General features: G+C 42.6%; 3 protein-coding genes across 10 annotated transcripts; all 3 read right to left on the bottom strand.

The window, feature by feature from the left end:
• Positions 1–332: 332 nt before the first annotated feature.
• Positions 333–30,603, bottom strand: zgc:113162 (uncharacterized protein LOC553743 homolog). 5 transcript variants are annotated; one of them, XM_055874172.1, is made up of 11 exons: positions 30,223–30,601; positions 28,022–28,064; positions 27,647–27,770; positions 12,996–13,192; positions 11,719–11,840; positions 11,553–11,601; positions 11,052–11,201; positions 3,949–4,125; positions 3,546–3,629; positions 2,494–2,580; positions 333–2,184 (listed from the first exon to the last, which is right to left on the bottom strand). In XM_055874172.1, exons 1-11 carry the CDS (start codon positions 30,363–30,365, stop codon positions 2,083–2,085), a joined length of 1,278 nt encoding a protein of 425 aa, XP_055730147.1. In that variant the 5' UTR covers positions 30,366–30,601; the 3' UTR covers positions 333–2,082. The 5 variants fall into 5 exon arrangements, with proteins under 5 accessions (XP_055730147.1, XP_055730149.1, XP_055730151.1 ...); XM_055874174.1 differs by lacking the exon at positions 3,546–3,629 and having other exon boundaries at positions 30,223–30,603; XM_055874176.1 differs by lacking the exons at positions 27,647–27,770; positions 28,022–28,064 and adding an exon at positions 15,999–16,047 and having other exon boundaries at positions 30,223–30,237.
• A 2,154-nt stretch (positions 30,604–32,757) lies between these two features.
• LOC129818362 (calcium/calmodulin-dependent protein kinase kinase 2-like) lies at positions 32,758–49,008 on the bottom strand. Of its 4 annotated transcripts, none has more exons than XM_055874178.1 (17): positions 48,774–49,002; positions 46,441–47,042; positions 45,837–45,884; positions 42,804–42,857; positions 42,159–42,210; positions 40,299–40,432; positions 40,069–40,105; positions 39,870–39,891; positions 39,413–39,504; positions 38,512–38,711; positions 38,334–38,387; positions 38,074–38,147; positions 37,893–37,980; positions 37,488–37,619; positions 36,788–36,900; positions 36,112–36,201; positions 32,758–35,314 (listed from the first exon to the last, which is right to left on the bottom strand). In XM_055874178.1, exons 2-17 carry the CDS (start codon positions 46,972–46,974, stop codon positions 35,242–35,244), a joined length of 1,797 nt encoding a protein of 598 aa, XP_055730153.1. In that variant the 5' UTR covers positions 46,975–47,042; positions 48,774–49,002; the 3' UTR covers positions 32,758–35,241. The 4 variants fall into 4 exon arrangements, with proteins under 4 accessions (XP_055730153.1, XP_055730154.1, XP_055730155.1 ...); XM_055874179.1 differs by having other exon boundaries at positions 36,112–36,165; positions 48,774–48,993; XM_055874180.1 differs by lacking the exon at positions 42,804–42,857 and having other exon boundaries at positions 48,774–49,008.
• Positions 49,009–49,681: 673 nt separating this feature from the next.
• snrpd3l (small nuclear ribonucleoprotein D3 polypeptide, like) lies at positions 49,682–53,767 on the bottom strand. Its single transcript, XM_055874182.1, has 4 exons — positions 53,632–53,767; positions 50,400–50,538; positions 50,083–50,275; positions 49,682–49,942 (listed from the first exon to the last, which is right to left on the bottom strand). The coding sequence occupies exons 2-4, from the start codon at positions 50,523–50,525 to the stop codon at positions 49,875–49,877; spliced, it is 387 nt and encodes a 128-aa protein (XP_055730157.1). The 5' UTR covers positions 50,526–50,538; positions 53,632–53,767; the 3' UTR covers positions 49,682–49,874.
• Positions 53,768–72,089: the final 18,322 nt, after the last annotated feature.

A 72,089-nucleotide genomic window follows, 5' to 3' on the forward strand; every position in this document is an offset into this window, starting at 1 on the left:
GAACCACCACAATGGCTGCCCAATTCACCAGACAGGCAGCCCAATTCTGATATTTTTCCACTAATTGGTCTTTTGACCAATCCCATCAGATATTTTCACATCAGATCTTTTTCAGAGCTAATCTGATTGGTCAAAAGACCGATTAATGAAAAAAAGATCAGAACTGGGCTCCCTGTGTGAACGCAGCAATATTGGTGTTAATTATTCAACATATTGGTTTTAGCCAGACATCAATTAAAGATCTTCAGCTAATGAGGCTAATGTAATGAGCACAATAGTGTTAATCTTTTTTATCCCATTAAAAGTCCAGTTTAAGTACATACACACACATCAATGCTCTATGCCTTTTATTAAACATTGCTTTAAATCTTCCATATACATCTAAAGATCTGTAAAGTAAGCATAATTCTACCCAATCAACAGATTCACAAAATATAAACATAAAGTACTGTATGAATCTGATATGGTAAACAAAATGAATCCCCACAAAAGGGTGAGGCAAAAAAGGTACAGTACAACCATTACAAGAAACAAAAGCATTTAGTATAAAACGATACACAACAGTTAAGTTCCTTCCTAAGGTTAGTGTTTAATTGAGTTTAGTATTATTTTATTCACATCCTGCTCCTTCCTCTGTCTACTTGGCCCTAGTACTGAACCACACCAACCCTTACCTAACACTGGCCCCCTCTGTTAATCTCCAACAGTGTTGACGTTAGAAAACCAGAAAGAAAGGAAATGAGAGAAAGAGAGTGTTGTTTGGTCCTTACCCACACAGTAGCACAATTCCTTCATTCTATAGATTCCAGCCATGTACTGTAACAGTCACTTCTAGTGCAATGTAATCCTGACTCCTGTAATCCTGCTCCACTGCTGCAGTCCACCATTACCTCACTGTTAAATGACATCATTCAGATGACTACTTTAACAGGGGGGGTGGGGGTATTTTTGATTGTGTCACCACTTGGACTGGCTGATGAAAGAAAGGGGGAGAAGTCGTACATAAATGTTATTTAAATCAGGGGTTCCCAACCTTTTAGCCCCAGGGCCCCCTTTTTCACATTTGAAAAATGTCACACCCTTCTCCCCGTTTTCTATGTATTATTGTTTATTGAGATAGTCTATATTAAATACACCACCAGATTGATTTTGTTTAATTTGAGGGACCTAGGAAAATGTTGTTTTGAAGCTAATTTCCTGCAATTCAGCGTAGTTTTAGAAGACTCGTGACATCTTTTAGATGGGCTATTTAATAATAATAGATAAGGAAAATAAAGTCTAGACCCGATTTCCTCAAATGTTATTCCGCTACCAAATATGTTTTATTATGATCACTTTATGATGCTTTCATTTAATTCTAGATATTCTCTTTTACAGAAAGTGAATAGATCAATTGATAGCGACAGAGCCACACATTGTATAAGATTACTTCCCAAGCAGTCCAATTTCTTTGACTCCTCGACTTTAGAAGGTCGTAGCTAAGCTTCTGAATGTCAGCGACAAACCAAAGACATTCCCATGTGCATCAGAGTTGAGTCTTCCTCAGGCAATTAACGGCATGTTTCTAGCCTAAAGCATTGCAGATCTGGGTTGGGAACCCCTGTTTTAAATGATGATATTATGATAGAAGAGAATAGACGGATCAGGACTACTCGGTCAGTCCTCCTTATGCACTACTTACAAATAAGGATTTCTACATCCTTAACTTAAAGTGGAATAATAACATCATATAATACAACTTAAGAGCCAGGAGGAAATGCTCCTTAGGGAATTTCTGAGTCTGTTTCGACCCCCACCCCTTTCAAATGGACCCACACTAGCTGAGTTTGTAGTGTAGAAAGACAGTGGGGGGTGGTGAGTGTTGAACTTCCAGTGATCTGGTTGTGTTTCAGAGGAACACACAGAGTCACAGAGTCAGCAGGAGGAGCTGCATTATGAGCCCTACACCTGGTTCCTGTAGAGCGGACCTGAACTATAAAGTGCCTCTGCTGTATTAGACTGGGGTGGCTGCCTGCTGCCGTCCACACTGTCCTCCGTTCCAGGGGAGGAGGGCTGAGAGGGGTACCAGGTGACCCCACCCCCTCACCCAGTGGTCAGGTTTGAGTCAGGGGGTTCCAGGCTCTCAGCGATGTCCTCCAACTCATCCAGCAGCTCTGAGAAGGAGGGTCTCCGAAACGCATCCATCTGAACCACAGAACAAGAGGACAACATGAGTGATATTCTACAGTAGATGGCAAATGCATGTCTTTCTTACACTCTCGTAATTGAGACAATGAGAGATCGCATTCTTGATAAACGCTGCAGATGTTGGCTCCAACCTAAATTACCTTTAAATAGCACACCTAAAAAAAGAGCTGTGTTTGTCGGTCAAAGCCCTTCATAATGAATCCCGGCTTAAGTCTCTAATTTTCTGAGACATGCTCTCACATTCACTCTCTAACATTGTCTCTCAGCCTCTCTCTCCGTTTCTCCCTCCCTCCAGTCCACACTCACCAGACAGCAGTTGGCTGACAGCTCCAGGATGCGTCGTGGACAACCCTGGACCATCTCACTGAAGGCCTCGACGTCTAGACCATAGTCCTGCAGAGAGAACAAACACTGTGTCAACTGCATTGTACAACATGTACAGGCCCATAGAGTATCACTAAGTAGTTACAGGTTAGAGAGCTAGATCAGATAACCAATGTCATGGCAAACAAGGAAAGTTTTGAGATCCCCACTATTGTATACAGGCTACTGTATACCTCAGTTTTGATCATCAGGGACTACTGATGAATTCGCAGAACACATACTGTATAGATAGGATAGCAGTGTGACTAACTGACCCTGCGGTCCTCCCACTTCTAATGAGAAATGTCACAAATAAATCAAATGTATGTGAAACCTCAACGAGCACATTAAAGTCTCTCTCTGCTCCCTGTCTCTGACCTTGTCTTGATCACCCCAGGGACACTAGATGACTCATTTCACCATCATCTACATGCAAATGGTACTGTCACTAATGGCCTAATAACTAACAGTGCTATCAAGTAACAAGACTGCTAATCGCCAAATTATGTTGCAGGATCACATTCAATATAATGTTTGAGTTGTGGGGAAATACATTTAATTAACTCATAGCTCAGTTGTGGTATAATTTCCACATGTGTAGTGTCAGTCTAAATCTAGCAGTCTATGGTTCTTTGGTTTTGATAAGTGTGTGTGGGTTTTTTGTTTAACTCTCCTCGTGGGGACCAGAAGTCCTCATAAGGATAGTAAAACAAGAAACATTTGAACAAGTTGGGACATTTTTCCGGTCCCCACAAGGAAAAATTATATTTTAGACTTAGGGGTTTGGGTTACAATTGGGGTCAGGGTTAAAATTAAGGTTAGGGGTTACGGTTAGGTTTAGGAGTTAGGATTGGGTATAGTTTTGGGATTAAGGTTGGACTTAGGGTTATGGGTTAGGTTAGATTTAGGGAAAATAGGATTTTGGATAGGAATCAATTATTTGGTCCCCACAAGGATAGCAATACAAAACTGTGTGTGTGTATGTTTTAATTTACCCGTGTTCTGGGAAGGATCTCGGGATCTGCTGAGATCCGGCCCAAAATCTCACATAGCATGATGCCAAAAGAGAAGACATCCACCTGGAGGAAGAAGTTATGTTATTGACTTTATCGTCCTAATTCCATTCCATTAATTAATTAAATGAAATGAATGTTATGAATAGATTATAATAGGAAGGATCAGATGTAAGTATTTTCTATTATTTAGTGGAAACCATGAAATAAAATAACAGTTATTTCTATATCAGGGTGTAAGACTGTCAGCGTCCCAAATGGCATCCTCTTCCCTTTTTAGTGCACTGCTTTCAACCAGGGCCCATAGATATCTGGTCGAAAGCAGTGAACTCAATAGGGAATAGGGTGCCATTTGGGATGCATATAGTGTGTGTAGGCTACCTACCTTGCGGTCGTAGGGTTCCCCTCGGAGCATCTCGGGGGCCATCCAGAAGGCAGATCCCACCAGAGACATCTTCCTCTCTGGGTCGTTAGCTGCCAGCTCCACCATTACCTCTCTGGCCAGACCAAAATCTGTCACCACCGCCTCCCTGCCCCGAGACGTCTCCCGTATCAGACAGTTCTGCACACACACACACAACGTTCAGGCAACGTTAGACAACTCTGCACACACACACACAACGTTCAGGCAACGTTAGACAACTCTGCACACACACACACACAACGTTCAGGCAGCGTTAGACAACTCTGCACACACACACACAACGTTCAGGCAGCGTTAGACAACTCTGCACACGCACACAACGTTCAGGCAACGTTAGACAACTCTGCACACGCACACACAAAGTTCAGGCAACGTTAGACAACTCTGCACACACACACAACGTTCAGAATATTACTCACATTAATTAAAAGCACTGGTCACTGCTATCAAATCTATTCAAATGTACGATACAGTAGACATAAAAATCTATTCATAAATGTACAGTAGATATTCATAGAGCTGGGATTCACTAGAAAGGCATTAACTGAAGTCATACTGTCACACTGCAGTGCAACCTGTTGACCACAAGAGGCCAGTGTGACACTTCTACATCCACACAACACAGTCATTTTAACCTTCTCCATTCTATCTGCGTTTGAGCCTGAGGTAGCAACCTAATTCCATAGACTATACATTCATATGTTTCTACATCATATGAAACACCTCTTTATTCACTGTTTGAATACTGACAGTTATGAATTATCACTGTGCTGGAGGTCAAATGCAGTGGGGTAAAGTACTTCAGTAAAAATACTTAAATCGTTTTTGGGGGCATCTGTTCTTTACTTGATTATTTCTATTTTTTAACAACTTGTACTTCACTACATTCCTAAAGGAAATATTTTACTTCTTACTCCCTGACACCCAAAAGTACTCGTTACATTTTGAATGCTTAGCAGGACAGGAAAATGGTCCAATTCACACACTTATCAAGAGAACATCACTGGTCATCCCTACTGCCTCTGGTCTGGCAGACTCACTAAACACAAATGCTTAATTTGTAAATGATGTCTGAGTGTTGGAGATAGCCCCTGGCTATATGTCAATTTTAAAAACACGAAAATTGTGACATCTGGCTTGAAAAATAAAAGGAATTTTAAATGATTTATACTTTTACTTTTGACATTTAAGTATATTTAAAACCAAATACTTTTACTCAAGTAATATTTTGGTGGGTTACTTACTGGAGTCATTTTCTATTTAGGAATCTTTACTCAAGTATGACAACTTTTCCCACCACTGCTCAAACCACACAATTCTCACATGGACAAAGAGGCACAGCGACGGCGAAAAATCTAAAACAATCATAACATTGGATGTGACTGTGAAAACACACTCCAGATTCGTTCCTCTGTCATTTACTGAGCTGACTATTGCTCCTGCATTAGGACAAACAGTACCCATCTGAAACCAGCTGGTTTAGCAGGCTGCCTCATAATCCAGTCTGAAACGTTCCTTCAACAACCATCCTCTCTGAACAGTGAATTATTGAGATGTAACATGGGGGCTGCTGTGGCCATTTTGTTGGCCCAATACTATTGATGGCAGAGTAGTCTCTCTAGACAGATGGGTTGCCTCCCACAATGTACCAATGCTCCAGCTTACACGTCAATAGAAGTTCTGGCGTTAGTTGGGACAGAGAGGACAAGTTGGAAATGGGACGCGAGTCACCGATGATGTCACTACTGTATCCGCTTGTTACCCTAGCTAAATATGAGTACAATTCCCACCCACATTTTAAGCCTCACCTACCCAAACCCAAGTAAAAAATACTTTCTACTAAATATATGGTGTGTGTATTGTATCAGCAGTGAAATATTAATTGTATCAGCAGTTAAATATTTTTTATTAAAAGTTTGTTGAACAATTGTTTTTCCCCTTTCAAAATGTCCTAGAGAATCCGACATCCTAGGTCTGGGTTTCCGAGACTAATGACAGATCGAAACAGTAAGTTTTGACCAGTGACAGTGATTAAGACAGTATCTGTATCTAGACCTATGGGCCAGTGGTTTAGACAGTATGGGTATCTAGACCTATGGGATAGTGATTTAGACAGTATGGGTATCTAGACCTATGGGATAGTGATTTAGACAGTATGGGTATCTAGACCTATGGGCCAGTGGTTTAGACAGTATGGGTATCTAGACCTATGGGCCAGTGGTTTAGACAGTATGGGTATCTATACCTATGGGATAGTGATTTAGACAGTATGGGTATCTAGACCTATGGGCCAGTGATTTAGACAGTATGGGTATCTATACTTATGGGATAGTGATTTAGACAGTATGGGTATCTAGACCTATGGGATAGTGATTTAGACAGTATGGGTATCTAGAGCTATGGGCCAGTGGTTTAGACAGTATGGGTATCTATACCTATGGGATAGTGATTTAGACAGTATGGGTATCTATACCTATGGGATAGTGATTTAGACAGTATGGGTATCTATACCTATGGGATAGTGATTTAGACAGTATGGGTATCTAGACCTATGGGCCAGTGATTTAGACAGTATGGGTATCTATACTTATGGGATAGTGATTTAGACAGTATGGGTATCTAGACCTATGGGATAGTGATTTAGACAGTATGGGTATCTAGACCTATGGGATAGTGATTTAGACAGTATGGGTATCTAGACCTATGGGATAGTGATTTAGACAGTATGGGTATCTAGAGCTATGGGATAATGATTTAGACAGTATGGGTATCTAGAGCTATGGGCCAGTGGTTTAGACAGTATGGGTATCTAGACCTATGGGCCAGTGATTTAGACAGTATGGGTATCTAGACCTATGGGCCAGTGATTTAGACAGTATGGGTATCTAGACCTATGGGATAGTGATTTAGACAGTATGGGTATCTATACCTATGGGATAGTGATTTAGACAGTATGGGTATCTATACCTATGGGCCAGTGATTTAGACAGTATGGGTATCTATACCTATGGGCCAGTGATTTAGACAGTATGGGTATCTATACCTATGGGATAGTGATTTAGACAGTATGGGTATCTATACCTATGGGCCAGTGATTTAGACAGTATGGGTATCTAGACCTATGGGATAGTGATTTAGACAGTATGGGTATCTAGACCTATGGGATAGTGATTTAGACAGTATGGGTATCTAGACCTATGGGATAGTGATTTAGACAGTATGGGTATCTAGACCTATGGGATAGTGATTTAGACAGTATGGGTATCTAGACCAATGGGCCAGTGATTTAGACAGTATGGGTATCTAGACCTATGGGATAGTGATTTAGACAGTATGGGTATCTAGACCTATGGGATAGTGATTTAGACAGTATGGGTATCTAGACCTATGGGATAGTGATTTAGACAGTATGGGTATCTAGACCTATGGGATAGTGATTTAGACAGTATGGGTATCTAGACCAATGGGCCAGTGATTTAGACAGTATGGGTATCTAGACCTATGGGATAGCGATTTAGACAGTATGGGTATCTAGACCTATGGGATAGCGATTTAGACAGTATGGGTATCTAGACCTATGGGATAGCGATTTAGACAGTATGGGTATCTAGACCTATGGGATAGCGATTTAGACAGTATGGGTATCTAGACCTATGGGATAGCGATTTAGACAGTATGGGTATCTAGACCTATGGGATAGCGATTTAGACAGTATGGGTATCTAGACCTATGGGATAGCGATTTAGACAGTATGGGTATCTAGACCTATGGGATAGCGATTTAGACAGTATGGGTATCTATACCTATGGGATAGCGATTTAGACAGTATGGGTATCTATACCTATGGGATAGCGATTTAGACAGTATGGGTATCTATACCTATGGGATAGCGATTTAGACAGTATGGGTATCTATACCTTTGGGATAGCGATTTAGACAGTATGGTTATCTAGACCTTTGGGATAGCGATTTAGACAGTATGGTTATCTAGACCTTTGGGATAGCGATTTAGACAGTATGGGTATCTAGACCTATGGGATAGCGATTTAGACAGTATGGGTATCTAGACCTATGGGATAGCGATTTAGACAGTATGGGTATCTAGACCTATGGGATAGCGATTTAGACAGTATGGGTATCTAGACCTATGGGCCAGTGATTTAGACAGTATGGGTATCTAGACCTATGGGATAGTGATTTAGACAGTATGGGTATCTAGACCTATGGGATAGTGATTTAGACAGTATGGGTATCTAGACCTATGGGATAGTGATTTAGACAGTATGGGTATCTAGACCTATGGGATAGTGATTTAGACAGTATGGGTATCTAGACCTATGGGATAGTGATTTAGACAGTATGGGTATCTAGACCTATGGGATAGTGATTTAGACAGTATGGGTATCTAGACCTATGGGCCAGTGATTTAGACAGTATGGGTATCTAGACCTATGGGATAATGATTTAGACAGTATGGGTATCTAGAGCTATGGGCCAGTGATTTAGACAGTATGGGTATCTAGACCTATGGGATAGTGATTTAGACATTATGGGTATCTAGACCTATGGGATAGTGATTTAGACAGTATGGGTATCTAGACCTATGGGATAGTGATTTAGACAGTATGGGTATCTAGACCTATGGGCCAGTGATTTAGACAGTATGGGTATCTAGACCTATGGGATAGTGATTTAGACAGTATGGGTATCTAGACCTATGGGCCAGTGGTTTAGACAGTATGGGTATCTATACCTATGGGATAGTGATTTAGACAGTATGGGTATCTATACCTATGGGATAGTGATTTAGACAGTATGGGTATCTATACCTATGGGATAGTGATTTAGACAGTATGGGTATCTATACCTATGGGATAGTGATTTAGACAGTATGGGTATCTATACCTATGGGCCAGTGATTTAGACAGTATGGGTATCTAGACCTATGGGCCAGTGGTTTAGACAGTATGGGTATCTATACCTATGGGATAGTGATTTAGACAGTATGGGCATCTAGAGCTATGGGCCAGTGATTTAGACAGTATGGGTATCTAGACCTATGGGATAGTGATTTAGACAGTATGGGTATCTAGACCTATGGGATAGTGATTTAGACAGTATGGGTATCTATACCTATGGGATAGTGATTTAGACAATATGGGTATCTAGACCTATGGGCCAGTGATTTAGACAGTATGGGTATCTATACCTATGGGATAGTGATTTAGACAGTATGGGTATCTATACCTATGGGATAGTGATTTAGACAGTATGGGTATCTAGACCTATGGGATAGTGATTTAGACAGTATGGGTATCTATAACTATGGGATAGTGATTTAGACAGTATGGGTATCTAGACTTATGGGTCAGCGGTTAGACAGAGAGTATCTGTTATTTAAAACAGAATTCAGCCTATATCTCTATAACCTCTCTATCCCTGGTGCTGCTGGGGAGACATGACTGGTTCTAGTAAGAGCATGCAGGGCGTTTCCTGCCACACCATGGGCCTGTAATGACAGAGCAATGGGGCAATGGGAGAATCACACCCACCACAACCCATAATCTCATCACTGATGTGGTTTACTACCAAAGAGAAGAGTTTGGACTGGGATGGATAGATCATGAGAAAGGGAGATGTGAGTGTTTGCATGCTAGTATATAAACAAACCCCTTGCATAGTGTTCACAGAGGATTATCCAGGAGGTGGAAACGCTCAACCTCAGTCCCCTCTTACTTGTTTTCTAGACTAGGGTCATGTCCAGGGGGTGTACTTGTACATTATACTGCCTCACACTATAGAAACATGAGATAGGCTTCTGTCCTGTTCTGGTTTGGACAAGGCTTATTTACTGTACATTGACATTCCTGTCAATGTGGGGTTTTGTTTCAGTTATGAGCCTTCCCAGAATCTGTCCCTGCTATTAAGACCTTCTCAAAGGCTGCATTCCAAATGGCACTCTATTACCTAAACAATTCACTACTTTTTAGGGAATATAGGTGCTATTTGGGATGCAGCTTTTGAGAAGGTCTTAATAGCAGGGCCAGCATCTGGAAAGGCCCATAACTGAAACAAAACCCCACATTGACAGGAATGCCTCCCCTACAGTGAAATTGAGTCAGTAGTTAGTGATATCTGAGGCAGGATCCCTGTAAATCTGCCTATGCTGGAAAAAAAACAGCTTTGGCATAACTAAACCGGCATGAATAAGAGGTAACACTGTTTCAAAGAGGACTTAAAGTTGTTCAGTGGGACTAATACAGGCTATGAAGAATGCCAACCCTGCAGCTTAGCATTTGTGTTGTATACAGTGACAGGTTCAGTTTGGCTAAAGCTAGTATAGGTACAGTAGGCACTAGGTTAGGTCCTTATTATGCGTGTTAGGATATAGTGCAGGTAGAGTGGATATCTATCTACGTCAGGGTTTTTCAACTGGCAGCCCAAGGTAATTTTATCCCCCCCCCCCCCCCCCCCCCCCCAAGTTTTCTGCGCAAAAAAAAGTATAAAATGGTTTATTAGACATAAAAGACTGTAAAGAACAAAACAGAAAATCAGCTCCAATTCATTTTTGTTTTATGGAAATCTGTTCCAGAGTATTCCTGTGCATAAGAGGGAGATATGTGATCGTATACAAATGTAAGCAAGGTTTGAAATGATTATGTTTTAGTCAAATATTATATCTGTTTGGGCTTCTTGCAGTCAATTTGCAATCTACAAATTATTGGTAATTATGTTCTAGCCCCCCGACCATCCGCTCCAGAAAAAAGTGAGCCGAGGCTGAATCAAGTTGATGATCTCTGATCTACGTGCTTGAGAAAATAGTCGGCTGACCCTAGTTATCTGATTTACAGATCAAGATATAACCAGAAACATATACTGTACTTGTCCTTGATACCTTCAATCAACCTCCCACTCTCGTCTGGATACATGGAAAAAGATTGTCAAATGAAAGTCATGTGCGTTTTTTAAATTAAAAGCCCAGATTGCATTAGTAGTGTACTTTGCACTGGCACCACTGTAGTCATCTGTCCAGACGAGACCCTGGCAGTGGTGTGTGTGTATACCTTGGAGTTGAGGTCTCTGTGGTAGATGTTCTTGTAGTGCAGGTAGGTCATGCCTCTGCTGATGTCACAGGCCAGGTCCACCTTCTCCCTCCAACACAGAGACACGTCTTCCTGGGCCAGGAGGTCCTCCAGACAGCCCCCGCTCACATACTGACACAACACAGAGAGGGGGTGCATTAGTACCATAGAGATCCTATATTCATGTCTATGGAGATGGGATCCTTTATTCAGTACCATATAAAGTACATAGATATCCTATTTCCATGGTTAAACACATACTTAGCAATCTATTCCCTTCAACAACCGTGGCTACTGCCAGATGCACAAATACAGAGGGAAAGTACCATAGAGAATCTACATGTGTCTATGGAGATGGGTTATACCATAGAGATAATCATTTCTATGGGTTTTACACAGGGATACCAATCTCTTGATTCTACGGTGAGATGCACAGATACTGGGAGGAAAATGTTGGTGTCCTAAGTGATTAAGGACACTTACCTCTAGTATTGGGTACAGCTTTTCTTCTCGCACACAGATTCCAAGATACCTGTGAGGATAATAATAGTTTGCATTACTATCACAGTGTTACGTGTTTTTTTTTGCAACTCCTACACATCTTCCTCTAAAAACAAGCATTTGTCATATATGTTGGAAAGGGACTGACCTGACAATGTTAGGGTGTGAGAGCTTCTGCAGTAGACTGATCTCTCGTACGATGCTGTCCTGGTCCACGTCGTTCTTATAGATCTTGACCACCATCACTTTCCTCGTTGTGCTGTGCGACACCTAGACAACAAAGGGAGTTATATATTTACAGAGCAGTTGTTGCTCAGCTTTGATTGACAACAGTTGGACGATCTCACTATTATGTATTGGACAAGTTGTAAACAAGGCTGGATCTCTATGAACTAGAGCCAGGGTAACAAAACAAACAATGCAGTTTCTTGCATACCAACACAAGATGAAAATGTGCTGACACTAGAGCAACAGAATCTTAGCAGTCTTGATCTCTTCCTGAGGTGAGTTAACTACATCCTATTGTCTCTGAGGCCAGACTGGTTCCGTGGTACACTACGTTCCCTCCACAGTAGCATTCTCTGGCTGTGTCACAAATGGCAACATATTCCCTATGTAGTACACTACTTTTGACCAGGGCCCATATGTCAAAAGAAGTGCCCTACATTAGGGAGCCATTTGGGAGACAACCTGGCACAGGTTCCTGAACCATCAGACTGGCTGACTGACTGCGCACCTGTAATCACCCTCCTTTCAGGACTTTATATCGCCATCTCTGATCCGTATCTGAGCGTCTGGGAGTTTCATCTCAACACAAACACGCACGGTGGCCCTGCGTGAGGGCCCTGCTACAGAGCTATTGTGACCTGACATTACCTCCAAGAACTACTAGGACTGTTGAAGATGCTGCCAGTGTTCAGTCATTAGCATTTTAATGTTGTTCATTTGACTTCACACACAGTACCTCACATCTAGACAGTATTAAGAGAACTTAAGCTGTGTTCCTATGCCTCGTGGGCATGTGAATGCAGAGAAGGACATGTCTGCAGTGTAATTACTTGGGCATGTTGTGGCTCCTGCTCTGAGGAGTGCTTCAGGGATCAGCCAAGGCATCATGTTTTCAGTTAACACCCGAGTTGGTAGTACACAAAATGTAGGTTGCTCTTTGGTTGTGACTATAATTGATGTATTGGCTTCTGTGAAATACGTCATTATACACTTATCAGGATGTATGCCATATACAGCATGATGGCATTTTTGAACACTTTCGTAACTGAAACAAACATGAAATATGGGAAGTAATTCATAGGCAAGGGGTGTAGAAAGTCAGTTATTTTTTGTTCTCTCTTTCACACACACACGTCGATGTATTCACAAGCACACACATATTTATTTTCAGCCATGTACAAATTGGACCGTTCATACCTTGTACACCTTGGAGAAGAAGCCACTCCCAATCAGCTCGGCACTGAAGTCTTCCCAGAATTCCAGTTTGCGGACAGCGGTGCGAAGCTTCTGCCAGCGGTCCACCTGGCAGTAGGTGTCTGCTACCTCTCCGAGCAGCGTGGGGCTGCTGGGTTCAGGGGTCACCTCCAACTCACACCTCATCCTGGACAGCTCGTCTAGAGAAGCACAGGGTCAGACACTCAGTCTCACCCACTCACTATCCCTATCCCAGTGTTAAAGCCATCAGAGGAACTAGAATTATCACAATGCTCTCCTTCAATCCAGAAATATTGGCGGCAAACACTCAAAACTATACTGTGCACCCATGATTGGGCCTTGGAGGCAACAGGCAGACCCACCTGGCAGCCAGGCCCACCCACTGGGGAGCTAGGCCCAGCCAATCAGAATGATTGGGCTTTAGATGATCAGATGTTCTTGAAGGTGAAGAAGCCAGATGTGGAGGTGTGGTTGGTTGTGAGGCCGGTTGGACCTACTGCCAAATTCTCTAAAACAATGTTGTAGGCAGTTTATGGTAGATAAATTAACATTAAATTATCTGGAAACAGCTCTGGTCTACATTTTATTTAACTAGGCAAGTCAGTTAAGAACAAATTTATTATTTTACAATGACGGCCTACCCCGGCCAAACCCTCCCTTAATCCGGACGACGCTGGGCCAATTGTGCTCCACCCTATGGGCATTCCTGCAGTCAGCATGCCAATTGCACACTCCCTCAAAACTTGAGATACAGTATATGTGGCATTGTGTTGTGTGACAAAACTGCACATTTGAAAGTGGCCATTTATTTTCCCCTAAACAAGGTGCACCTGTGTAATGATCATGCTGTTTAATCAGCTTCTTGATATGCCACACCTGTCAGGCGGATTGATTATCATGGCAAAGGAGAAATGCTCACCAACATGGATGTAAACCTATATGTGCTTTTTCTTTGAGAAATAAAATTTGTGCGCGTATGGAACATTTCTGGGATTTTTTATTTCAGCTCATGAAACCTGGAGACCAACACTTTACATGTTGTGTTTATATTTTTGTCCAGTGTAGTAAAAATTAGAAAAAAAGTTTCTGAAAAAGGAAATGTTTTTGATCTTGAAATAAAATGGGGGCGATTTGAAAGGGAAATATACTCATTTAAAATGCAAATGAAACAGATTCTGAGGAAAGGGAAAACATTTTGATGAGATGCAAGACATTGTAAGATGAAAACATAATTTGCACTCAAAGCTCTTTTTAATGCATACAATTAATTGCAAATAACTTAGCAATTTAATGGGGAATTATTTTATAAATTCCTCGGCTGTATTTTATTTACTGTAACCAAGTACTGATGTTCGTACCTTTGACCTGTTTAACTGCCAGTATCAAATGTCTACCAGTGTTGAATGTGATGGTTAAAGTTTGACGCCACACTGAGCCGAGGGAATACTGATAATGTATCTATGACACTGTGATTCTGTAGCCGCTGATGTTGTGTCTTCCTCCCAGCATCTCTGCCTGGTGTTTACAGTACATTTGGTACCCTCAGATTAGAATATAAAGGGGCATGTCTCTGCTAGACATCTTCTCTGCTTCTGTGCGGGAGGTATAACGCTGTTGCAACTTGTATTAAACTGAAATGATTATGATTGACTATATCCATGACTGCTCTTCTCTTTTGTTCACCTAAAAATCCCCTTTACAAAGTGATTCTTTACTTGACCAGCATAACTATGACAGGTTTAAAATCCATTTGGAGATGCACAATCGCGGTTTAGACTCATTATTCTTTGCTTATGCGGTGTGTAGCCTAAAACTACAAATACATACTGTACATAGGCAGAGGTCTATGACACCATCACAACAGCATGTCATTGTTCCTTTCAGCTCCAATGCAGAAAACAATTATACCGGGCTGAGGCCTTGGCTACTGTATCCAACACCTGCTCAAGGCCAAACAACCTCCTGTTTGTTGTCTGTTCACACAGATTCCGTCAGACAAGCTTCTCATAGCTTCTGCAAATGGTGCATGGTTGAAAGGAGTTCTGCTAAATATTTTCATCATGATGATCAGATAAGGTACGCATGAGAATACTTTAGTGGGAGAGCATACATGCTGACAGAGATAGAATCCAGTCAGTTTTATGTGTAGAACATTGCCATAATAAATAATGTCACTATCTTGTCTTCTTCTGTTGCAGAAGCATGAAAAGTCCATGAACTAGGAAGAAGTCACGAGAAACTAGATTCTTCAGTGTTCACAAATCCACTAAGGTCAGCTTAGCGCACATGTACACAAAAGTATTACTGGAATTTTTGTTCTGAAAGTTTTCTATTCGCAAGAACAGTCATCCAGGCAGGATACTTTGTTTCTTTGGGAGCGATGATGGGTGATTTAAAACAGGCAGGAACAGTGCATAGTTCAAGTGATTGATTGAAGATGTCCGTGAATACAGGGGACGGCTGGTCAGCACAGTGCTTTAGTGTGGCTGAGGAGACCCGGTCTGGACCTGCAGTTTTCCTACTGTTCTGTTTCTTAAAGATGTATGTAGTTCTGTCATTGAGCTCTTCTTGTTTATTAATGTTTTGTGTCAAACCCAGGAAGATAAAAATATATATATTTTTATAGAGACTGTCTCCCTGCTCTGGGATAAGAAGGGGTGGGGCGATGGGAATAGAAGTGGGTATGAGGGGGAAGGGTGGGTAGGAGGCAGATGGATTGAGGGGCAGGATGGCGTGAGGGGGGAATTACATGCTGACTACACTGGCCACGCGCATGCGTCTACGTGCGCCATCGCCCGCATGTTAATTTCGTCCATACACACCAGACACGATGATAACATGCAGGTTAAAATACCAAAATCAACTGTGAACCAACTATATAAATTTGGGGGCATGAAACACACATGAAACATTCATGGATATTTAGCTATCTAGCTGTTGCTAGCTAGGTTGCCTTGGGAGATAAACATTGGGTTGTTATTTTACCTGACATGCATATGTCCTCTTTTTAGCTTTTCCTTTGTAGAATTTTGACCTGAAATCATACAAAATCTTTAATTAATCTCACCTGGTTTGTCTTTCAATCATCCATGTGGGTTTGTATCTTCCTGATATCCAATAAGGAGGGGACTAACAGCATGTGGAGAACCAAGTTCTATTTTAGAGCTTGGCTACGCAGATCTGCGTTCACGCGAGCTGTGTTGGTGAAATGACTGAATAACGTGTGTGTAAATACATTTTGCAACATGCACTAAACATGGTCGGTGAGGTTTACATGTTAGAGTGGAGATTAGACAGAGACAGCAAACCCAGGGGACCTCTGACCAGGCGCCAGGCCAAACACAGGTCATATAAAAGTCATATACAGGCCCCTGTATCACACCTCTCTGACATGTACACACACAGGCCACTGGCTCCAGGACAAGGCTTCTAAGACAGGGGCTTCCTCCGAGTCTTTTGAGCACAGTAAGGTCATAAACAATGCAATACTCCAAGGAATGTCATAAATCCACAAAAATACAGTAAGTCATGGTAATGTTATGACTTTGCCAAGAGGACTGTTTTATCTGAAACACACTGCCATACAGTGTATCTGGGCAGACAAGCCAATGTTGATTAGCTGTAAACTCAATTGTGTCTTTGTTTTCAAAGTACAGTTTTTTTCTCTCTCTCTCTCTCTCGACAAAGAGCAAAAGTCAGTTTTAACATGAGTGATCTATTTGGGTGGTTGATTGGGTTACACTCACATGCAAACACAGCCTTTACCCTGGAGTGTGTAACGTAGAGTGGTGAGATCATGAGGGCCACATGAGCTCACCATCCAGCCCTGGGCCAATGTGAAGTTGTAAGTGTGTTGGTGTGGGGATAGATATGGTTTACTAGTGGCTCCTAGTAAACTATAAATAACTTGTTGACTGTCCTATAGGTTATAATTATGTTTCAATTGTCAAAATATTTGTGTACTTCTCTTATGACTTTAAAAATGTACAGCACCAGTCAAATGTTTGTACACACCTACTATTTCAAGGGTTTTTCTATATTTTTACTGTTTTCTACATTGTAGAATAATAGTGAAGACATCAAAACATATGGAATCATATAGTAACAAAAAAAGTGTTAAATCAAAATATATTTTATATTCCTCAAAGTAGCCACCCTTTGCCTTGATGACAGCTTTGCACACTCTTGGCATTCTCTCTACCAGTGTAACAGTATATCTTTAGTACGTCCCCTCGCCCCGACACGGGCGCGAACCAGGGACCCTCTGCACACATCAACAACTGACACCCACGAAGTGTCGTTACCCATCGCTCCACAAAAGCCACGACCCTTGCAGAGCAAGGGGCAACACTACTTCTAGGTTTCAGAGCAAGTGACGTAACTGATTGAAACGCTACTAGCGCGTACCCGCTAACTAGATAGCCATTTCACATCCGTTACACCAGCTTCACCTGGAATGCTTTTCCAACAGTCTTGAAGGAGTTCCCACATATGCTGAGCACTTGTTGGGTGCTTTTCCTTTATGTCCTGAATACAAAGGGTTATGTGTGGGGCAAATCCAACACATCACCATGAGGCCAAAGGAAAACCTAGTTCTACTTTCTACCAGACACTGGGAGATGAATTCCCCTTTAACCTTTTAGCTGGAAAATAACCTAAAACACAAGGCCAAATCTACACAGGAGTTGCTTACCAGTTACAGTTTTGACTTGAATCTGCTTGAAAATCTATAGCAAGACCTGAAAATGGTTGTTTAGCAATGATCAACAACCAATGTGACAGAGCATGAAGAATTTTCAAAAGAATACATTTTGCACAATCCAGGTGTGGAAAGCTCTTAGAGACTTAAACAGAAAGACTCACAGCTGTATTCGCTGCCAAATGTGACTCAGGGGTGTGAATACTTATGTAAATTATATATTTCTGCATTTCATTGTCTGAAATAAGTCTGAAAAACATGTTTTCACTTTGTCATTGTGGGGTAGTGTGTGTAGATGGTTGAGATAAATATATATATATTGAATCCATTTTGAATTCCGGCTGTAACACAACACAATGTGGAATAAGTCAAAGTGCATGAATACTTTCTGAAAGCACTGTATTTATTTTACCAGGCAGGTCAATTGAAACAATTATTTTAAACGTATTTACAAAAGCCTGGAAATTGAATCACGAATCAAATTGATGAGGGAAAAAATCATGAAAGAGAGAGAGATAGAGAACAAAGAGTAAGTGTGTGTGTGTGTGTGTTACGTACCACATGACCAATTTGTACAAGACCGATATTATTTCATCAACAACAGCTTAACATGTCAGTGTGGATGACAGACTGTTACATCACCCCAACATTAAAAAGCCATCGCTGTTCAATCTTCAGCCATCTATGACGTGGGGGACTGCCAGTAAAGGCCTTCTTTCTCTTTAACCATCCAACCATATTTATAGCAAATAAATAAACCAACCATTTACAGCGCTAGCTCCATCCAATCTTTCCTAGGTGGTCCTAGTAGCCACCCTCCACTCTGCAGTCTGCACAGCCATCAGTCCAATGAGTCCATCACTCTAACCCTTGGCTCTCCCTGCAAGCCCGGGCCTCCAGACACATCCTCTCACACAATCTACACTATGTATTCAAAAGTTCGTCAAATTTCTGCCCTGCTAGAGTTGCCCCAGTCAACTGTAAGTAATGTTATTGTGCAGTGGAAACGTCTAGAAGAAACAATCTCAGCCGCAAAGTGGCAGGCCACACAAGCACACCGAACGGGACCGGCAAGTGCTGAAGGCCGTAGTGCCAGAAAAATTGTCTGTCCTCGGTTGCAATACTGACTACCGAGTTACAAACTGCCTCTGGAAACAACGTCAGCATAAGAACTGTTAGCCAGGACCTTCAAGAAATAGGTTTCCATGGCCGAGCAGCCACGCACAAGCCTAAGATCACCATGCGCGATGCCAAGCATCGGCTGGAGTGGTGTAAAGCTTGCTACCGTTGGACTCCGTTGGAGCAGTGGAACATGTTCTCTGGAGAAATTAATCACGATTCACCATCCGGCAGTATGTGGACTAATTTAGGTTTGGCGGATGCCAGGAGAACGCTACCTGCCCCAATGCATAGTGCCAACTGTAAAGTTTGGTGGAGGAGGCATAATGGTCTGGGGCTGTTTTTCATGGTTCGGGCTAGGCACCTTAGTTCCAGTGAAGGGAAATCTTAACACTACGGAATACAATGACATTCCAGATGATTCTGTGCTTCCAACTTTGTGGCAACAGTTTGGGGAAGGCCCTTTCCTATTTCAGCATAAAAACACCCCGTCCACAAAGCGAGGTCCATACAGAAATGGTTTGGCAAGATCGGTGTGGAGTAACTTGACTGGCCTGCACAGAGCCCTGACCTCAACCTCATCGAACACCTTTGGGATGAAATGGAACACCGACTGCGAGCCAGGCATAATAGCCAAACATCAGTGGCCGACCTAACTAATGCCCGTGGCTGAATGGAAGCAAGTCCCCACAGCAATGTTCCAACATCTAGTGGAAAGCCTTCCCAGAAGAATGGAGCCTGTTATAGCAGCAAAGGGGGGGGGGGCAACTCCATTTTAATGCCCATGATTTTGGAATGAGATATTCGACAAGCAGGAGTCCACATACTTTTTGTCATGCAGTGTACTGGTACAAAGCTCACCACAATGGACAAATGATTGACAATGTTATAACAGACAAACAACCGGGGGGAGGGGGATGCCCAAATAATCAGTGTTTGGTAACCTCCCCTATTGCGGTTACCGGGCGCTGATTACAAAATCCAGCTGACGTAAACAAGGCATAATGTTGTATACAGAGGACATGTTAGACAACTTACAGTAGAGCTAAAGCCTTACTACAGGCCCATATGGGATTCATCATCAGCCCATTTAGGTCCCAGAAGGGATTATTAAGGGATTTACATAGAGAGATGGATCTGAAATCCCTTGACCTCATACTTCCTGTCTCATCTCACTGAAGATCAAATCCTTTCTCTCTCAGATTTGTGAAAAGATTGCTTCTACTCATCTCTGCCCTTTGAACTCTTTCATTCCAACATGAGACTTTCAGCACTATGGAATATACAGTTGGGTCCAAAACTATTGATACCATTCATAAAGATGAGCAAAAATTACTGTACAAAATAAATAATTCAAATACTAAGCTATATTGTATTATAACATTTTTGGGAAATTATATTATTTTTCTCTAATACAATTGCTCAGAGATAGATTATGTAATTATTTTTGGTCCAAAAAAAAGGTATGGGTCACAATTATTGACAACCGTTTTCAATACCTCACCTTGCAAGGATAACAGCAATGAGCCTTTTTATAAAATGTTTTATGAGTTGGAGAACACGTTGGGAGGGATTTTAGACCATTCCTCCATACAGAATCCTTCCAGATCCTTGATATCCTTTGTCTGCGCTTACGGACTGCGCTCTTCAATTCAAACCACAGGTTTTCAAATGGGTTTCAAGTCTAGAGACTGAGATGACCATTGCAAACTGTTGATTCTATGGCCAAATAACAATTTCTTTGTGGATTTTGATGTGTGCTTGGGGTTATTGTCTTGCTGGAAGAATCACTTGCAGCCAAGTTTCAGCCTCCTGACAGAGAACCAGGTTTTTGGCAAAAATGTGCTGGTACTGGGTTGGTTCATGATGTCATTAACCTTAACAAGCGCTCCAGGACCAGTGGAAGCAAAATAGCCCCATAACATTAAAGATTCACCACCATATTTTACAGTAGGCATGGCGTTCCTTTCTGCTGATGTATGTGGACAAAGAAATCTGTTTTCATTCCACTGTATATGCAACCATGGTGTACAGTACAGTACAGATATCAACAGAGAGATATTCAAATCAACACAAACAGGTAAAATAGGTAAAATATTACGTTTCTGCTTCACAAACTAGAACATGGCTCTTCACACTGCATGAGCTACCATCTATTGTGCATGACGCGCACACACACACACACGTCATATTGTTTCCTTTTACCATGAAGTCATTGTTTTCAACACTCCTGAAACCTGCTTGGCTGGTCCCCCGCATTTTTATTTTATTTTAGGACTGAGAAGATTTTGAACTTGATGTTTCACATTGTGACCGTTCAAAATGAGAAAGCATTTTGCCAGAGTTCTGCTTCCCCCTCACATTCTCTCCCACTAAAACTCTCAGAGCTTTCAGGAGAGTGGGCAGAAAGGCCTTCCTCATACCAAGGCTGTGTGTGTGTGTGTGTGTGTGTGTGTGTGTGTGTGTGTGTGTGTGTGTGTGTGTGTGTGTGTGTGTGTGTGTGTGTGTGTGTGTGTGCAGATTCATGAGAACTAGCTGAGTTTGTGTGGGCTAACCTGCCTTCCTGAACACTATGCCTTGCATGTATGAGGGTATATTCTGAGTGGTCCTCTGGAGCATTACGCAAACTCTGTGTCATTCTTTGACTGACTGTGTAGTTTTACAAGGGGAAATTAATGTTTGAGACTAAAATGTCTGAGTATACGAGCTACTGAAAAGAGAATGTGGTTGTGCTAGTGGGAGTACGTTATGTACTTTGTATCCATATGGATAGACAGTGAGAGACAGAGAGAGACAGAGAGGCAATCATGTCAGGACATGTGGAGGGCTGCCCACCAATACACAATCATAGCGTCTCTCAGCCCTCACACACAAATGGACAACAGTTGATTTCATAACACTTGTTCTGAGAGGGCCAGAGAGGAGGCGGGGGAGTCAAAAAGAACAAGGCCTGCCTTGTGTGGGTGATGTGATGAGCACAAAAATATAAAAATAAACCTGATCAACACAATCTTACACTGGCCAGCATCACAGACCGGCTCAGACTCAATGCATTATTTCACACACAATATACAAGTGTACATCACTCTCATATGCAATACAGTTAGTGTAAGATCCTTATGGGCAATGCAGCAAACAAAAGATCAGGTTGAATAGTGACGAAATTTAGCTTTTACAAATGGGCCGGCCACCCGTGGATAATGATTAATTTATGGTCCCTGTGACATGATGCTGCACGGATAGCTGGCAGGGTTGGGACTTGTGTTGATGGTAAGTGGATCGGCTTCTGGCCTGCCTGGGCTTTGCCTTGATGTGCTGGATCAATAATTCAGTGTAGTGGAACACAAGAGCTGTGGTTGACTAACTGCTCCCTCCCTCTCTCTCTGTCCTCAGCCTCTATGACACGGCTCTCTCAGGTTACTTCCTGTTACCTAAGATGGTTTGTCTCCCGAGGTCACGACCTGTTGCTTCCATAAAGTGTATGTCGACCTGTGTGTGCATTTTGGGAGAGTGTGTATGTGTGTGCGTGCGCGTGTTGTATAAACTGCTGGAATTATTCTATTTAAGGAAACCACCCAGGCTAAGTTGAAGTTTCAACATGTAAAACATTGACATCAGGGTGTGGGACTGTACTCTAGATATTTTCCATGTGAATGGCAGTTCTCTGAATGCTTTCAACTTTGTAAACAGTTGACTGAGCTGGCTGTAAAATCACCAGTCACATGCACACAGTCTCAATAACAAATACCCAATGATCTCTCATTATCTGTCTATCAGTGCTCACAGTTTTCCACAGGGAAGCCTAAAGCCATGAAGATCCACTGCTAGTCACGGTCTGTCCTGTGCAGGTAGAGGGATTAGACAAAAGTCTTCTTAATGCTATATCATTTAGGCACTCCTTCAGCTCTATAGGGGCTTGCTCTGGGCAAGTTATTAAATCAAGGCATTAAACAACTTTTTTTGTGGTAAATCCATTTGAATTCAATTACCTTTTGAAAGCAACCCTTTTGATTGGAACAAAACCTTCCATACATATTTGCCCATTGTAGAAGTGCTACGAAAGTGACTTTTTGGACCTGAATGCCAAACATTCAAGAGATAAAAGCGCTCAAAGTTTACACCTTTTGCATACTCCACCATAGCATGAGACAACCATGTCTTCATCACTGGAAAAGAGAAACCTTTGAGATTTATATTATTTTTAAAGCTTACAAAACAGGTTAGTCAAACTTTTTATAATTTCTTGAAAAAAAGATTGATGCTAAATTATCTAAAAACAGGTCAACTCTGATTCTGTGGTAGCTAAGACCCTATTTTACATAATCTGAGCTTTTTGTGTTGTGCCCACCATCGGTTGAGACACAACATGAACTCAGGGTGGGTGTCATGTTGTTTAAAACAAAAGAGATTCTGTCAAAACGGGATTGAATTCAAATGGATTTACCCTGTTTTAAACAAAGAGATATTATTACCGTGTTGCTTAAAACTAAGTTCAAAGTTTAAACTTACTCTTATGACTAAGAGTATTGGGCAAGGTGTTCTCAGCTCCTAATGACGTGGTCATTATATTTGACATGAGAGACATAGTGTATTTTATTCCTTTAAATCACCCATTGTACTTCCCCCGGTCACATTGTCAAGTGTATTATTAAAGTCAGACTCAGAGTATCAATCAGAGGTCAGTGACTAAGGTCTGGTAGCTTAATAACTGGATCAGCGTTCTGATAAACACACAACCAACCAGAGACAGATGAAATCAAATAAAATGGTATTGGTCACATACACTTACTTAGCAGATGTCATTGTGGGTGTAGAAAAACACATTACTATCCCGCTCCTGCATTGGCTGGAGTGAAAAGATGGTGAATGGTTCAGATTGGCCTAGAGATCTGTATGGCTCTGGTTCAGAATGGGTATCTGGGGCCCACCAGTCTCCAGTAGTGCCAAAGCAGCCAGTACCAGGCTACCAGGCCAGGTGCCTGAGTACAGAACAATATGATGTTCAAAGGTTCAACTAATCCTCACAGCCCTGTCACATTCCACAGCCCTGCCCAGGACCACTACCTAACTACAGCTGGAGCACAGTCTGCTACTGGTGGTGTATTCTCTATTGTACCACTGGTACCCTGTACCACTGTGCCTCCTAGCTGGCACACCATCAGAGACCCACAGAAACTCCAATCCAATAGATAGGATATTTCTGGGTTCTACACCAACTAAACAAACTATGGGTATAAAAACTGTTTACTGGATATTAACTTTTTCCCTGGCCAGAACGATGCACAATGTGGCAGCTTCGTGTGGGGTTCAGTTTGTTTTCAGTTCAATTGTGTAGCCGGGCTTTTAAAGTAGATACTTTTCAAGTAAACATGCAGACAGTCGTGCTAATGACTTTTTATGAAGTGTTAACCTGGACCAGGAAGAGAAGAGAAACTGGGGACATAGGAAGGATTTAACTAAGGACAGAGGAAGGATCTACCTCGCCTGTGTGTCATCACAAACAATCCAGGATGTGACAAGGTGTGTCTAAAGGAAATCCAGACATTTCCAGAGCACTTGACCGTACTACCATAGCAAAACCTCAGAGGAAATGATTGCACTCCGAGGCCTTGACCCTTAGCTTAATGTAACCTTGTTCCTCATGATCACTCTATGCTCCCCAATTATGACGTGACAAGTATTTAAGTCCTACTGGATGACCGGCGAACTAAGTGACGCGTGTCACAGTTCCACATTGAGTAGCCAAAGCTGAAAATGACCTATGGCCAACCTCTAGAATCACACCAGATCCATCTGCATACAAACACACACGCATAAGTCCTTCATGCATCTGAATATGGCCAACGTTACCCTCTGTGTTTACATCATGTAGAGATGGTCACCTCATGGCTGGGTTCAGCCAAGGCTTCCGTGCCATCGTTGTGCCACACAGATAAGGGCTAACTCGCGCTGTTAAGCCCCTTATGAATCGACCACGTTGTTCTCCTTTGTTTTGGTCAGTAAACCAACCCAAACTGACCTACGCACATTCATTCAGCTACTTTGCTCCCACTGAACAATCGATGGCTGCCACAAACTATTTTCCATTAGTGAAACACCACAGAATATAGCATTAGTATTAACATAACCAAGGACAGTACATGGCAAACAGAAAGCACAGACAAAACGTGCATCACTCCTAGAGGGAGAGAACATTCTTAAGAGCATTTCTCATTCCTTCTCTAAATGAGTGACAATGATGCATAGATTTGAGGAAGGCTTTGTACCCACAGATGACACAGGGTCAAAGATCTGACCTTCTCTAGGTCTCTAGGCTAAGCGTTTCTCTTACAAAGGCTAATGCAAATAATTTCATCCATACAAATATTTCTACAAAATGTGCTGATATTTAATGGATACTTCAGTTACACTAGATACACATGTAGTGTAAATATACACTACTTGACCAAACGTATGTGGACACCTGCTCGTCAAACATCTCATTCCAAAATCATGGGCATTAATGTGGAGTTCTGTCCCCCCTTTGCTGCAATAACAGCCTCCACTCTTCTGGGAAGGCTTTCCACCAGATGTTGGAACATTGGATGCAAGTCCCCGCAGCATTCAGCCACAAGAGCATTAGTGAGGTCAGACACTGATGTTGGGCGATTAGGTCTGGCTTGCAGTCGGTGTTCCAATTCATCCCAAACGTTTTCGATGGGATTGAGGTCAGGGCTTTCAGTCATGTTCTTCCACACCGATCTCGACAAACCATTTCTGTATGGACCTCACTTTGTGCATGGGGGCATTGTCATGCGGAAACAAGAAAGGTCCTTCCCCAAACTGTTGCCACAAAGTTGGAAGCACAGAATTGTCTAGAATGCCATTGTATGCTGTAGCGCTAAGATTTCCCTTCACTGGAACTAATGGGCCTAGACCGAACTATGAAAAACAGCCCCAGACTATTTTTCCTCCTCCAACAAACTTTAGTTGGCACTATGCATTGGGGCAGGTAGCGTTCTCCTGGCATCCGCCAAACCCAGATTCATCCGTCAGACTGCCAGATGGTGAAGCTTGATTCATCACTCCAGAGAACGCGTTTCCACTGCTCCAGAGTCCAATGGCGGTGAGCTCTACACCACTCCAGCCGACGCTTGGCATTGCGCTTGGTGATCTTAGCCTTGCGTGCGGCTGCTCGGCCATTTCATGAAGCTCCCGAGGAACAGTTATTGTGCTGACCTTGTTCCAGAGGCAGTATGAAACTCGGTAGTGAGTACTGCAACCGAGGACAGACAATTTTTATGCACTACGGCCTTCAGCACTCGGTGGTCCCGTTCTGTGAGCTTGTGTGGCCTACCACCTCGCGGCTGAGCCGTTGTTGCGCCTAGACGTTTCCACCTCACAATAACAGCACTTACAGTTGACCGGGGCAGCTCTAGCAGGGCAGAAATTTGACGAATTTACTTATTTCGGTGCCACGTTGAAAGTCACTGAGCTCTTCAGTGAGGCCATTCTACAGCCAATGTTTGTCTATGGAGTTTGCATGACTGTGCTTGATTTTATACACTTGTGAGCAACGGCTGTGGCTGAAATAGCCAAATCTACGAATTTGAATGAGTGTCCACATACTTTTGTACATATAAATATATAAATACAGTATGTGAATTATAATAATGTAAACTTAATCTGTCTTACCTGTTTATCAAGTACTGTATCAACTGCACCCCTACTGAACATCAACTCTACTGTATTCACAAGCTCCCTATTAGAGAGCCTCCTGTACTGAAGACTCACAATGCCTGTTCTGTTGTCTGATATTAATAACTGATTTATGATCTGTCCTCCTCGTTTGGGTGGCAGTAGCACAGTTCCTGATATTCCCTGCTCCTGGGTAGAGTAACTGAGTGCCAACAAATTCACGGCAATGCATCAAGCCCCCGCCTACCGTTAGGACCCCTATGTCCCCCGCCTACCCTTAGGTCCCCTATGTGCCCTGCCTACCCTTAGGTCCCCAATGTTCACCGCCTACCCTTATATCTCATATGTCTTCTCTTATGTCCCCCACAAGCAAAATAAATGTACATGTGTGGAACACAGCAGAGTGTAGGAGTTGATCACCACACTCAAAACTCAAAACAGTCAATCAAGTGAAATAATTGGCCAGTCATGTTATTATCCTGTAATTCCCATAACATGTCTATAATGACATGTACATTACATTTTTTACTGTACAATCTATTTCCTTCAACTTCGGGTGTAACTAGGTAGAAAAGGAACTCATGATTTCAACACAAGTTTAGACCTACTTTATCACTGTGACTGGCTTGGCACAACCTAAGTTTAGGTTAGATCATTAGACAAGCCATATTTCACGTAAACATATTCTATGTAAACTAAGCCCCTAAAAAATGTGAAGAACCTGCCACGCTGATGGATAATATAGCAATGTAAAATTATGGGGTGCACAGATATAGGATTAAAGCAATGCAATCACATTCAACAAGAGCTTTTCTCCAATTATTTTCTTTCAAGGGAGGGAAACGTGTTAAAGTTACTAGAAGTAACAACTCAAAAACAATCCATCTCACTGGTCTCAAATTAACTGGTCCGTTATTGAATTGACAACAAGAGAATTGCTGGAGCCAGTCAATTTGACAACAAGAGATGGTCTGTCTTTTGTTGACCAATAAGAAGGCTCCCCCATTAGAATTATATTTTGAGTGGGCCCAATAATATTTTGGGGGAAAAATGTGAGGAATTGAGTGCAAAAGAAGAAGGAAAGTAGTAAGTATGCTGTTAGGAGCTTATGGTTGGACTAGAAGAGTGTATTACTTACTACATCGATTCAGTAAGCTATTCATATGCATCTTGTCGGGGTGAACGGGACAGGGTGCACAGTCAGTCCCACAGTGTGCGTAACCCAAGCAAAACCAGCAGAAGTTAGTGCCTTTGTCCAGCAGCTGAGAGAGACCAGACCACACACACACACAATGAACACAAAGCCCACACAGACAGGGACAAATGTGATTAGACATGCAAACAAGTGTCACTGCCACACCACATAACGCACATGAAACATTCCACACTCATGGTGATAAAACTATTACTGCAAGGGACAGGTTTGAATTTTCACTTTCAGTAGGCTACTTGTGTAGTTTGGATGATATAGGGACATAACAAGAGAGCACCTGTTCCATGTTGCAGTGCTTACCAGTGGAGGCTCCTCAGAGGAGGAAGGGGAGGACCATCCTCCTCTGTGAATTTCAGAAGAAAAAATGAATAGTGAAACATTAAAAAAGTTATAATTTTTAGATAAAACTATACTAAATATATTCACATGTAACGAAATAATTGATTGGAACACACTGTTCGGCAATGAAGGTCTACAGTACAGTAGCCTCAGCAGCACTCAGTAAGGTAGCACCATTGTGTAGCCGGAGGACAGCTAGCTTCCGTCCTCCTCTGGGTACATTGACTTCAATACAAAACCTAGGAAGCTCATGGTTCTCACCCCCTTCCATAGACTTACACAGTAATTATGACAACTTCTGAAGGATGTACTCCAACCTATCAGAGCTCTTGTAGCATGAACTAACGTTGTTCACCCAATCAAAGGATCAGAAAATTAATCTAGTACTGAAAGCATAAGCTACAGCTAGCTAGCAATGCAGTGCATAAAATGTGGTGAGTAGATGCCTCAAAGAGAAAGACAATAGTTGAATAGTTTTGAAAAAATTAATTTCTTCCAAAATTAAGGAGAAGCAGGAGAGAGCTACCTATTTTAGCTTACTCAAACACAAGGCTCAAACAGAGAGGGATGATATGTTAGCTAGCTGGCTATGTCTATCCAACATTGGAACTCTTCCAAGTCAAGGTAAGCTTTTGATTTTATAAATGTATTGCCACCTGGGCCCATCGGTGTAACTGCACGCTGCTGACAGTACACTGTACTGCATGATTGTAGCGGGATTACTAACTTGTTAGTTCTAGTAGCTATGTTGACTATGACATGGCAACAATGTTGGCTGTGTGTAGCGGGTCATGATATAAAGGTTTGGCTTGGAAAGATTTTTCGCCTGGTCACAGACATCTGATGTGTTGAGTCGACAAGCGAAGGGAAAAGGTGAGGAAGAGAGCACGTAGATAGATGCGAGAAGGAATTATATATACAACGAGCTGTTTGTATGTGGCTGCTATGAAAGTAAACTGTGTTTGCTTGTGATCAGTGGTGTATTCATTGTGCCGATTCTGTTGAAAAAAAAGTTTCTTCAACCGAAACCAACTGAACAGAACGGGGATAAACATACCTGAATTTGTCCAATAGAGACTCTTGTTTGAAACTGTTAGAGTAATGATTACAACCTAGATCAGCTAGAGATGAAGGAAATGGTGTGCAAAGCGGTATTGAATGTGTCACTGTCTGTCACCTTGATTACTCAAATCTCTTGACCTGTTGTTGTAAAAAAAAGTTACGTTATAAACTTTCATTCATAGGCTAGATTGTAGCAACCTCAGTGGGTACAGGGAAAATTCTAGTATCATGTAGTAGCCTAAACCTGTCGATGTTACATTGAGCTGGGTCCCTTACAAACAAAGTTAGCAGTTTTGAAACTGCAGTAACTTCAGTCAACTGTGGTATTTTGGACACAGTGATTGCAGAATGACTGCAGAATAACTGCAGTGTAATGCAGTTGAACTGCAGTTATACTGCACTGTAACTGCAGTTACAATGCAAAATTACTGCAATAAAAAAAGTTTTAATTTTGGACACAGTATTTGCAGCATACTGCAGTTAAACTGCACTCTAACTGTAGTTATATTGCAATCAGACTGCAATCTTTTTTGTAAGGGATATAAATGACAGTCATCCAATATGCTGTAATAGAAATAAGACCATGTTCATAAAAAAAATGTGTCATCCTCCTTTACCTTAAACTGCAGGAACCACCACTGGCACTTACTCATGTATGATCAAGTTACAGGTATTTTAAGGTTCAGACTAGTTATTAAGCCCTACTTGCCATTAAAAAAGTAATATATTTTAGGATGTGTAAGTGTATGCCAAGGATATAATAAACTGTTGCATGATACTGCATAAGATTTCTACTTTTATTGGGATATGATATCATTCTAAAGTTGACCTATCATTCTGAGGTGTACCCTAGTTTGTGTCTTGTATGTTCCACCACATGTAAATTCTTCACATGATTCCCATTTGGACGTCGGCTACTGTGAAAGCAGAGCAGCGGGGGGAAATATATTGGAACTGAGCTAAAATATAAAAAGTTGCAAGTGTGTGTGCGTTCAAAGCGTAAAACAAATAATGTTAACAGGTGATATTTGTAAACTATAGGCTTTAATTGATGGCTACAAAATAGCCACTGTCAAGTTTTACATGTATATGCTACTTACTGCGGCGAACTGTTGTGTAGACAAGCGTTTTCTTCAATGAACTTCCTCGGCTGCGTAGTAGATTCAAATATATATTTCCCATAGAAAATGTAATGACTAGATTGGCGCGAGCGCCGCAACACTTTAAATGTTACTGCGTTCATGCGGGTCTCGACCAAACAGAGCAATCAATGCGTCAGTCTCAATCTGTCACCGTCAGTCTCAGTTGTTTTGCAGAAACTGAACCCAAACAGGTTGACGAAATGCATGCCGTATCTGTTGCCTTGGGAACACCCTGCAATTACAGGGCTCACTGCGCTTCAACCTGTCACTCCGTAAAAAGTGAGACCGATGAAACTGTTGCCTAGTGGCTCTCTTTCCCTCCCACACACCACACCAACCACAACACAGACAGCTGCCACTGTCGCAATGAGAAACGTTTATATTCTGAAGAACCGTTTGTTCTCTTAACATTTTCACGTATGTATAGCAAGTCTAGATGTCCTCCCAAAATGTTGATCTGAATATCATATTATAATAAATTAACGACTCTTAATTTATTACAGAACACGAAAATCCCTATTCCCTACATGAAATACATTTACCATAGACGTTCAACAAGTTTGCTTGAAGCTGGTTTGTACAAATCTGATAATACATTCACCTATTAGGCTTATCTTGATTAATAACAAGTATTATTCAGCTATAGGCATTTTTTTTTAACCAAGGCAGTGAATGTGCAGAGTGCATCCTGTATCATGAAATGGGGTAGGATGCACTCTGGTGGTCATTTTTGTGTAAAGTAAAAGTTGATGTAGCTACATAAAATTTGGCCATTACCAATGTATACACATCTTTGGGCATTACACCTATAAAGGGCCGAAAAAACAAGTGCACAATACGCTTCTGCAAAAAAATACTCAACAATAATGTGACAGAGACAGGACACACATTGCAGAAAGGCAACTGTAATTTATTCAAATAAAGAACTGGATGCAAGATGAATAGAATAATTCATTATGAGCTCCCGTTTTGTGAGAAGCTCTGTCATGCTATGACAATTCAATGGTATGTTTACAGTATGTTGGCATGCATTTGGGTAGAGGCCACAACGTCTCACTACAATTAATGACATTATACCATAGTACATTGTGTGATATGGACAGTAAAGGTAATCCTAGCCATTTCTATAAGATAGGGCACAGATTGTGATGAAACAAAAAGCGAAGATTAAATATATGTATAAATACAAACATCATACAGCATTCTGGGGGTAGAATTTTATTTAACCCTGTAGTCAAAACCAACCTCTTCTTCGATATGTTGTTCTAGGAGAAGGGAGCACTTTCATGTGGAGGGATGATAAAATATGGTTTGTCTTCAACATTTTCAACAGTTTAACTTAAACCCATGATGGTGGGTTATATCAGAACATATTTTTTACTATACATTTTGACAGAAAGAGAAAAGAGAACACTTCAACTGATGTAGCGTTTTAATCGTGAGCAGGGGCGCAACCTTCACTGGGACAAGTCCCCCCCACATTCTGAATTTGCATTTTTGTCCCCCCCAGTTTTATCATTGGAATGTGATACAAAACGAGGCAACGGTGCAGTCTGCTGTGCTTTAGGACCATGCGGATGCCTCCGAGCAGTTGGGTAGACCATTTGGAGTGTTTATCCCTGGATTTTAAAAAAATAAAAAAGTTATGTAATCCCCACTTCTAAAACCAAAGTTACACCCCTGATTGTGAATCATGACTGTGTTAATCCAAATTTTCTTTTTATTTGGACTGATCTTATAATTTTCATCAGTATCTTATCCATAATTTAAATGTTAGATTATTTTCAAAAGGGCCCCCCCTGAACATTTGACAAGATGGTTAGATCGCTATCTCACAAACAGGTACTTTTATACTACAGTTCCTTCAGAAAGTATTCACACCACTTTACTTTTTACACATTTTGTTGTGTTACAGCCTGAATTTAAAATTGATTAAATTGCAGTTTTTGGTCACTGTCCTACACCCAATTATCCATAATGTCAATGTGGAATTATGTTATTCAAAATTTTTACAAATACATTTAAAATGAAAAGCTGAAATGTTTTGAGTCAATAAGTATTCAACCCCTTTGTTATGGTAAGCCTAAAGTTCACGAGTAACAATTAGCTTAACAAGTCAGTCAAAATAAGTTGCATGGACTCATACTGTGTGCAATAATAGTGTTTAACATGATTTTTAATAACTACCTAATCTCTATACCCCACACATACAATTATCTGTAAGGTCACTCAGTCGAGCAGTGAATTTCAAACAAAAATTCAACCACAAAGACCAGGGAGATTTTCCAATGCCTTGTAAAGAGCACCTATTGGTAGATTGGTAAAAAAATAAAAAGCTAACATTGAATATCCCTTTAGGCATGGTGAAGTTATTAATTACACTTTAGATGGTGTATCCATACACCCAGTCACCACAAAGATACAGGTGTCCTTCTTAACTCAGTTGCAGGATAGGAAGGAAATCGCTCAGGGATTTCACCATGAGACCAATGGTGACTTTAAAACAGAGTTTAATGGCTGTGATAGGAGAAAACGGAGGATGGATCAACAACATAGTAGTTACTCCACAATACTAACCTAATTGACAGAGTGATAAGAAGGAAGCATATACCGAATAAAAAACATTCCAAAACATGCATCCTGTTTGCAACAAGGCACTAAAGTTATCCTGCAAAAAAATGGCAAAGCAATTACATTTTTGCCTTGACTACAAAGTGTTATGTTTTGGGAAAATACAATACAAAACATTACAGAGTAACACTCTCCATATTTTCAAACATAGTGGTGGCTGCATTATGTCATGGGTATGTTTGTAATCGTTAAGGACGGGAGTTTTTCAGCATAAAAAAGAAATCTAGCTAAGCACAGGCAAAATCCTAGAGGAAAACCTGGTTCAGTCTGCCTTCCACCAGACACTGGGAGATAAATTCACCTTTCAGCAGGACAATAACCTAAAACACAAGGCCAAATCAACCCTGGAGCTGCTTATCAAGAAGACAGTGAATTTTTACAGTTGTGACTTAGACCTGCTTGAAAATCTATGGTAAAACATGAAAATGGTTGTCTAGCAATGATCAACAACCTATATGACAGAGCTTGAACATTTTTGTAAAGAATAATGGGCCAATACTACAATCCAGGTGTGCAAAGCTCTTAAATGCTTACCCAGAAGTTGAAATCACTGCAAAAGGTGATTCTAACATGCATTGACTGAAGGGTGTGAATACTTATGTAAATGAGCTATTTCTGTACTTCATTTTCAATACATTTGCTTACATTTTATGTGTAAATGGGTGAGAAAAAAACAATTTAATTCATTTTTAATTCCAGCTGTATCACAACAAAATGTGGAACAAGTCAAGAGGTATGAATACTTTCTGAAGACACTGTAAGTGGTCAGCTATACAGAGACCTCCTCACTCAGATACCATCTAACAACATAGCATACATGACAGGCTGACTGAGGGTCCAACATTGCAACAGAGTGCATAGTAAGTCTTAAAAAACACAACATACAATTCAGTGTTTTCACAAACAGCAGTGACATGCAAGAAAATTACACTTTGGTGCTGAAATAATCACTATGTGGAAGCATTCATTGTTGAATTAATGTTGTTTCAATCATATCTTATGGAATCATAAACATGTTCAGTGACTGAAGTGATCTGTACACCAACATTGTCTAACTATATGCAAAAAGGGCAAGAGGTTAAAAACACATGCCACTAGAGAACTGGTTTATTCGACCACTTTGGGCTCATCTAAAAATTGAGAAAAAGCGGAGAATTTAAAAAGATTGCACTCTACTGGCAATGTCGAAGTTCTACCATCTCGTTTGTATCTTACCATATCTGATGACAACTTTATCCATGTCAAACTAATTCCAACATTTCCATAAGAGATATGTCATGCATAGATTGTACAAGAGGTCTGCAGCTGCACTAGGCTATATGCTTGGTATTAAAATGTATTTGTAAGAGCCAGTAATTGATACAATTTCACAATGACATTGCCATTCACTTGTTTAAAAGGTGTTTGTTTCTCTATGAATGCTATTACTTAACAAAATATGATAACCATTTTCTTTTTGGTGTTCTGAAAATGAGATCTGTAAATCTATTACCATAAAAAAGAAACAAACGTGATTTTGAGTTCAGCTTCAACACTGTATCACCCCCTTTGCTAAACACATATATTAAAAACATTTACTTTCATTACGTTTTTAAAAGCTCTTTACCAGTTGTAGTAACTGGGAGACATTTTACAATGAATCATTAGTGAAGACTTAATAAATAAAACAAATAGATTGTGCAGCAACAACTAATTCTATTAAATGTGCAACTTATGTCGCTTCTACAATGTTTGCATTGAGAAATCAACAGACACACATGCATACTATGAATGTAGTAAACATTATTCATCTCAATAAACCTCTCCTATACAGGTTTCCACTGAAAACATGAATCTTCCTAAACTGTCCACATTGATGAGTGGTACAGACAACCATAAATAGTCAAGTACTCTGCTCTGCTGAAATGTGGGGGCCAGGAGTCACCCTTTGAAATGTACAACCATCCACAAACACCCCCTCCCTCCCTCCTGCCCCCATACCACTGCAGTAAACGTGAGAGCCTTTTCAAATGGTGGAGAGTGTGGAGAAACACAGGTACCTAGGCTAACAGACCTGTACATCAGAGGCCTGAGACAGAGCATGCTATGCCTAGAAACATGAGCATGCATTACAGACAAGGGGTTAGTGAGTGACAATGAGGGAGCTTCCCCCAGAAGGGTGTCCAGGCTCCAGTCACGTCTCTATACAAGTCCTGGAGCTCTTCCAACAGTCCCGTCCACCTAAAAAAAAAAAAAACATTGGTGGCTGCCACAGCATAAAGCAGTGAGTGAAGCGTGGGCTTGAGGGCGGACTGCAAGTCGAGTCGCTAGCATGCCCCAACCCTCGCGCTTAAAAACCACACAGCATCAGGAAAGAGCCTCATCCTCTCCCACGAAGGGCAGGTCCATACTTCTCATGCCCTCCATGCTCTCTTGTTTCCTAGGAAACAGATCGGAGGAGCAGAATTCAATACAGCCATCAGTGCTAAGTACCTGTGTCAATTCTATCACTGCAGAGATGGTTAGTTAACCTCAGTTTAACTGGGAAACTCAGTGGAACCATTTACTTGGATTTCTAATCCTATTGAGTAATTGACTAATCCTACATAACTGGAGAGAGCAAGCAGAGGGAACTTAGCAAGCTGTTAGTCAAACATTCAGGTAAAATACACACACACAAAAAAACATGAAAGTAGTTCAATGGTATGTCTTTGGGCGAGGGAGGAGGCTATTGTTGTGCTGCATGCAGAGGAATCAGAAACCCATGTATTTTTATTTTTACCAGATACTTTAGACAAATTTAATTCAGGGTTTTCACAGGCAAAGTGTTTAGGCTACAATTCTGTAGTGCTTGGCCAAGGATTGAGTCAGGCTGGTTGACCTTGATCATGTTATGAAGTTCATTACAATCAGAGTTTAGATAATGAGATTCTAAGTTGACGGTTTGTGCTCATTGCTGTACAGTACACACTTGGCCAAAAACACCTACATTTGCGCTCGGTAGTAGGCAACCCCACTTCATAACAGATACTAGCAGCAAGAGGTTCCCAGACATGGCTTCAAGTACCCCTGTGTATTGACTAGAATTATTTAATAGACTCCATGTTAAACTGTTACACAGGAGCACTTGACAAACTAACACCATTCATGCCTATGCACTTAAGTGTGTTTCATATTACTTAAATAGTACTGAGATAGATAGGCAGGCAAGGCCGTGGCAGGCCCATAGTCCTTTACCTTCTTTGGTTACTATGAATGTAGCAGTATCTCACATTGGCCGTTCTCCCTTTGCTGGTGGGCAGGAGAGGGTGGAGACAGATTAAGAGGCTGCCACAGCAAGTGCCGGCAAGCATATCATTGGTCGCGCAGGGAGAGAAGAAATCTTAACACCCTTTATGTAACATCCTACTTTTATTGAATGAGAATCAAAAGGAGCATCATTTTGCAAGATCAGATTAGTTAGGAATGTTGCCCATGTACAAAAAAGCCCGTAGCAGAGCTTCTCCAGAGTTATATGAAGCTACATGACATTTATTAAAAACCTTCAACTGCTTTTCAGAGTTAGGGGGAATTCCATTTCAATTCCAGTCTATTCAAGAAGTACATTGAAATTCCAATTCTCTTCAATGCTTTTCAATGAGGAACATTTGGAATTGGAATTTGGTTTACTTCCTGAATAGACAGGATTGAAATGGAATTGACCCCAACCCTGCTGCTTTTAGAGTTGCAGAATTCTGGTAACTTTCCCCAAATTCCAAGGTTTTGCAGAAAATCCAGAATCTTCCAACTAGGATTTCTGGAAAAACAGGGAATTTGGGGAAAGTTAACAGAATTTTGCAACCCTAACTGCTTTTAAAATACTTTTCATCCACTGCCAAGAGAGCAGTGTGAAAGGCCTAAGAGGGGGACTTACGTCAGCATGTGTCCCGGTTCAGACAGACTGGTGCCTCTGTCCTCGGTCCTCTGACGGCTCCAGTCAAAGGGGTTCCCAAAGGAGCGCTTCCTCAGCATGGTCCTCACCAGGATCTACAGACACAGACATCAGTGATCTGACCACACAACTCTGAGGGATATTGTATTGTGTCAGTGGCTTTGTAGGGGGACAACATCAGATTTCAGACTGTATTATGTCGTGGGCTTTTTGAAAGGGCTATACCATAGAGTTAAGAATGAATCACATCACAGGGTGGCTATGAGCAGATCATTTATGTCCATAGTCCTACTTTCACTTTTCTTGGTTATAGTTCAAACAAAGTATTTTATTAGTTAGATATTTAGCAACGCTTCATATCAAGTTGCACTCATGCCATAATAACTCTATAACTTCTTTGGTAACAACAGTTTAATTACCGAACTGTACAACAGTAAGGTAGATGAAATAATCAAAGAGCTAAAAGGAAACTGAACATACTAAACCAATAATTGAACATTCGTAACAAGGTATCTTTTGTGAACTGCAAAGTATGACCTCATGTCCCAGGACAGCAAGAAACTGCCTGCTGTAAAATGAGCCTGAGTGTGAGTTCTGAGCCATTAATCCAGTGCTATCATGTTTAATCTAGTGTTAAAGGCAGGGCAGTGTGGCCTGTGTGTGTCCTCCTCCCACCACTCACCACAGTGGCCAGACTGGGGATGTGTTTGACAGAGTTCTCCACCTCCTCCTCGGTCACCTCAATCAGCATGCAGCAGTTATCATCCTCCAGAGGGAGGGGTTCAGCTCCGTGCCTCGTCACCCACGGGTGCACCTGGGAGGAGCAGAGACAATCTCAACATCATGTAAGCACACACATACACACAAATGTATTAATCCAGAATAAATTAATGGATTTCTGAAACATTGCTTGAGATTACTTACTTCGACACACACACACACACACACACACACACACACACACACACACACACACACACACACACACACACACACACACACACACACACACACACACACACACACACACACACACACACACACACACACACAATAAACATATTTAGAAAATCACAAAGAAGCAAACCTTAATCTGTGGTATTGATATCCTGCTCTCTGGATTCTTGTCCAGCATCTTCAGTAGCAGATCTTTCAGATCGTCAGATATGTCTGCACTGTAGGGCCACAACAAGAGGAGGACTTATGCTTATGGTTATCTATTTGGAATGGATCATATTACTCCCAGTAGAGTTGAATGGAGTACTCACTGCTCTGGCAGCTCCACTGGCTGGGTCTTGATCTTCTGATGAAGACTAAGGATGCGTTCATCCATAAAGGGACACTGTTGATGTGAGTAAAATTACAGTCAACTCAGTTGTCAAAAGTGAACATGTGAGGTGAACAATGATGTATCAAAATGTAAACGTTAAACTGTTCAGTATCAGTGTTAAACCTGACCTTGCATTATGCGATGTGGATTGTGAGGTTATATGTACATCACAGTTAAGGAAAGAGGTTAGAGGTTTACCACTCCAAACACGAAACAATAGAGCGTCACTCCCATGGCCCAAATATCCAATGCCTACAAGAAGAAACAGAAATTGACTTAAACCCATATCATTAAATTGTCCCATACGAGTTGCCCTATGGGAATTCCAGAGGAAAATATTTAATTTCCAAAGAGCCTTCCAGGGGGTGACATTCACCTTGCCAGAGAAGTTCTTCCTGGTCTCGGAGAGGGTCTCTGGGGCAAGGAAGGCGGGCGTGCCCACCGTGCTGGTCAGAAGGGCGTCTGCCCCCTCAAACTGGTTACTGACCCCAAAGTCAGCGATCTTAATATGACCGTCCTCCCCAACTAGGAGGTTCGAGGGCTTGATGTCCCGGTGGATGATCCTCTGGTAATGCACTGTAAAACCACAACAACACATGTAACCGGTGTCACTGTGCTGCTAACAGTATCGCTTCCTTCACTGTCCCTGTCCATGGCTCGAACTAGTTACTCTCTGCTCGCAAACACCTGTAAACGCCTGATTGACAGCATACTAACCATTTGTGCCACTGAAAAGGATCCGATTTAATGCCGCAATTAGCAACATTTCAAGCTATGGGTGAGTTTATTTTGTACGATCTCAATCTGTTACACACACGCCTTAGTATAATACATCCTGATCATACAGGAACATAACGATTCTTACCTTGTCTGTTAGTGAAGGGAGGTTGACTAAGTAGTATAAGGGAGAGGGAGAGAGGTTTTGAGTGCTGCTTCTAGTGCCCATACAGCGCATCTCCCTCCCTCCACATCTCTGTCTGTACTGCTCTGGTAGAATACAGAGCTAGTGGTAAGTCTTGGGGTGCGTCCCAAACGGACCAATTTTCCCTATATAGCGCACTACTTTGACCAGAGCACCATAGGCTCTGGTCAAAAGAAAATGTAATGTAAAGTCTCTGGTCAAAAGTAGTGCACTTATAGGGAATATGATCCTCTTTGAGTGCAATAATGCCTCTAAAAGCCACTGAGATGATGTGCGTCGGGGAAAGGAGGCAGTGGGCGTCTAAAGAGAGGTAGAGAACAGACAGTTCTGAGATTAGAGAAGAGAACCCACTCACAGAACTCAATCCCCCTGAGCAGGTCTTGGAAGTAGAACCGTGCCTGGTCTTCATTCAGCGGCTTGTCCGTGGGCATCTCCTCCATCACAGCCCTACGCAGGTAAACATACCCACAGACAGACACACACAAACACAGAGAGAGCGTTACAGTAGGGCACTGTAAAATCTGCGATGCAGAGAACGCGGACGGAATCACGCTATCCAGACATTAAAACGGAATTCAACAATGTTAAAAACATTTATTGAGTATACTAGAGAAACAACTAAATGTATTGAACATGAAATCAACTAAATGTATTGAACATGAAAACTGGGAAAAACTGAAACCTAGAAAGAGAACTGAATTTTGGGAATCAGTCAACAAAAAAAATACAGATTTTATAGGGCCCTATGTCAGTGCTTCAGAGATTGGGCTCATTCCAGCTTGTAATGATTACAGTAAAAAAATGTAACTTACCCCTGTTTGACAAGCTCAAACACTGTGAACAGAACAAAGATGCCATCATTACTACAACATCATCATCAACAACGCTATTTATAATAGCTTCGGGAAATAATTTAACTTGTGTGTAGGTCTGATTAGGACGTGAGTGGGACGTGTGTGTGTGTGCGCACATGCGGATTGCCAGGCAGAGAGAGAATCAGGCCAATCTTACCCATGTACAGATGGTCCTCACCAGGGTCATCCAGAACCTGGCAGGAGAAGAAAGCAGGTGAGAGGAACACTACTAGCAGTCTGTGGTAAACACAAGTAAACTTGCAATCACTGACAGGGTCGAGGACACAGTGCAGACTACGCAGTCTCAATGGTATTGTATTATGTATTGGCAGTACACAAAGAGCTTGAGTTAAGAGGACCAACGCCATCCAAATTGCAGAGCCTCACCTCTACCAGTTTCACTACATTGGGATGGTCCAGCTTTTTCAGGATGGCAATCTCCTGGTAGACCCGTTCCAGGGGTCCTTTGGGCTGAGGGAGGCCTTCAGGGGCTGCTTTGGCGCCGCGGGGTGGCGGTCTCCCTGCAGGTGGACAGGAGCAAAGAGAGTGTAGTGGCCTTGTTAGTCTACAGCAGCAGAATCCCAAAGTAGTGTACTACCTAGTAGAGCTGGACGATATGGACAAAAAGTCATATTGTGATAAATGTAACTACACTGAACCAAAATATAAAACGCAACATGAAACAATTTCAAAGATTTTACATTTACAGTTCATATAACAAAATCAGTAAATTTAAATAAATTCATTAGGCCCTAATTTATGGATTTCCCAGATATGCATCAGTTGGTCAGACACCTTAAAAAAAAGAAGGGGCGTAGATCAGAAAACCAGTCAGTATCTGGTGTGACCACCATTTGCTTTATGCAGCGTGACACATCTTCGCATGGAGTTGATCAGGCTGTTGATTGTGGTCTGTGTAATGTTGTACCACTCTTCAATGGCTGTGTGAAGTTGCTGCATATTGTCGGGAACTGAAACACACTGTCATACACGTCGATCCAGGGCATCCCAAATGGGCTCAATGGGTGACATGTCTGGTGAGTATGCAGGCCTTGGAAGAACTGGGACATTTTCAGCTTCCAGGAATTGTGTACAAATCCTTGCGACATGGGCAGTGCATTATAACGCTGAAACATGAGGGGGTGGCAGCGGATGAATGGCACGACAATGGGCCTCAGGATCTCGTCACAGTATCTATGTGCATTCAAATAGCCATAGATATAATGCAATTGTGTTTGTTGTCCGTATCTTATGCCTGCCCATACCATAACCCCACCCCCATCATGGGGTACTTTGTTCATATCAGCAAACCGCTTGCTCACACGATGCCATACATGTTGTCTGCCATCTGCCCGGTACAGCTGAAACCGGGATTCATCTGTGAAGAGCACACTTCTCCAGCGTGCCAGTAGCCATCAAAGGTGAGCATTTGCCCAGTAAAGTCAGTTTACGATGCTGATCTGCAGTCAGGTCAAGAACCTGGTGAGGACAATATACACACAGATGAGTTTCCCTGAGAAGGTTTCTGACAGTTTGTGCCTGGGTCGTTGGTCTCAGACGATCCCACAGGGGAAGAATCCAGATGTGGAGGTCCTGGGCTGGCATGGTTACACATGGTCTGCGATTGTGAGGCCGGTTGGATGTACTGCCAAATTCTCTAAAAGTACGTTGGAGACGGCTTATGGTACCTCTTTGTGCATACTGCACTATAGGCTATATTATTCACCATTTGAGGACGTGGGAACTCAAAACCCTTAGCAAGAATGCTAACTCTAAATATGATATTTTTGCTATATAGCCATGTAGGCTAATTCATGAATCTATCAGTAAATGTAGGCTAATGACCAACAAAAACTTTCCAGCGCTAGGCCTAGACTACTTGATGAACAACAAGATCTCATGGTTTTACCAATTTGACTTCGGATTCTGATGTTTATCCACATTTCTCCAAACGTAAAATTTCTAAGTTGCTTAAACGTCAAATTTCAAAGTGTTTTTGACACCCTAGGTTGATTCTGCAGCTCTGTATCTTTCCAGGCAGATACTTTAAAAGCAGGAATCAACATAATGCATAGGTTTTAGAACAATCTACATGAACGTTGTGTAGCAAAATCACAGAAAACTACTCACGTACGGAAAATGCTTCGGTAAGAGGAAGGCTATGTTGGTAATTTTGTGTTTATTGTCCAAGAACTAGGCTATGTACTCCCTGATGGATTGCCTATCTGCCCTAGGCTCTGTACTTACGTGGGAAACCTGCCTGCCTCATCAGCCTCTTCTTGGACAGCACTTTCATTGCCTGGAGGAGGGGAGGAGAGAGAAAGAGAGGGAGGGAGGAGGAGAGAAGTCTGACATCAAAGTATGGAGAGAGGTACAGTAAAAAGAAGTGTAGTTACATACTTCTCTGGATAGAGGAAGGAGTAGATGTGAAACATTACCCTACTTTTACACAATACAAGAAACACATTACAGAACTACAGAACAACCAATTGCCTCTGTTATGCTTCACATACTGTCACATCTCATAGCGATAGAGTTGTCATGATAACAGTATCGCGATACTACAATACTGGATTTTACATGGCAAAAAGGTAGACACAAAGCAAACTAAACTTTTTGGTCCTTTAAAAAACCTACTGTATGTAACATATTGTGTAAAATAGCATGGAAAATAATCATGTGATCTGCGTGAAAACATAAGGCTGCTTGTTTCTAACAGTAGGGCTGTTTTCCTCAAGAAGATTTGGGCCGCTTCATGTTTTGTTTCTTTGCCACGATACCTCTGAGTATGGTGATAATGGTATTGTGACAACACTACAGAGCGATCAGTCCAAATGATGACAGTGCGCGCGTGCGTGCGTGCGTGCGTGTACAGTGACCAGCAGGACTCACATAGTAGGTGTTGTCATCTTCATTGTAGGCCAGCTTGACAACACCATATGAGCCCTTGTCAGAGAACAGGAGAACAGTTAGACAGAGTGTGACATTCAGCAGCTGTCAATCATCCACACAAATAAAAACTACAAACACGGATGCACGCACACACAGAATAGCTATCCCAAGTTGACCCATCGGAAATGTATGGACTGAGTACTCTCAATGAGGAGCAGCTTCAAAAATCAACAGTCCAATTCAAATCTACCCACCCACATCTTAGATTTGTGCCTAATTAGTGCAACACAATCTAGTTTGTCTATCAAGCTTCTCTACCCACCCACATATACAGAGCTTAGCCAAATTAGTTGGAAAGTCTATTCCTTCACACACACACACGTGCAGGTCCCAGCTGGGAGAACAGATTGGAGCTACAGCAGGAAGCCCATCCCAGACTAGAGATGAGGTGATAGCAGGACACAACTCTCTCCAACTCCATCCTGACAGGCTCCCATTGTCTACTACTCCACACAGAACAGAACAGACCCACTCAGCGCCATGCGAGAGGACAGAAGACTAGGGCTATTTATACCAGCCTCTCATGCTCCTCTAACTCTCCCTGGGCCGGGGATTTTCAGGGAATTTGAAATGAGGACAAGGCTGGCAAGGAGAACTGAGAATGATGGCAACTGCCCCTTAATGATCCTCCATCTTTTAACATGCACAGTGGGAAATAGATAGAGGAATGGGGACTTCAAAATAAAATCAAAACGGATAGAAATGAGGACTCTTGTATTCCAACAGCCACTAAGAACAGTTTGCAGTTCTCCCAGGGTCCGTTCGGTGAGTTGAAACAGGAGAACGGCAAGATGACAGTAATCTGAAAGTGATTGAGAGAGGACATCGGTTCTGTGTGTGAATCCATGATAAAAAATGACAGATAATCTGATTTATATCTCGAGGGACAATCAAGGCAGAACAACATGGTTATGGACGGAATTGCAGAATCTCCACATGAGACCTGGAGGGCGTCGGAGGACAAAGTGAGGGAAATGATCTCTGAGAAATTGAAGATGGACAACAGGAAGATTAAGGTGGAGCGCGCCCACAGGAATGTTAAACCCACCACCGGCCAAGGTGATAGGCCCAGGCTGATAGTGGTAAAGTTCCTGAGGTTCAAGGACAAGGTAGCTGTTCTGGAAAGAGCCAAGAACTTGAAAGGAATGTATATCTTCCTCATTGAGGACTATCCTGAAGCTGTGCACCAGAAGAGGAAAGAACTGATCCCAGCCATGAAAGCTGCCAGAGCCCGTGGGGACATTGCTTACATCCGCTACGACAGGCTCATTGTCCAACCTCCCTCCCAGAAGCCTGGAAGGGATGAGAGAGCCAAGCCTATGGGTTCATAGCTTCAACCCCGCAGCACGTGCACGTGCACGTACCCACCCACCCACAGATTAATGGACTGCTGAATGTACATTTTTTCTCTTGCTTTGTCTGCTCTTTTCAGTATTATGTCTATATCCGATAAGCTACACAGGAAAGGGCTGAAAATAGCCCATATTAATATATGTAGCCTTAGCAATATTGTTCATTAAATCAATAACTAGCTAACATCAGATAACCTTCATATGTTAGCCATTTCTGAGAATCACTTGGATAATTCATTTGATGATACAGCAGTAGCAATACAAGGATATAACATTTATAGAAGAGACAGAAATGCTTATGGGGGAGGTGTTGCTGTATATTTTCAGAGCCATATCCCTGTAATGCTTAGAGAAGATCTTATGTCAAGTGTTATTGAAGTGTTGTGGTTGCAGGTTCACTTGGCACATCTAAAGCCTTTTCTTTTGGGGTGTTGCTATAGGCCACCAAGTGCTAACAGTCAGTATCTAAATAATATGTGGGAAATGCTTGATACTGTACAGTATGTGATGCAAACAGAGAGGTCTACTTTCTTGGGAATGATGGAAAAAAACTTGAGTACTTTAAATGAAATTATGGGCAGAAAGACACATTCAACTCCATCTTTCATCAAATCAGATGGCTTATTCATCACAAAACCATTTGATGTTGCCAATTATTTTAATGATTACCTTATTGGCAAAGTGGGCAAACTTAGGCAGGAAATGCCAACAACGAACAGTGAGCCACCACATTCATGCATAAAAAAACAAATAATGAAAGAAAACCATTGCAAGTTTGAATTTTGTAAAGTTAGTGTGGGAAAGGTGGGAAAATGATGGTTATCGATCAATAATGACAAACCTCCTGGCATTGACAACTTAGATGGAAAGCTACTGAGGATGGTAGCTGACTCTATAGCCACTCCTATTGGACATAACTTTAATCTGAGCCTAGAGGAAAGTCTTTGTCCTCAGGCCTGGACAGAAGCCAAAGTAATTCCACTACTTTAATGGTTTAATGGACTTTAATGGTCTTTTCACAATTCCCAAACCAGAACAAATTCAAGAAAGCGTACAGTATTATATAGAGCCCTTATTGCATGGAATTTCATTCCATCTCATATTGCTCAAATAAACAGCAAACCTGGTTTCACAAAACAGATAAAGCAACACCTCATGGCACAACGCCTCTCCCCTATTTGACCTAGATAGTTTGTGTGTATGCATTGATATGTAGGCTACGTGTGCCATTTTAAAAAATGTATGTAGTTCTGTTCTTGAGCTGTTCTTGTCTATTGATGATCTGTATTATGTCATTCTGTATTATGTTTCATGTTTTGTGTGGAACCCAGGAAGAGTAGCTACTGCTTTTACAACAGCTAATGGGGATCCTAATAAAATACTAAATACCAAAAAATACCAATACCAACAGATAGTCTGGTTCCTTGAGTATACAGCATATTGCACTTCCACTTTAAATGTGTACCTTCAGTATGGCAATTTCAATGAATTCTATTGTGTAGTTTCTGTGTTTTAATGTTTTATGTACCGTCTTTTTAAGCACATGACCAAATGAATTTCCCCCTGGTGGTATAATAAAGTTGATCTGAATCTGAAGTGCTTTGAAGAGCGACGACAGTACCTTTCCGATTTCATCTTTGAGCTTGTACTGGTTGAGCTGCACGCAGTCCTTTGAGAGAGAGAAAAAAAAGAAATTGGCTGACTAATGCATTTTTCTTGGTCTGCAACAATCATCACATTAAGTATAGCATTAGCAGAACCAACAATCCATGTAAAAGCAATGTGCTGACCAACACAACCTTCATTATGGACAACCTTGGAAAACAAACTACCAAAAGTCAGCATGACTAAACATACAAAATTGAAGTCTGTACAAACCATCAGTAATGGGATCTGCTGGTTTATATCGAGTCAAGTATATAAGTGTTCAAGAAGCAGGGTAACAACCTAGCTAGAGACCATAGGGTGCAATTTGGGATACAGATCATCTCTACATGGAGTCTACTAGACTATGCTTCTGAGATCTAATGGGGAGTGAGCTGGCATCTAATGAGACCAAGGACCTTACCTTCATATAGAATCAACCTTTATACCAGTATGCTGCTTCATTTACCACTGGGGACAAATGCACATGTTCAGCTGATGTGTGTTCATAGAATTTGGCTAATACAAAAATGGTGTTTTATTAAAAACACCAAGTGGGAGGGTAAAAGGCCGTAGCCTACCTGCAGGTCAGTGATGGAGACGCGGTGAGACTCTACGGTGGGTCTACGGGGCAGCCGGGGGGAGGAGTGGGGCGAGGTGATGGGCGAGTAGGGAAGCGAGGGGTAGATGAAGCGGCCGTTGAGCCCTGGGGAGCCGCAGGGAGACGAGGCCGTCTGGGAGCGCTCCTGCAGGGACAGCTTCCTGTCCGACAAGTTTAGTCTTCCCCGGTGCTCCTGGGGCCTGGGGAACAGGGCCACGGGGCGGCCCACAGCGTGGGACAGCTGGTCACAGGAGGGGGTTCTGAAGAGGGGTGCGCCAGGCTCAGGGGTCTCGGAGCTGTCCATGTCCTCCCCCTCCTCACCCCCCTTGGGCTCGTACTCGGTCACCACAATGAGGGACTCCATGTAGTCTGGGACAGGGTGGGAGTGAGGGTTCATCGTTGGGGCAAGGCCGCTGCACAGCAGGGGCTGTGTGTGAGTGTGTGTGGGCAGGGGGGCATGGCCACAGGGCGACGGCGCCTCAGCAGAGGGCCAGGAGGAAACACACGGAAACATTACGTAGACTGTCCCCAGAGCCTATTGGCCACTGCTCCATCAGTGGTCTACCTCAGGAGAGCAGACAGCTAAGAGAAAACACACAATAAAATGATATTTCACCTTTCAACACAGAGAACTTTAGGGATGAAAAAAATATATATAATAATGTCTGAAATTTAGTCTATCAGTTACAACACAGGTCTGTCGACAGACATAGAGCCTAGGTCCTGACTTTGTTCATGGGCAAAATAGCAAGATGAGCCAGACCCCCCTGGAATTCCAACCTGCAACAACTTTTTAGCTCTTTCAACTCAAAACATGTTGAGGTGCCAACAAACAAATCCTAGGAAAATGATGCTAACACAGAGCAAGTTCATAACTTGAGAACCAATCAACCAACACCTGTATGGACTTATGCTAGGCTACGACATTACTAGCATACAGTTTCTCCATGTGCTAACAACTCCAAATATGTCTGGAATCAGAAACAACATCTCTGAACAGTTGGACTCATTCAAGCCTCCATAAGGGGTTTGGTTATCTATTCTAGCCAACCAAGGTTGTTAACCTCTATCTCAAGTACCCCCCCTACTTTGATCTCAGATGGTTGACGAGGCAGAGCTCAACACCTATTTCCACTCGCATGAGATGCTAATGGACACAGTCCGTGGTTGAGATATTCACAGACACTCCAGAGTTACATAATAACACATTTTCTTGTCAAGTCGGCTGAAATGGAGTCCAAAGACAACTTACTTCCTTGTTCCTAGAGATCTGAGGCTGAAACCATTACACTACACTGATTCCTCATTACACTGGATCGCTGAAGAAGCAGCTTCCAGGCCTAGAAACAAACAGATGCTACTCTGCTCCAGGTGCCACTTGCTCTTATCATAACAAAAGTCACATGATCTGACCTGGGGGGGTTCAATCTGAGGACACCACTCACACAGGGCCATCTATAGCAGAGGAGTATTCTCAACATCATTATTAACAGATCAACCCTGTCACTGATCTATAGCCCGAGACCAGATAAGCCCCTGTGAATGGCAAGAGGAATCTCCTCTCTCAAGCAGACTATAGCTGATGTGACTACTGTAATATTTATGCAGTGGGCTCAATGGGATTGACGACTAAACATCTGGGAACCCATTAGCCCTATTTCAAATATACTTGACCAAAGAGTTGTTGCAAACACTTGGCAAGTTTGGTATCATGATGTTAACTTGGTGCCTATGACGTATCGATATGGTCTGTTGACAATTGAATGGGAAGTAATTTGCATTAAATGTCAACGTAATTCTGCAAGCCCACAATTCGGTACCCAGGTGGCTCATTCCGAGGAAGATGCTTATAACCTGTACATGCACACACCAACACACAAAACAGAGAACCATGCAAGGTTCACATTCACAACAGCTTACAGAAAACGAGCAAACGTTACTGCTGTACAGGATATGTTACATTGCTAACGTTCTAGTTAATAGCTAGTTTGCTAACCCTAAAGAAGATTGCAATTTAAAATAGTTTGGCTATAGTTTAGGGTATGTATTGCTAAATAAGGTCATGGTTTAGCTAATTGCATATTTATGTAAGCGATATTAAAACGTTACATTTTCAATACACCTTGACAGATTTCCAACGTATCGTCGTATTTGGTTGTAGAGCTAACGTTAGCTAGCCAACTTAGTTAGCTTCACGAGACAGAAATATGTTGGGGGAAAAGCGACGCTCGCGCTTCACAAAAACAATCCTTCGACCCCTAACGTGATGGGTGGTAGAAATACTTACTAGCTAATCGTTGCACAAAAACTTACCTTGTCATACAGTGCAACTGTCACCGTTAATGGTGTGCCGCGCACTAGCCACTTGAGGTATGAAGTATCGCTGATGTTGCTGGTTAGCTACATAGAGAAACAGAACGGGGGTATTGTGATAGTTAGCAAAATTCCTGTTGGACCAATGCAGACACCGTGTGGCCGGTGGGTGAAATGCTGTGGGGTGATGGACCCTCTCAAACAAACGGTTGTATTATTTCCTCCTGAAGTCACAAAAGAAAATAGCTTTTCGGAGCATAACCGAAACAAACTTGCCATGGAATTGCCCTTTCTTGGCATAGGCGAATATAGCCTTGATTTCTGGCTCCAGTGTGGTACAAAAACGACATGACCAAAAGTATGTCGACAACTGGTCGAGCATCTCATGGAAACCCATTTCATGAAGCTCCCGATGAACAGTTATTGTACCGACGTTACTTCGAGGCAGGTTGTTACTCGGTAGTCAGTGTTGCAACCGAGGACAATTGATTTTTACACTGCTTCAGCACTCGCGTTCTGAGCAGTTGCTGCTCCTAGACGTTTCCACCTCACAATAACAGCACTTACAGTTGACCTGAGCAGCAAGTCACCGAGCTCTTCAGTAAGGCCAATTCTACTGCCAATGTTTGTCTAAGGAGATTGCATGGCTGTGTTCAATTCTATAAACCTGTCATTAACAGGTGTGGCTGAAATAGCCAAATCCACTAATTTGAAGGGGTGTCCACATACTTTTTGTGTATGTGTGTAATATATATAACATACACACGTAAGAGTAATTTTACAACCCAGATAGCTAGGTAAAGGGTGGTCAAATATGAAAGTTCTTCAAAAAGTAATTGCATGCCACAGCCATAGACATTAAGGGTCATATCACAATCACCCAATAAGAGACCAAAAGGCACTTCAAATAGAAGTTAGCAGACAGGGGAACTGACAATTTATTACAAATATACATTTATATATATAAAAAAAAAATACAATGTCAAAAACATGTGTCCGTCTTGCAAAATGTAAAAGTCTGGCTAAAGAAAAAGTGTTCTCTTAAGAAAAAAATATTAAAAACACTACCATGCAATCTTTTTTAATTAACCATTGTAGATACTATCGCCTCTTCTGGAAAATGGTTCCTCTCCCAATTCCTCCGCCACGACCCCGTCCTCTTGCAGCCACTGCAGAAAATACAGTTAAATAAGAACAGAAGTTACCAGAGATAAAAATATTAAGTTACTACTCATAGTCGAGTGAAAATTAGTGTTATTGACCCTCAACAATTTCCCATACTGGTATATGTAGAAGCAGTGGCACTCACCCTGGGCTTTGAGAATGGCTGCCTTCCCCCTTCCTGCTCCGGTGCCCTGGTTCTTGTTTTTCATGCTCTTTAACATAGGAGCATTCTTTAACATGTCCGGTAAAATCAGGAAGCGAATCTTGCTGCCACGGATGTAGACCTGCTCTAGTTGGGCTACACGGCCATCCCGATGAGTCACAGTGATATTGGACATCTGAAAGGAAGAGGTAAGAGTTAATATACTTTCTACACACAATTCTGTAAAGGGGACAAACAAATCCCTCACATAATAATAAAATAACTATTGCCGGAACCCTAAAGGCAGCCAGATGACACACCTGGCAGTTCATGTTGTCCTCAGCCTCAATGAGCTTGCCTCTGTACACTTCACCAGTGTTGGTCTCACAGGTCACAATGTGACCCTCTGCTTCATGCAGAATCTTGATGGGCACGCCAATGGACATATTTGCAGAGGTCCTGTAGAAACAATGAGACAAGGTTTAGATTGACAGTGTCTCCAGAGATAGAAAACTATTTGTACCTTATTACGGGTCGGCAGGTAGCCTAGCGGTTAGAGCATTGGGCCAGAACCCAGGTAGCCTACTATCTCAAAGACTAGTTGATAAAATGTTCATAAGAAAGAAGTGAAATGCAAATAGAATGTTTCACAATGATGTCATTAGGCAGAGCAGGCAACAGATGGCACACAGACAGCAGAGCTGGAGACAGACTGGCAGAGACAGGGAGTCTCAGGTAAGTTTGTTGAGTCTTTGTTTGGCAACATTATGAAAGGTTCTTTCTTTTTTTGACTTGTAAAATAGGGACATAATTGGAAAATGCCATGGATACCCCCACCCCCACCCTCAACTTAAACTGGTGACTGAACTAAAATTTGTTTAAGGCAATGGTATTGCTGTTGTGATTGTTAGTTTTGGGTACTGGTAGTTATGAGTATGGCAAACACCTTATTTATTTTCTAGGAGACAGACTGAGTCAATGAGGGCGGTGAAAGAGAAAGAGCCAGGGAGAGAGACTTCAGAGGACAGTGTCACAGCCACGGCAGGACCAGGTGTCAACCTTGTTGCCAGCAGCACCAGTATAGGGGACAGTGGCACAGCATTGTCCAGTTATCTCAGTGATGGTACAAAACCATATCAGCCACACCCACAATTTATAAACCACAAACTCTTGCCAACTGAGTGTTGACGTTTCGAGATGGTTTTGCGATTTCCCCTGGCTACATTATAATCCATCAATAAAAGGAGTGTTGTGTTTTCACTGTAGCCAAGGGTTTTCAAGCCAGCCATCTTTTGGCCAAAGAGCAGATGCTGCCTTCATAAGTACAGGATTAGGAACTGGAGAAAAGCCATTAAAATGCACAGCACATCAAAACTGCCAACCCACCGCCACTTTGTAACTGTAACAGCACACCAGCTAAATCTAACCAGTGCCCAGTTATCCAGCACGTGGGGTAAACAGCAGGAATGACAAAAGCTACCTTGCACTATGAGAAAGCAACGACATTGATTGAATCCATTGAGACACACCCAAGACGATTTGCTGGCAAAGCAGTGGATCACTATAGGGCAGATTTTTTAAAAGTGTTGGATGGTGTGGGGGTTCAGTTTGGCGACCGTTTTGACCAGGACAGTCTAAACGTCCTGCAAAAGTTGGAAAGAGCGCTTCTCACAGGGGAGTTGGGTGAGTCTCTAGATCAGTACCCTGAGCTGAAAATAGATTCTCTTTCAGTGCAGTTGCCTCTTTCGCATCAAATAACCCTGTAGCAGCAGTGGAGAGGCAGCAGAGGTCTTCAGGAGGCTTCCAGTGGAGGTGCGGGGGTTGGTTGACCAAATTGAGGTGCTGATCAGAATTTTGTCTGAAATGTACATAAAGACAGACTGGACAGTCTTGAGGGAAAATATCTGCCAGCAATGTTGGATCCATTGAAAACCCGCAAACATATGTTCGGTTCTTTTGTTCAGTAGTGTGTATAGCAGTGGTTCTCAACCTTTTTTGGGTACTGGAACCCCTGCATATTTTGAGGCAAGGCAGGCAAGGTTTTGAGCGGTCCTCAGGGACCTCCACCCCCTCTATATTATATGTAAAGGTACTGGAATCCTTGTGCTGCTGAATACCTTCATTACACTTTTTTTATTTCACGGACCCCTTGCAATTACACCAGGGACCCCTGTTTGAGAACCCCTGGTGTATAGTATGACATTTGTTATTTTGTTTAGTAGTTTTTAGTACATGACAGTACACGTACTAATTATTTATTTTATTTTAAATTGCATACTTTGTGTGACATACTTGTCCATAGCTGTTTGGAGAGTTGAGACGCTGACTGAACAACTAAGTATTTCTGAAGGATATTTTGGTTGATTTGTTTGGGTTAGTCATTGAAGTAGTTCTCGCTTTTAGAACTGTACTTATTCTGAGTGTTTTGTTCTTGTAAAGATGTTGTAATAGACTCAGGCCAGTGGCACATTTAATGACTATATAAATGAATCAGAAAAAGTTACATAAAAAGGTCAGTTCAGTGCGGAGACCAACTTTGTGATGGTTCTCAATGGAGATTCTTTGAGATGAGATCGCACCATGTTCATTGTATTTATGAAAACTGCACCCATAGTGCCACCTACTGGCATTTTTTGGTATTGCTGGTTGTAAATACAAATGGCTGCATACATACTGGACTGATAAGGAAGACTGCTACGAACTTTTATTATTAGTAGTATTATAATGATACAAGTTGGGACAACCCTTCAGTTAACTACTGTACCTATCAATTATCCAGTAGTGGTAATTATGGTTCCTCAATATACATTTAACATATTACAACGTAGGCTGTATTACAGCACTACTTTTGGTGTCCCCCTCAGGAATTGCTCTTGAGAAAATTTCATGTAATTGTCCCCTCCAAAGTTGACATCAGATTTTCGCCCCTGGTGGTGGTCACAGTAATCTGAATTTCTACTTGGCCATGGAGTTCAGTTTCTTTGTCACCTCTGCTTGCTGGTTTAGGCCTGGGTTGCAATTGTATTAACATTATGTGATTGAGCCTGCGCATAACTTTCACCGTGGCCTAAATTGAAAACAAACATGTTCAATTCTACTGGAAAGTGCGTATCAAGGTTAATCGCTACCGCCACAATTGAGCCAGGTGAATAAGAAAAATGTTCAATTCAAAACATTGTCACATACGTTACACCGGATAGGCGCTGTGAAATGTGTTGTTTTACAGGGTCAGCCATCGTAGTTACGGCGCCCTTGGAGCAAATGCAGGTTAAGTGTCTTGCACACATCGACAGAATTTTCAAATTGTAGATTCGGGTATTTGAACAATCGACCTTTCGTCACTGTGTTAACGCTCTAACCGCATTGTTACCTGCCTCCCAAACATATTTAAACTGCAAAATGTAGTTAGCTAGGTAGCTACATAGCTAGCTTACTCAACTGTGGCCGGGGATATCTACTTTAGCTAACTGGCAAGGATGGGTGTGTTGGTTTGGGCTCGCTGGATAGTATAAGCAATCTAGCAACTTACTTAAAATGTAGCATTGTTTTTACCTTAATTTGAAGTTGTTCTTTGTTGATTTCCGCGGTCTTCCAACTTTCAAGCTTCTACAACGTGCGACCAATGAATCAACGGAGAGAGTATTTCGTGCGTTTTACGACTACCCAGAATGCAACTGGAGAAAGGTAGAACTTCCGGTTAAAACATAAAGCGATGCCACATGTGACTTGTTGTTTTCCTCGATATATGATTATATATCTTACGTTTGCTAAAGAAGTTGAGGCTCCCCCACTTTTTTAGATGGAGACGACCCCTTTGTAATATGAACGTGTTTAGATAAATTAAACATACAGACAATCTGACAGGCCATTTCCTCTTGATTCCACTAGTCACAGACAGAAGGGGAAACCCAGGCTCGTCACAGGAACATAGGATCCGTTTACGTTTTCTCACCACCAAATATGGTCATGAGAGGAAGTCCAGTGGCGGGTAGTGGGAGAGGATGGAACTAAGTGAAACTGGGCCGATATTCTGATCATTTTCTCATCGATGAAACATCTGATCTCAAAACTTTTTATGTTTCCAAAACTAAAATCTGTTACAAACAGAGTGCACTAAGTTTGATAGACTTTGACGGTTTTTAGAAGGAGTGTAAGGTCAAATTGAGTTTGCGCTTACTTCAAAAAAGGCGTTCCCTAACGGCAATATGCAAATATATGATACAACGCGCCGTTAGGATATCTCGAGTTTGGCTTTGCCCACCTTGCTTGTTCTACCCACAATGCTTAATTTGCTCCCACTGTAAACGACACAGATGAACTATCTTGGGTTAGTTATATATATCTTTGCTACAGTACTTTAAGATCCTATAGTACACTGATACTGACAGTAAGAAGCAGTATTGAGTTGATGCATTGCTTAGAATAAATCACAGTAGCCTACTTCATCCAGTGGCAGCCAGTGTCATGGCAATGTAAAGAAGCTGATAATACAAATGGGCTTCTTTTATAGGAACATGTCCTGCCTCTCACTAAATATTAGAAAGCAGATTATTCAGTTGATGTTCCTAAACCGTCAGATGCAGTTTATCATAGCGCACGCACTGCGCTTTATTATGGGCAACAATTGTAGTACTCATCACTGCATTCTCTACCAGAAAGTTGGTTGGCCTTCTTTGATGTCAAATAGGTTGATACATTGCTATATTTTTATTTATAAAGCCATTTTACAAAAAGTCCCACTGTACCTAACATCCAGGGTTGGGGAGTAAGAGATTACCAAAAAAAACAGTAACTGTAATCCGTTACATTACCAGCAAAAATATTGTAATCAGATTACAGATGCTTTTGAAAAACTAGATGATTACTTCAAAGACTACTTTTAAATTCAGAAAGGATGTTTGCAACAAAACATCTTTGACACTTCACTGTTTTCTCAATGACATTCAAATCAGCATTGAAAAAAGGCGCAAGTTTAAGTTTGTTCCACCTGAGCGAGTCTGACCACAAGTCAGAGACCACTATGATGGCACACCAAATGTGTTTGATGGATCGCGGGAAAAAAGCAGGAATAGGCTTTTGTAGGCTACAGTCCAAGCTATGTCTTCCAATGGTGCGACTGCTGTCAGCATCCAAAGATGATCCAACTTTATTAAATGCTTAGAGGTAAGGATGACAGCAGTGGTGTAGTCTAAGGCGATACGGATATAGCTTATTATTGATATCTACTAGAGGTCGACAGATTATGATTTTTCAACGCCGATACCGATACTGATTATTGGAGGACAAATAAAAAGCCGATTAATCGGCCGATGTAAACTATATATATATATATATATATATATATATATATATATATATATATATATATATATATATATATATATATATATATCATACACACACCCACATTTTTGTAATAATGACAATTGCAACAATACTGAATGAATGTCACGATCGTGTGGCGGATTAACGGACCAAAATGCAGCAGTTGGAAAATATGCCATCTTCTTTTATTTTAACACGAAGATGAACACGACACAAAAACACTTTAACAAAACAACAAAACGACCGTGAAGCTACAAACGTTGTGCACAAACATACAGGCTACTAACGTTCTTACATAGACAATTACCCACAACCAATGAGAGCCCATGGCTACCCTAAATAAGGCTCCCAATCAGAGACAACCGAAATCAGCTGTCTCTAATTGGGAACTCATTCAGGTAACCATAGACTCTCCTAGATAACTAACCAACATAGACAACGCTAGACATATACACTCAACACAAAACCATCTACTACACCCCATAACCCCTTTACCAAATAAACACCCAAAACCAACAAAACATAAACATTACCCATGTCACACCCTGACCTAACTAAAATAATAAAGAAAACGAAGAATAATAAGGCCAGGGCGTGACATAACCCCCCCCCCTTGAGGCGCGAACTCCGGGCGCACCATACACAGTCTAGGGGAGGGTCTGGGTGGGCTCCCCTCCACGGTGGCGGCTCCGGCTCTGGTCGTAGTCCCCACGTCACCAGAGTACCTAACCACCTCCTAGGCCTCCTCCAAACGACCCCCCTCCACATTAACCCCATTGCATTAAGGGGGAGTTCCGGACTAAGGGACAGCTCCGGACTAAGGACCAGTACCAGGGTAAGGGGCAGTACCAGGGTCAGGGGCAGTACCAGGATAAGGGGCAGTACCAGGGTAAGGGGCAGCACCAGGGTAAGGGGCAGCACCAGGGTAAGGGGCAGCACCAGGGTAAGGGGCAGCTCCAGGGTAAGGGGCAGCTCCGGACTGAGGAATGGCAGCTCCGGACTGAGGGACTGCAGCTCCGGACTGAGGGACTGCAGCTCCGGACTGAGGGACGGCCCATGGCTGGCTGACAGATCTGGCTGCTCATGGCTGGCTAACTGATCTGGCTGCTCATGGCTGGCTGACGGATCTGGCTGCTCATGGCTGGCTGACGGATCTGGCTGCTCATGGCTGGCTGACGGATCTGGCTGCTCATGGCTGGCTGACGGATCTGGCTGCTCATGGCTGGCTGACGGATCTGGCTGCTCATGGCTGGCTGACGGATCTGGCTGCTCATGGCTGGCTGACGGATCTGGCTGCTCATGGCTGGCTGACGGATCTGGCTGCTCATGGCTAGCTGACGGATCTGGCTGCTCATGGCTAGCTGACGGATCTGGCTGCTCATGGCTAGCTGACGGATCTGGCTGCTCATGGCTAGCTGACGGATCTGGCTGCTCATGGCTAGCTGACGGATCTGGCTGCTCATGGCTAGCTGACGGATCTGGCTGCTCATGGCTAGCTGACGGATCTGGCTGCTCATGGCTAGCTGACGGATCTGGCTGCTCATGGCTAGCTGACGGATCTGGCTGCTCATGGCTGGCTGACGGATCTGGCTGCTCATGGCTGGCTGACGGATCTGGCTGCTCATGGCTGGCTGACGGATCTGGCTGCTCATGGCTGGCTGACTGATCTGGCAGATCCTGTCTGGTTGGCGGCTCTGGCAGATCCTGTCTGGTTGGCGGCTCTGGCAGATCCTGTCTGGTTGGCGGCTCTGGCAGATCCTGTCTGACGGACGGCTCTAGCGGCTCCTGTCTGGCTGGCGGCTCTAGCGGCTCCTGTCTGGCGGACGGCTCAGTGGGCTCATGGCAGACGGGCGGCTTTGCAGGCTCATGGCAGACGGGCGGCTTTGCAGGCTCATTGCAGACGGATGGCTCAGATGGCGCTGGGGAGACGGATGGCTCAGATGGCGCTGGGGAGACGGATGGCTCAGATGGCGCTTGGCAGACGGGCAGTTCAGTCATTGCTGTGCAGACGGCAGACTCCTGCCGGCTGAGGCGCACTGTAGGCCTGGTGCGTGGTGCCGGGACTGGTGGCACCGGGCTGGGGACACGCATCTCAGGGCTAGTGCGGGGAGCAGCAACAGGACGCACAGGACTCTGGGGACACACAGGAGGCTTGGTGCGTGGTTTAGACACTGGTGGTAAAGGGCTGGAGACACGCACCATATAGCTAGTGCGTGGAGGAGGCACTGGTGGTACTGGGTTGGGGCGGGGAGGTGGCGCCGGAAATACCGGACCGTGCAGGCGTACTGGCTCCCTTGAACGCCGAGCCTGCCCAACCTTACCTGGTTCTATGCTCCCCGTCGCCTGACCAGTGCGGGGAGGTGGAATAACCCGCACCGGCCTATGTAGGCGAACCGGGGACACCATGCGTAAGGCTGGTGCCATGTACGCCGGCCCGAGGAGACGCACTGGTGACCAGATGCGTTGGGCCGGCTTCATGACATATGGCTCAACGCTCAGTCTAGCCCGGCCGATACGTGGAGCTGAAATGTACCGAACCGGGCTATGCACGCGTACAGGAGACACCGTGCGCTCTACTGCGTAACACGGTGTCTGCCCGTACTCTCGCTCTCCACGGTAAGTACAGGGAGTAGGCGCAGGTTTCCTACCTGACTTCGCCACACTCCCTTTAAGGCCCCCCCCAAGAAATTTTTGGGTTGTACTCACGGGCTTCCAGCCTTGTCTCCGTGCTGCCTCCTCATATCGCCTCCTCTCGGCTTTCGCTGCCTCCAGCTCTTCACGAGGGAGGCGATATTCTCCAGGTTGATCCCACGGCCCCTTACCATCCAGTATCTCCTCCCATGTCCAGAAATCCTTTGTGGGTAGGTCCTGTTGCCGCCTTCCATGCCGCTTGGTCCTATGGTGGGTAATTCTGTCACGATCGTGTGGCGGATTAACGGACCAAAATGCAGCAGTTGGAAAATATGCCATCTTCTTTTATTTTAACACGAAGATGAACACGACACAAAAACACTTTAACAAAACAACAAAACAACAAAACGACCGTGAAGCTACAAACGTTGTGCACAAACATACAGGCTACTAACGTTCTTACATAGACAATTACCCACAACCAATGAGAGCCCATGGCTACCCTAAATAAGGCTCCCAATCAGAGACAACCGAAATCAGCTGTCTCTAATTGGGAACTCATTCAGGTAACCATAGACTCTCCTAGATAACTAACCAACATAGACAACGCTAGACATATACACTCAACACAAAACCATCTACTACACCCCATAACCCCTTTACCAAATAAACACCCAAAACCAACAAAACATAAACATTACCCATGTCACACCCTGACCTAACTAAAATAATAAAGAAAACGAAGAATAATAAGGCCAGGGCGTGACAATGAACAATGAACACTTTTATTTTAGCTTAATATAATTCATAAATAAAATCAATTTAGTCTCAAATAACATGAGAACATATGCTAAAACAAACCACCAGCTTTCATGGGTCTTCAATATTTCCAGTTAAGTTTTAGGTTGTAGTGCAGAAAGCAGAGCTTGTCTGCATGGTCCCCTGTCAGTCTGCTCCTCCGCGAAACACAGACCTTATTTGAAGTAGATCAAGACATTCTCTATGGAAGACATGAACGGTAAAATAACGAAGGAACCCCTTTCAAGTTCAGCCGCAAGTTATTACAGGAATTTTAACGCGTCGACTATTTCTCTCTAAACCATATACGTTTGACTAATCCGGAAACTATCACCTCGAAAACAAAACGTTTATTCCGTTCCGTATTTTATCTAACGGGTGGCATCCATGAGTCTAAATATTCCTGTTACGTTGCACAACCTTCAATGTTATGTCATAATTACGTAAAATTCTGGCAAATTAGTTCGCAAAGAGCCAGGCGGCCCAAACTGTTGCATATACCCTGACTCTGCGTGCAATGAACGCAAGAGAAATTACACAATTTCACCTGGTTAATATTGCCTGCTAACCTGGATTTCAGCTAAATATGCTTGTTTAAAAATATATACTTGTGCATTGATTTTAAGAAAGGCATTGATGTTTATGGTTAAGTACACATTGGAGCAATGACAGTCATTGATTGATTGTTTTTTATAAGATAAGTTTAATGCTAGCTAGCAACTTACCTTAGCTTACTGCATTCGCGTAACAGGCAGGCTCCTCGTGGAGTGCAATGAGAGGCAGGTGGTTAGAGCGTTGGACTAGTTAACCGTAAGGTTGCAAGATTGAATCCCCGAGCTGACAAGGTAAAAATCTGTCGTTCTGCCCCTGAACAAGGCAGTTAACCCACCGTTCCTAGGCCATCATTGAAAATAAGAGTGTGTTCTTAACTGACTTGCTGTCACGTTCCTGACCTGTTTTCTGTTGTTTTGTATGTGTGTGATGGTCAGGGCGTGAGTTTTGGGTGGGCAGTCTATGTTTTCCGTTTCTATGTTGGTTTTGGGTTGCCTGGTATGGCTCTTAATTAGAGGCAGGTGTTTTGCGTTTTCCTCTAATTGAGAGTCATATTAAGGTAGGAGGTTCTCACTGTTTGTTTGTGGGTGATTGTCGCTGTGTCTGTGTATTTTGCACCACACGGTACTGTCTCGTCTCGGTCGTTCCTGTTTATTGTGTTCCTCGTTTCATGTAAGTTCTTAGTTTAGGTCTGTCTAGTTCATTTTGTTATTTTGTAAATCATTCAAGTGTATTTCGTTTCGTGTTTTTCCGTCTTGTCATTAAAACATTATGTATTCATCACCCGCTGCGCCTTGGTCAACTCACTCACCGAAAGAGAGCCTTTACACTTGCCTAGTTAAATAAAGGTGTAAAAAAAAAGAAACGGCCAAATCAGTGTCCAAAAATACTGATTTCTGATTGTTATGAAAATTTGAAATCGGCCCTAATAAATCGGCCATTCCGATTAATCGGTCAACCTCTAATTTTAACCCAATAATGGTTGAATTCAAGAAGTTTAAGCTTCCTATCAATTGTTGGTTTTGAAACCAGTGGACAGCCAGTAAAAAATATGCTCTTACAACAGCTGCATAATGTGGATCCAAGCCTATGGAATAAAAGTGGTGCTTTTATTGCTCAATCTAATTAATGCTGATACATTTATTTTTATACATAGGCCTAATGGACAAATGCACACTTTTTATAGACTTAAAGGGGCAATCTGTAGTTACTACATACATTTTGTGACTTATAAATTGTACATACAGTACCAGTCAAAAGTTTGGATACACCTACTCATTCAAGGGTTTTTCTTTATTTTTACTATTTTATACATTGTAGAATAATAGTGAAGACCTCAAAACTATGAAATAACACATATGGAATCATGTAGTAACCAAAGAAATTGTTAAACAAATCAAAATATATTTGAGATTTTAGACTCTTCAAAGTAGCCACACTTTGCCTTGATGACAGCTTTGCACAGTCTTGGCATTCTCTCAACCAGCTTCATGAGGTAGTCACCTGGAATGCATTTCAATTAACAGGTGTACCTTGCTAAAAGTTAATTTGTTGAATTTCTTTCCTTAATGAGTTTGAGCCAATCAGTTGTGTTGTGACAAGGTAGGGGTGGTATACAGAAGATAGCCCCTATTTGGTAAAAGACAAAGTCCATATTATGGCAAGAACAACTCAAATAAGCAAAGAGAAATGACAGCCAGTCATTATTTTATGACCTGAAGTTCAGTCAATCTGGAAAATTTCAAGAACTTTGAAAGTTTCTTCAAGTGCAGTCACAAAAACCATCAAGCACTATGATGAAACTGGCTCTCATGAGGACCGCCACAGGAAAGGAAGACCCAGAGTTACCTCTGCTGCAGAGGATAAGTTCATTAGAGTTACCAGCCTCAGAAATTGCCCGCCAAATAAATGCTTCACAGAGTTCAAGTAACAGACACATCTCAACATCAACTGTTCAGAGGAGACTGTCTGAATCAGGCCTTCATGGTCAAATTGCTGCAAAGAAACCACTATTACAGGACACCCATAAGAAGAAGAGACTTGCTTGGTCCAAGAAACACGAGCAATGGACATTAGACCATTGGAAATCTGTCCTTTGGTCTGTATGTGTGGTAAGACCCCTCACTGTAAGTAACGATACAAAGGAAACAAAGCCACACTATACTAACTCTTTCTCTATAACTGACCATGGAGAAGTCTGGACTGAGGTTTTAAAGAATTTTTCTCTCTCTATCACACACACACAAAATTCAGAATGGTGCCGGAGGGAATGGCTGCTGTGTTACAGGCTCCTGACCAACTGTGTTATTTTGTTCATTTTTTCGCATTGTTTGTAACTTATTTTGTAACTTATTTTGTTCAAAATGTTGCTGCTACCGTCTCTTATGACTGAAAATAACTTCTGTACATCAGAACAGCAATTACTCATCTTTAAATGGACAAAGATTTCTTCTTTAACGAGTCCGACGCGAAGGATATACTGCTTTCTCAGGAACGGGCCCAAATCCCCATAATTTACACAAAGAAAAAACTGAGAAAAAGATGGCAGAGGTCGGGCTACCTTCTGAGAATTCGTAGGCGAGTGAGTAAACCTCCACTACCATCCGTTCTATTGGCCAACGTGCAATCATTGGAAAACAAATTGGATGAAATACGATCAAGACTATCCTACCAACGGGACATTTAAAATTGTAATATCTTATGTTTCACCGAGATGTGGCTGAATGACAACATGGATAATATAGAGCTGGCTGGATTTTCCATGGATCGGCAGGACAGAGAAGACTAGGGGCGTGGGTGTGAGTCTATTTGTTGATAACAAATGGTACGCAATGTCTAATATTAAAGAAGTCTCGAGGTATTGCTCTCCTGAGGTAGAGTACCTTATGATAAACTGTAGACCACACTATCTACCAAGAGAGTTCTCATCTATATTATTCGTAGCAGTCTATTTACCTCCCCCAACCAAAGCTGGCACTAAGACTGTTACTCAATGAGCAGTATAAGGCCATAGGTAAACAAGAAAATGCTCATCCAGAAGCGGGGCTCCTAGTGGCCGGGGACTTTAATGCAGGCAAACTTAAATCCGTTTTACCTCATTTCTACCAGCATGTCTCATGTGCAACCAGAGTAAAAAAAAACTCTAGACCACCTTTACTCCACACACAGAGACGCATACAAAGCTCTCACTCGCCCTGCATTTGGCAAATCTGACCATAATTCTATCCTCCTGATTCCTGCTTACAAGCAAAAACTAAAGCAGGAAGTACCAGTGACTCGCTCAATATGGAAGTGGTCAGATGACGCGGATGCTACGCTACTGGACTGTTTTGCTAGCACAGACTGGAATATGTTCCTGGGATTCATCCATTGGCATTGAGGAGTATACCACCTCAGTCATTGGCTTCATAAATAAGTGCAAAGACGACGTTGTTTCCAAAGTGACTGTATGTACATATCCCAACCAGAAGCGCCATGGATTACAGGCAACATCCGCATCGAGTTAAAGGCTAGAGCTGCCGCTTTCAAGGAGCGGGACACTAATCCGAACGATTATAAGAAATCCCGCTACGCCTTCAGACGAGCCATTAAACATGCAAAGCGTCAATTCAAGATTAAGAAAGAATCCTACTACACCGGCTTTGACGCTTGTTGGATGTGGCAAAGCTTGAAAACTATTACGGACTACGAAGGGAAAACCAGCCGCGAGCTGTCCTGTAACGCGATGCTACCAGACGAGCTAAATGCCTTTTATGCTCGCTTCGAGGCAAGCAACACTGAATCATGCATGGAAGTACCAGCTGTTCCGAACGACTGTGTGATAATGCTCTCGGTAGCCGATGTGAGCAAGCCCTTTAAACAGGTCAACATTCACAAAGCCGAGGGGCCAGACGGATTACCAGGATGTGTACTTAAAGCATGCATGGACCAACTGGTGTCTCACTGACATTTTCAACCTCTCCCTGACCGAGTCAGTAATACCTACATGTTTCAAGTAGACCACCATAGTCTCTGTGCCCAAGGAAGTGAAGGAAACCTGCCTAAATGATTACCACCCCGTAGCACTCACGTCGGTAACCATGAAGTGCTTTGAAAGGCTGGTCATGGCTCACATCTATTGCATCATCCTGGATACCCTAGACCCACTCCAATTCGCATACCGCCCAAACAGATCCACAGATGACGCAATCTCAATCGCACTCCACAATGCCCTTTCCCACCTGGAGAAAAGGAACACCTATGTGAGAATGCTGTTCCTTGACTACAGCTCGGCATCGGCACGCCGATGGACATATTTGCAGAGGTCCTGTAGAAACAATGAGACAAGGTTTAGATTGACAGTATCTCCAGAGATAGAAAACTATTTGTACCTTATTACGGGTCGGCAGGTAGCCTAGCGGTTAGAGTGTTGGGCCAGAACCCAGGTAGCCTACTATCTCAAAGACTAGTTGATAAAATGTTCATAAGAAAGAAGTGAAATGCAATTGGAATGTTTCACAATGATGTCATTAGGCAGAGCAGGCAACATATGGCACACAGACAGCAGAGCTGGAGACAGACTGGCAGAGACAGGGAGTCTCAGGTAAGTTTGTTGAGTTTTTGTTTGGCAACATTAAGAAAGGTTCTTTCTTTTTTTGACTTGTAAAATAGGGACATAATTGGAAAATACCCCTGTAGCAGCAGTGGAGAGGCAGCAGAGGTCCTCAGGAGGCTTCCAGTGGAGGTGCGGGGGTTGGTGACCAAATTGAGGTGCTGATCAGAATTTTGTCTGAAATGTACATAAAGACAGACTGGACAGTCTCGACGGAAAATATCTGCCAGCAATGTTGGATCCATTGAAACCCGCAAACATATGTTCGGTTCTTTTGTTCAGTAGTGTGTATAGCAGTGGTTCTCAACCTTTTTTGGGTACTGGAACCCCTGCATATTTTGAGGCAAGGCAGGCAAGGTTTTGAGCGGTCCTCAGGGACTTCCACCCCCTCTATATTATATGTAAAGGTACTGGAATCCTTGTGCTGCTGAATACCTTCATTACACTTTTTTATTTCACGGACCCCTTGCAATTACACCAGGGACCCCCGTTTGAGAACCCCTGGTGTATAGTATGACATTTGTTATTTTGTTTAGTAGTTTTTAGTACGTGACAGTACACTTACTAATTATTTATTTTATTTTAAATTGCATACTTTGTGTGACATACTTGTCCATAGCTGTTTGGAGAGTTGAGACGCTGACTGAACAAAAACGAAGTATTTCTGAAGGATATTTTGGTTGATTTGTTTGGGTTATTCATTGAAGTAGTTCTCACTTTTAGAACTGCACTTATTCTGAGTGTTTTGTTCTTGTAAAGATGTTGTAATAGACTCAGGCCAGTGGCACATATTTAATGACTATATAAATGAATCAGAAAAAGACGCAATCTCAATCGCACTCCACAATGCCCTTTCCCACCTGGAAAAAAGGAACACCTATGTGAGAATGCTGTTCCTTGACTACAGCTCGGCATCGGCACGCCGATGGACATATTTGCAGAGGTCCTGTAGAAACAATGAGACAAGGTTTAGATTGACAGTATCTCCAGAGATAGAAAACTATTTGTACCTTATTACGGGTCGGCAGGTAGCCTAGCGGTTAGAGTGTTGGGCCAGAACCCAGGTAGCCTACTATCTCAAAGACTAGTTGATAAAATGTTCATAAGAAAGAAGTGAAATGCAATTGGAATGTTTCACAATGATGTCATTAGGCAGAGCAGGCAACATATGGCACACAGACAGCAGAGCTGGAGACAGACTGGCAGAGACAGGGAGTCTCAGGTAAGTTTGTTGAGTTTTTGTTTGGCAACATTAAGAAAGGTTCTTTCTTTTTTTGACTTGTAAAATAGGGACATAATTGGAAAATACCCCTGTAGCAGCAGTGGAGAGGCAGCAGAGGTCCTCAGGAGGCTTCCAGTGGAGGTGCGGGGGTTGGTGACCAAATTGAGGTGCTGATCAGAATTTTGTCTGAAATGTACATAAAGACAGACTGGACAGTCTCGACGGAAAATATCTGCCAGCAATGTTGGATCCATTGAAACCCGCAAACATATGTTCGGTTCTTTTGTTCAGTAGTGTGTATAGCAGTGGTTCTCAACCTTTTTTGGGTACTGGAACCCCTGCATATTTTGAGGCAAGGCAGGCAAGGTTTTGAGCGGTCCTCAGGGACTTCCACCCCCTCTATATTATATGTAAAGGTACTGGAATCCTTGTGCTGCTGAATACCTTCATTACACTTTTTTATTTCACGGACCCCTTGCAATTACACCAGGGACCCCCGTTTGAGAACCCCTGGTGTATAGTATGACATTTGTTATTTTGTTTAGTAGTTTTTAGTACGTGACAGTACACTTACTAATTATTTATTTTATTTTAAATTGCATACTTTGTGTGACATACTTGTCCATAGCTGTTTGGAGAGTTGAGACGCTGACTGAACAAAAACGAAGTATTTCTGAAGGATATTTTGGTTGATTTGTTTGGGTTATTCATTGAAGTAGTTCTCACTTTTAGAACTGCACTTATTCTGAGTGTTTTGTTCTTGTAAAGATGTTGTAATAGACTCAGGCCAGTGGCACATATTTAATGACTATATAAATGAATCAGAAAAAGACGCAATCTCAATCGCACTCCACAATGCCCTTTCCCACCTGGAAAAAAGGAACACCTATGTGAGAATGCTGATCATTGACTACAGCTCAGTGTTCAACACCATAGTGCCCACGAAGCTCATAACTAAGCTAAGGACCCTAGGATTAAACACCTCCCCCTGCAACTGGATCCTGGACTTCCTGACGGGCCGCCCCCAGATGGTAAGGGTAGACAACAACATGTCTGCCACAATCCTCAACACTGGGGCCCCTCAGGGGTGTGCTTAGTCCCCTCCTGTACTCCCTGTTCAACCACGACTGCGTGGCCAAAGATGACTCAAACACCATCAATAAGTTTGTGATGACATAACAGTGGTAGGCCTGATCACTGACAACAATGAGACGGCCTATAGGGAGGAGGTCAGAGACATGGCAGTGTGGTGCCAGGACCACATACTCTCCCTCAATGTGAGCAAGACAAAGGAGCTGATGGTGAAGAGGGCACGACAAAACCTTTTCCCCCTCAGGAGACTGAAGAGATTTGGCATGGGTCCCCAGATCCTCAAAAAGTTCTACAGCTACACCATCGACAGCATCCTGACCAGGTGCATCACCTCCTGGTATGGCAACTGCTCAGCATCTGACCGTAAGGTGTTACAGAGTGTAGTGCGTACGGCCCAGTACATCACTGGGGCTAAGCTTCCTACCGTCCATGACCTATATACTAGCCGGTGTCAGAAGAAAGGCCAAAAAATTGTCGAAGACTCCAGTCACCCAAGTCATAGACTGTTCTCTGCTACCGCACGGCAAGCCGTACCGGAGCGCCAAGTCTAGGTCCACAAAGCTTGAAAAGTGTGCCCAAAGTAAACTGCCTGTTACTCAGGCCCAGAAGCTAGTATGTGCATATCATTTGTAGATTTGGATAGCAAACACTCTAAAGTTTCTAAAACTGTTAAAATAATGTCTGTGAGTATAACAGAACTGATTTGGCAGGCGAAACCCCGGGGACAAACCATCCAGGGGAAAAAAAGAATTGAGGGCATAGTATTTCCCAATGATTTCTATAGGAACCCCTATTTAATAGGAACCTGGTTGCAGTTCCTATGGCTTCCACTAGATGTCAACAGTCTTTAGAAATTGGTTGATGTTTTTCTTTTGAGAAATGAAGAAGTATGGTTGGTCTTTGTAAGTGTCACTCCAGGTGGACTCTACTGTTTTGTGTGCGTGAACTGGAACGCGCCTTATCTGCTATTGGAAACAGTTTATCCCGTCTTAAATTTGATCAATTATTTACATTTTAGGATACCTGAGGTTGGATTTGGAACGTTGTTTGAAATGTTTGGACCAAGTTTACAGGTAACTTATTAGATACTTTGTAGTCATGTTGGGCGAGTTGGAACTGGTGTATTTCTGAATCAAACGCTCCAAATAAATGGACATTTTGGGGATATAAAGAAGGACATTATCGAACAAAATGACCATTTGTAATGTTTCTGGGAAATTTTGTAGTGCCAACAGAAGAAGATCTTCAAAGGTAAGGCATTTATTATATCGTTATTTCTGACTTTTGTGTCGCCACCTGCCTGGTTGAAAATGATTTTCATGTGTTTGTATGTGGGGCGCTGTCCTCAGATAATCACATGGTCTTCTTTCACCGTAAAGCCTTTTTGAAATCTGACACTGCGGCTGGTTTAACAAGAAGTTTTAAGCTTATTTTGATGTATTACACTTCTATTTTCGGGAATTTTGAATATTGATATTTCTGTAGTTTGAATTTGGCGCTCTGCAATTTCACTGGATGTTGTCAAATCGATCCCGCTAAAGGGATTGGCGTGCGAAGGGATCACTAAGTAGCAGCTTCTACCCCCAAGCCATAAGACTGTTGAATAATTTATCAAATTGCCACCCAGACAAATGCCCCCCCCCCCCCCCATTTGTTTTCACACTGCTGCTACTTGCTGTTTATAATCTATGCATAGTTACTTTACCCCTACATGTACAAATTACCTCGATTAACCTTTACCCCTGCACATTGACTTGATACCGGTACCCACTGTATATAGCCTCGTTATTGTTATTTTATTGTGTTACTTTTTATTAAAGTTTGATTTGATTTGAAACACACACATCTACACCATCTACAGACTGAATATACTCTCCTGTAACCCGCCTCACCCAATGTTGTACGGATCTGCTATTTTATACTTTAGAACCGGAACCCACATCAGAAGCTAGCTAGCTAGCTACTAGCTAGTAGTCAGTTAGCCACTGCTAGCGGTCTTCACTGTTAACTCGGACACCAGCCAGCCTCAGCTCTGTCAATACCTGCCAGTCTGCACAGCGCGATATCAACCCAGTGCACATCGGAATGCTTTTTCTCTACCACATCTCCGGATACCTACCGTAAGCTTTGAACCTTTACACCGGATCATCGCAGCTAGCTAGCTGCAATCCGAGTGGCTACTCCTGGCTAACGTCTCTGTCCCAAAGCAAGCACCAGTTAGCCTTGAGCTAGCCTCAAGCTAGGCCCATCTCCCAGCTAGCTGAAGAGGTCCATCAGCTAATTATTGGGCTACAATACCTCTTTTGCCAATTGGCCTGGACCCTTTACTGCCGAAACGGAGCCCCGCCAATCCATCACGACTGGTCTGCCGACGTAATCGTCCGAGGTGGTTTCAACAGGCCCTTCCATTGCGACTATGACGAAGGCCCCTCTGCTATCCCCGGCCCGCTAGCTGTCTGAATCGCCATGTCTCCAGCTCGCCTAGCGTAGTTGCAATTACTGAATCGGCTCCCTGACTCAGCAATTGCTACTCATTGGACCCTATGTCAATATGCCTTGTCTATTGCTGTTTTAGTAAGTGATTATTGTCTTATTTCACTGTGGAGCCCCCAGCCCTGCCCAATATGCCTAAGATAGCCCTTTTGTCCCACCCCCCCATACCTCAAATGGCTTAACTGGTGCCTCTAGAGACCAAACCTCTCTCATTGTCAATGCATAGGTTTACCTCCACTGTACTCACATCCTACCATACCCTTGTCTTGAATCTATTCTTCCACGCCCAGAAATCTGCTCCTTTTACTCTCTGTTCCGAACGCACTAGACAACCAGTTCTTAAAGCCTTTAGCCGTACCCTTATCCTACTCCTCCTTTGTTCCTCTGGTGATGTAGAGGTTAACCCAGGCCTTGTGTGTCCCCGGGCGCTCTCATTTGTTGACTTCTGCAACCGTAAAAGCCTTGGTTTCATGCATGTTAACATCAGAAGCCTCCTCCCTAAGTTTGTTTTATTCACTGCTTTAGCACACTCTGCCAACCCTGATGTCCTAGCCGTGTCTGACTCCTGGCTTAGGAAGGCCACCAAAAATCCAGAAATTTCCATCCTCAACTACAACATTTTCCGACAAGATAGAACTGCCAAAGGGGGCTGAGTTGCAATCTACTGCAGAGATAGCCTGCAGAGTTCTGTCATACTATCCAGGTCTATACTCAAACAATTCAAGCTTCTACTTTAAAAAAAAACACCTTTCCAGAAACAAGTCTCTCACCGTTGCCGCTTGTTATAGACCCCCCTCAGCCCCCAGCTGTGCCCTGGACACCATATGTGAATTGATTGCCCCCCATCTATCTTCAGAGTTTGTACTGTTAGGTGACCTCAACTGGGATATGCTTAACACCCCGTCCGTCCTACAATCTAAACTAGATGCCCTCAATTTCACACAAATTATCAAGGAACCTACCAGGTACAACTCTAAATTCGGAAACCATGGGCACCCTCTTAGATATCATCCTGACCAACTTGCCCTCTAAATACACCTCTGCTGTCGTCAACCAGGATCTCAGCGATCACTGCCTGCATCCGTAATGGGTCCGCGGTCAAACGATCAGCCCTCATCACTGTCAAACACTCCCTAAAACACTTCAGCAAGTACGCCTTTCTAATCGACCTGGCCGGGGTATCCTGGAAGGATATTGACCTCATCCCGTCAGTAGAGAATGCCTGGTTTTTCTTTAAAAGTGCTTTCCTCGCCAACTTAAATAAGCATGCCCCATTCAAAAAATGTAGAACTAAGAACATATATTGCCCTTGGTTCACCCCAGACTTGACTGCCCTTGAACAGCACAAAAACATCCTGTGGCATTCTGCACTAGCATCGAATAGCCCCCGCGATATGCAACTTTTCAGGGAAGTCAGGAACCAATATACATAGTCAGTTAGGAAAGCTAAGGCTAGCTTTTTCAAACAGAAATGTGCATCTTGTAGCACTAATTCAAAGAGTTTTGGGACACTAAAGTCCATGGAGTATAAGAGCACCTCCTCCCAGCTGCCCACTGCACTGAGGCTAGGAAACCACTACCACTGAGGAGGTACAGTTCCCGCTCAGCCCAGTCAAAACTGTTCGCTGCTCTGGCACCCCAATGGTGGAACAAACTCCCTCACGACGCCAGGACAGCGGAGTCAATCACCACCTTCCGGAGACACCTGAAACCCCACCTCTTTAAGGAATACCTAGGATAGGATAAAGCAATCCTTCTGACCCCCCCCCCCCCCCCCCCCTTAGAAAGATTTAGATGCACTATTGTAAAGTGGCTGTTCCACTGGAGGTCATAAGTTGAATGCACCAATTTGTAAGTCGCTCTGGATAAGAGCGTCTGCTAAATGACTTAAATGTAATGTAAATGTAATGAAACACTGTCACCATCGATAAATCTACAATAATCGATCATTTCAATAAGCATTTTTCTACGGCTGGCCATGCTTTCCACCTGGCTACCCCTACCCCGGCCAACAGCTCTGCACCCCCTGCAGCATCTTGCCCAAGCCCCCCCCGCTTCTCCTTCACCAAAATCCAGACAGATGATGTTCTGAAAGAGCTGCAATATCTGGATCCCTACAAATCAGCTGGGCTAGATAATCTGTACCCTCTCTTTCTAAAATTATCCACCGAAATTGTTACATCCCCTATTACTAGCCTGTTTAACCTCTCTTTTGTATCATCTGAGATCCCCAAAGATTGGAAAGCTGCCCCGGTCATCCCCCTCTTCATAGGGGGAGACACTCTAGACCCAAACTGTTACAGACCTATATCCATCCTGCCCTGCCTTTCTAAGGTCTTCGAAAGCCAAGTTAACAAACAGATCACCGACCATTTCGAATCCCACCGTACTCTGCTGCCAATGACTGGAACTAAATCCAAAAATCACTGAAGCTGGAGACTTATATCTCCCTCTCTAACTTTAAGGATCAGCTGTCTGTCACGTTCGCTGGAAGCATACTCGGACCAACGTGCAGCGTGATCTAGGTTCCACATCTTTTATTAGAAATAAGTTAACCACACAAAAAAACAATAAGGACTAAACGAAACGTGACGGTAATGTAGTGCTAATATGCAACTACACATAAACAATATCCAAACAAAACACAGATGGAAAAATGCTACTTAAATATGATCCCCAATTAGAGACAACGATAGCCAGCTGCCTCTAATTGGGATTCATACCAAACACCAACATAGAAAACAAAACTAGAACCCCACATAGGAAGTATAAACTAGACTAACCCCCCAGTCACGCCCTGACCTACTATACCATAGAAAATAAGGACTCTCTATGGTCAGGGCGTGACACTGTCAGAGCAGCTTACCGATCACTACCTGTACTCAGCCAATCTGTAAATAGCACACCCAACTACCTCATCCCCATATTGTTATTTATCTTCTTGCTCTTTTGCACCCCAGTATCTCTACTTGCACATCATCATCTGCACATCTATCACTCCAGTGTTAATGCTAAATTGTAATTAGTTTGCCTCTATGGCCTATTTCTTGCCTTACCTCCCTAATCTTCTACATTTGCACACACTGTACATAGATGTTTCTAATGTGTTATTGACTGTACGTTTGTTTATGTGTAACTCTGTGTTGTTGTTTTTGTCGAACTGCTTTGCTTTATCTTGGCCAGGTCACAGTTGTAAAGGAGAACTTGTTCTCAACTGGCCTACCTGTTTAAATAAATGTGAAATAAAAAATCTATAAAATAAACACACACACACACACACACACACACACACACACACACACACAC

The sequence above is a fragment of the Salvelinus fontinalis genome, chromosome 21 (genome assembly GCF_029448725.1).
Source record: "Salvelinus fontinalis isolate EN_2023a chromosome 21, ASM2944872v1, whole genome shotgun sequence".
Taxonomy (NCBI): domain Eukaryota; kingdom Metazoa; phylum Chordata; class Actinopteri; order Salmoniformes; family Salmonidae; genus Salvelinus; species Salvelinus fontinalis.

Excerpts from the sequence above, each read along its gene's own strand:
- zgc:113162 (XM_055874172.1), bottom strand. The coding sequence starts at position 30,365 with ATGAACGCAGTAACATTTAAAGTGTTGCGGCGCTCGCGCCAATCTAGT. Across the intron at positions 27,771-28,021 it reads CCTCTGAGGAGCCTCCACTG|CTGCTGGACAAAGGCACTAA; the intron begins GTAAGCACTGCA and ends GGTCTCTCTCAG. Across the intron at positions 3,630-3,948 it reads GGGAACCCTACGACCGCAAG|GTGGATGTCTTCTCTTTTGG; the intron begins GTAGGTAGCCTA and ends TTCTTCCTCCAG.
- LOC129818362 (XM_055874178.1), bottom strand. The coding sequence starts at position 46,974 with ATGTTTCCGTGTGTTTCCTCCTGGCCCTCTGCTGAGGCGCCGTCGCCC. Across the intron at positions 42,858-45,836 it reads TCAAAGATGAAATCGGAAAG|GGCTCATATGGTGTTGTCAA; the intron begins GTACTGTCGTCG and ends TTCTCTGACAAG. Across the intron at positions 38,712-39,412 it reads GCTCAGGGGGATTGAGTTCT|TGCATTACCAGAGGATCATC; the intron begins GTGAGTGGGTTC and ends GTGGTTTTACAG.
- snrpd3l (XM_055874182.1), bottom strand. The coding sequence starts at position 50,525 with ATGTCCATTGGCGTGCCCATCAAGATTCTGCATGAAGCAGAGGGTCAC. Across the intron at positions 50,276-50,399 it reads AGGACAACATGAACTGCCAG|ATGTCCAATATCACTGTGAC; the intron begins GTGTGTCATCTG and ends TCTTCCTTTCAG. Across the intron at positions 49,943-50,082 it reads AGCCATTCTCAAAGCCCAGG|TGGCTGCAAGAGGACGGGGT; the intron begins GTGAGTGCCACT and ends TATTTTCTGCAG.